Source organism: Castanea sativa, chromosome 12, assembly GCF_040712315.1.
Source record: "Castanea sativa cultivar Marrone di Chiusa Pesio chromosome 12, ASM4071231v1".
NCBI classification, from domain to species: Eukaryota; Viridiplantae; Streptophyta; class Magnoliopsida; order Fagales; family Fagaceae; genus Castanea; species Castanea sativa.
The window spans coordinates 23,084,003-23,156,091 of record NC_134024.1 but is presented as its reverse complement, the minus strand read 5'-3'; the positions used below and the strand labels follow the sequence as shown (position 1 = coordinate 23,156,091).

The window sequence follows — 72,089 nt, the reverse complement described above, 5'->3', positions numbered from 1 at the left end:
GAAAAAGGTAGTTAATAACAAGAACATGGTTTATTAGAGTTTAGTGACTGTCAAAAGCATGTTTAGATTAAGCAGCGATAGAAAGAGATCTTTGTTTGTGTGCGAGTTTAAAAGTAGTGCCCCTTGGACCCATGTATATTCCCTTTGGGTGCATTCATTTTGTGGATTGCATTGTGTCTAAGATTTTCCTTGCTCCATTTTTTGTAATATCATTCTTTGAATTTACTTACAGGTAAGAAATGGTGAAGCACAACAATGTTATCCCTAATGGGCATTTTAAAAAGCACTGGCAGAACTATGTGAAGACATGGTTCAATCAACCAGCTCGCAAGGAGAGAAGAAGAATTGGTGGGTATATTATTTTTCTTGCATCTGGATTTGCCTTATTTTGGTCCTGAATTGTTACACTTTGGTTGTTCAAACACGCAAACATAGCCCACCCTCCAATTTAGTGCAAAATAATATTGTTGAGTGATATTTGACTGACTCATATGTTAAATTATTACCAGCTCGCCAGAAGAAGGCTGTCAAAATCTTCCCCCGCCCTACTACTGGAAAACTCCGTCCTATTGTTCATGGACAGACACTGAAGTATAACATGAAAGTGAGATCTGGAAGGGGCTTTTCTCTGGAAGAATTAAAGGTGGGGTGTTTTTATTATCGTCTGTTAAACTTTTGCTTCCAGTATGATGACTTGTAACTGCTGTGTTTGTTCTGAATATAGATAATTATTTCTTGAAAATGGTTATTTTAAAAATATTCTTGAAGGATAAGTGGTTTTTCAATCAGAATTGGGCAGAAGACTGATTCCTTGTCTTCCTTCTGTCCTACTTGATAGTACCGCCTATACAAAAGGCTTCTAAACTGACATGTAAACTTGTGTAATTGGTGCCACATTAACAACAACAATAAAAAAGTTTCTTACATTTCTGGTATGTATTTAAAAGTTGACACATCATTTTGTAAAACTTCAAAAAAAAAAAATTGAAGTGGGTGGTATCATTGTTTATATTATATAAGCAATATTTTAGCAATCCCATGCTTGCAAATATTGCCCGTCTATAAGATGTGCTCTATCTTCTTTTTGCTGTAGTTTATGCTGGTATCATCTCCCTTTCTGTGTTATGGTTTAACAAGTTAAATCCCCTATTATTCTTCTATAAACAGGCTGCAGGTATTCCCAAGAAGTATGCACAGTCCATTGGGATTGCAGTTGATCATCGCAGAAGGAATCGTTCCCTGGAGGGTCTTCAGGCTAATGTTCAGAGGCTGAAGACATTTAAGGCCAAATTGGTCGTCTTCCCAAGGCGTGTCGGCAAATTTAAGGTTTGTTTTAATGTCTGAAGTGCTTTTATTGTACAAATGGATGCTTTCTTGTGTTCCCTGATTTCTCACATTTCTTGCAGGCTGGTGATTCTGCACCTGAGGAACTTGCATCTGCCACCCAGGTCCAAGGCCCATACTTGCCCATTGTACGCGAGAAGCCATCCGTGGAGCTTGTGAAGGTTACTGAAGAGATGAAATCATTCAAGGCCTATGACAAACTCCGTCTTGAGCGGATGAATGTCCGTCATGTTGGTGCCAGGCAGAAGAAAGCAGCAGAAGCTGAGAAGGACGAAAAGAAGTAGTTGGTTTAATAACATCAGGCAGTCTAAATATTTTTTAGTGTTGAACCGTCTTTTGCAATTTTGGTTTGAGCCATTTATCTTCTGGACTCGGCTACAACTTAGCTTTGTTTTGAGTTTATGAATTTGTGGATTGCATGGATATGTTGACCTTTATTCAGTAATGGTTTTGGTACCTTTGTTAGAATGAATACATTTTGGTTATCTGCTGCCCTATATAGAACTATGGACCTATAGATTTTTTTCGCAGAATCTATGGATCTTTTTTTACATTGTTGTAACTTGGCAATTTCTTGAGCTTTTTGGTATGAAGTGGGCTGAACTATGGAGGCTGACTATTTTGGTCCTTAGCGTGCCAAATTGAGTTTTTTTCTCGAGAATATAGTGTAGTGTCAGTTGTTGAAATTGCTACCAGTGATGTAAACGCTACGATCTATGAACTTGGTCTCTTTGAAAATTTCTTTAGGTTAAAATATTTTCAAGTATTCATCTAACCCATCTTATCTTATTGTCTAGTGTGGCCTTTTCCTGTCTCAAAATGTTGATGGTATGTTCATATGTGAATTTGTGTTGCTGGTCTTGCTCTCTGCAACTCAGCATTCTTAGACACAGAATGAGCACATTCGCTGAATTGAGTGAGCTACTTAGGTAGCATGCCCTGTCCCAGAGATCACTTGCCATTGAAATCTCTAAACATCTCAATGGAAATCCTGAAATTCCAATGTCCTGCAATCCATTGATCCAAAGTTTGCTTGTATTCTACATATCAGTGACTGTGATCTAACCCAAATTATATGCTTGTTCTTAGGGTGCTTCCATATCCTGATCTTTTAAGGAGAGAGGATAAGGCCATTTGGTTAATATTATCTTTTGAGCATATGTGATGTGGATTGTTACCTCAGATAAAGTTTGCTTGACAATGAGCTCAAAAACTTATTTAACGTTTGCATCCCTGATTTATGGGTGAAAAAGAAATTTAATTTTGTAGCACAGCAAGAGAAATTATGAGAAAAATAACTTAGATCTTCACATCCATCGCCCTTGCGAACTCCAATTATTTTTTTTGAATGTGCTTGTTAATTCCAACTAATTGATCTAATACTGGCAAATTATTAATGATTCTATATGATGCCTATGCCTGTGGCTCTGTTAGTGTAATTCTAAGAGATTTTAATGTCTAAAAACTATCAAGCAAGCATAAGCAAAATGAACAAGGTCAATGTTAATATTTAACAATTCCTTTTGCCATTAGCAGACACAATTCGTCAGGTCTTGCTTAGTTTCGGGAATAATAAATTTCAACTAGATTTATGGGTTGTAAGTTGTAACTACTACTCATCCAATACAAGAGGGGAATCTTTGGTTTAGCAAGCTGATTCTATACCACGTTGTCCAAAACTGAAGCTTTCTCCAACAAAGGAGAAGCGACCTTTTCTAAGAGCCAAGTACCTCACTTCTTTGATGCCAAAAGATTCACAAACATTTTTGCTTTTTGATTGGGAAATAGTGGGGGAGGGCCGAGTGGGATTTGAACCACAGACATTGTAACACAAAATATTCACAAACATGGTTGAATAATAAACATACTGCTGAATAATAACAAACCGCATGCCTCTACAAATGAATACAAATGGCCAAGTAAACCATTTTTGAGCCACAGGTTGCACACAAGTCAGTAAACTGTAAATCCAATAACCAATGTTTGCAATTTTGTGATATACTGAAAGGAACCATTATAATATATATATGTAAATGCCAGATCTGAAGGATTAAGTTTAAGTATTACTAGATTAGATAGAGGTTTTGGTAAGAGTCCCCAATATCTAACAGACAAGTCAATGCCAGGATAAGGCAATCATCGCATTAATAATTGTTAGCCAAACAACCATGTACATTTTGGTAACTTGCTCAAGGAAACAGTGGTGATTTACTATCACATTACACAACCCCTCAGAATGGTATGTGAGCAGCAATGAATCTGAAGATGCATGAACCAGATGTCCCACCAACATTACATAGTCAGCATCCCTCTTTGATGAATCAGAACTTTAATGCCTGAAAAAGATTCCCAGTTAGTAAATCATAAGAAGGATCTTTAATAATAAGTATGCAATATTTAAATATCAAAAAGGGGATGTTGTGATAGTTATTAGTGTCATAAACAGAAATTCCAAAGTAAACGGTTGCTTACAATTCAATATACCATGTTATAGAATCTTCTGTTTCCTCGTGCATATATGGATTTACTTTTGATCAACATATTGGTAGGTCTGTAAAATTCATATTGCCATGAAATAAATGATTTTCAAAAGCTTTTATCTTTAAAGTTTAAACAGTTGTGACCATGCACTTGAACTTCATGACTTCCAGGCAGATTCTTCTTTTATCAACCAACAAAAAACTTGTCTGAATTGAACACGGTATGCATAACCATTAAATTAATTGTCTATTACTGTGTCCTTTATATATCAGTAAATCAAAAACTGGTTAAAATTTTTTCAGAAACCAAAATTTTCAGAAGAATTTTACAGACTTTTCACAACTGTTCTCAATTCAATTCAAACACATTATCTAAAATAAGTTTTGACCAGCCTCGTGACTTAAAAGGGAATGTAAGACGCTTACTACTGACAGACCAAGTGATCTACGCCCCCTCAAACAACTCCTATAACATTACAACAAAAGTAAAAGAAATAAAATTCATTGGTAAATTTTTAAACAAGGTATTCATACCTGAGAAGCCATGACCCAAGTTCCATCTATCCAATCTTGATGTGGTCTTAAGTCAGAGTGACGAAACTCCCCATCATCTTTTGTTCTCTTGAAGTAAATTTTGTATTTTGAGCCCTTAAGGATCTTTGAAATCACACCCTCCCACCACCCATCATTGTAATAAGCATCAACTTCTTCATTCAGATTGAAACTATCAACCACAACAGCATCAGGAGGACGAGGCCTCATGTGCTTTATATCAACCTCTTCTCTCAAAAACTGTTTGTTATCCTCAGTTCTCAGGCTCTTGTACTCAACAAGGTATTTGTCCTGTCCGATAGCATTGATAACTTTTGCAGAAAACCAAGCACCTTCAAACCCAGCTTCATCACTGCATACCTCAATTTGCGTTCCTTTGCTAAGATTCTTCATACTTGATTTGCTTGAACTTGGTTCCATCCTCATTGACACTTCCTGCATCCAAAGTTTTAGGAAGATTGATCTTGTAAACCAAACAAGAAAGATGAACAAACAAAACAAGAACATAAAGCGGTATACAAAAGCATGAATCTGCTATGACTATTACAAAACATTTAGTATGAATAGATTGTACAGACTCTGCATCCAATATACAAATTTTTACAGTTATCTACATCTATATTCTTTCCATGATACAGCTTATAAAGTGTTACTTATTTCATTAATGTTTGTGACCTTATTTTACTTGGCACATTTGTACATTAGAATCAAAAGTCCATGCCTACAATAAGTTTAAGGAAAAATAAATAAATAAATAATTAATTTTTATTTATAAGTAAACTTGTGTCAATGCTTTAACATAAGGAAAGCTACAAGACTAGAAGTAAAAGAGAGAAGGAATACTTGCACATAAGCAAGAAAGTGTATTATCATTTTAATTTTGCATGGTTTAATAATTGAGTAAACCACCAGCTGGTTCTTCTTGCAATTTGTTTAATTATTTCAACTCAAATCCTAGATTTAACATAATCAAGAAATTTTACATGAGAATTTAATTTCTGAATGATATATAGCACCTAGAAGAAAAGAGAACGAAAAAAAGGAAAAAGAACAAGGGTTGAGTTAAGAAGATAATGATATAATATAATAATGGGGATTAAAACCCAATTTACTGTGACTGGAAAATTGTTCTTTAATTAATTTTCTGTATCTCATAAGGACAACTCTCCATTGCAAGCCCTTAATCAAGCTGAATATAAGATCTTCAAGAACTTATTTTAAAGACCATCTTTCTCAACCAAGTGAAAGCATCAAAAAGGGTTTCAAATGATAAAGCAATTCACAGGTTTAGACTATCTAGTACAAGAGAAAGAAGAAACAAGGACTCCAAGATGCAGCATTTCCTGAAAGAGAATTAAACATCGAACAAAATTATAGCATTCTTGCAAAGAGAAAAAGTTTCTAAAGAGACATTCCATCTTGAAGACAAGTTTCAAAGTTATTTTTGCATTTTTAACACATTCCATTATTATTTATTTTGCTTGCTCTCCTTATCTTCTCACCACTTTACATGAAAAAGTAAAAATTTCCAAATTTATGTTAATTGACAAAAATCACCTTTGTCCCTAGACCTGACTAAGATATTTCTGAAAGGAGCATAGTAGTAGTACTCTTCCCAGAATGGATTATAAATAAAAGTTTTCAGGTACCAATGACTTTGATAGGTAGAGATGTACAATCTTAATGATGATTATTGGGCTCAACCTAGACAAATTTTCCATTTAGTAGCATCCTAAGTAGGCATATTTGACTTTCATTTGTCCAAAAATAATTGTGAATACGTTATTCTTCCACTAAAGGAAGACAAAAATTTGATAAATAATATTTTATGAATATGAAAAATTAATGCCCACAGAACTATAAAGAAAACTTTTTTTTTTTCGTGTACTAGCCATTTTCAAAAACAGATGCCAGTTTCTGCTATAAGACTGGTTAAAAAATCAAAAGAATGCCATGAATACCACGAAAAAGGAGCAGGATTTAGCCTAAAATTTAATTGTAATACATGATTGATGCCCCTGGGTGACAGTGGATACCAAAGTCAAAAATGCAATGTGTTTCCCAACTCTTAAGAGATTTGATTATGCATGTATAAATTCTTGTAGATCAGGTGTATGACTGTTTAGGTTTTAAAGAGATATATATTTATAAAATTTTAATTCATCAATGCCAAACAATGAGTGCTTTAATTATCGTGTTCTTTCTAATAACTAAATGTATGTCATGAAATCCAAGATGAGACTAAGATTCTTGAAACTCAATGACACTTTTTGGTCTCTCTTATGAGAGATTTTCCCTCGCCACTTACTGTAACAATTGAATTATTTTTAAAAAGAAAATGTCTATCATAATTCCATTCCAACAAATACTACATGTATTTCCCTAAGTTCGGTACAAGTTTCTGTCAGTTTTTTCATCAAACATTTACAATGCATACCTTCTGAATATAGAAAGAAGCCAACTGAGGAACAAGGTGAAGAAAAACCAAAAAATAACAAAAGAGAAAGAAAACCCATTAACATAAAAACAAAGAAAGAAGAAACTGTTACCCTAGGTGGAAGCCAAGCTCCCTTATCCCACTCCTGGTGAACCCTAAGCTCTGAGGGTAGAAACTGAAACTGTTGCTTCGCAAACCTAAAGTAAACCCAGAACAATGACCCTTCATCATCAACTTCAGTGATCACTCCTTCCCACCACCCTCCACTGAAAAAAGCATCCACTTCGTCTCCAAACTCGAAACGATAACCGGGTTCGGAAGGCGGTGGAGGAAGGGGCCTTAAGAGCACCAAATCAACCTCTTCTCTCAAAGGTTCATCGTTGGCTTCTAAGTGTTTGTATTCAACCACAAACTTGTCTGCGTTCCAATCCCTGCCTATGATTTTTGCTGGGAAAAGCGTGCCTCGTAGGTTGTGGTCGATACTTGTGACCTCAACCTCGTCACCTATGGTGAAGTATGATTGAGCTGTTGTATCACCGTGCTGCTTTTTGCGAGGCATTGAGGCTCTTTAGGGTTTTCTGTCTTGCTCTCTCTAGGTGTATTGTATTTTAGGGTTTGGGTTTGGAAGAAGTGGACTGGAGATGAATGACGAGAGAGAGCAGGTATATATAATACTATATTGTAACGGGAGTCGGGTTTTACATATCTTTTGATTGGACGCAAATACCCAAATCTAAATGGTGGGCTGCTGCTGCTGCCGTGTGAGAGGGATTGTGTTCAATTATCTTATGTTTTTATCCTTGAGAAATGATACTCATTTCTGTTAGAAAGAGTGATTTCACCGTAAATTTAACGAGTAAAACTCATTATAAATGTGAAAAGAAGAAGTACTATTCTTTGTACTCTGAGAGTACTTAAGAATTACTTTTATCTATATATTTGTTGTATCAAGATATTTATAAGAAGTTATGAGTTCAAGTAATGACAAACTCTGTTAGTGCTCAAATGATCGCCTGTTATAACGCAATATGGTGGATAAAGTGGTGTGAGAGCAGTGATCATACTTGCGATCCCTTTTTTTTGTTCATAAAAAATAAGAGAGAACAAATTAAAATAGGTTCCATTTTGAGTAATAGTCTTTGTTCATATCATCTCTCTTTGTAAAGGTTAAATATGAGAGATAAATTATATTCCTTCTGTCTCAATTTGTTGGCTCTCTATTCCATTTTGAGATGTCCCAAAATGAAGTCCTTTTTTCTAAACTTATTAAATATAAGTTTTATCTTACCCATTACTTTGTTTAAAAAGTCAATGCTATTATTATTTTTTAGTTTAATTAATGATGGTAGTTTTGGAAACTTATACATTTTTATAAGGAGTTTAAATTCAGTCAGGATTTGGCATAAAACCAAGTTTTTACACCCTCCAATGAGCTAGTGCCATGTCATCATTTTACCAAAATATGAATACAACTCAAACGCAATAATTTTCAATATCAGATTCAAAACAAAACCAAAACTCAACCCTCCTCCTCACGTTCAAACCAAACCTCCATAGCCCTACCCCACCCCACCACACATGCCGCCACAACACCGGAGCCGCCACTCCACTGAGCATAATTTACCAAAAAAAAAAAAAAAAAGCCATAAGACCCATCTCAGTTCTAGTGCTCATCTCAAAGAAGTAACCAAACCCAAAAATCTATAAACACCGATATCAATAACAGAACAAAAACCCATCAGCTTGTTTAAACCAAAATGATAAAATTTATAAATTAAAACAAAAATGATGAGGAAGATGGCCATGGTGCTGGGTCCTTTGTTTGAGATCTGATGGATGCAACGTTTTTTTCAGGTCACCTTATAGACCCTCACTAAGCCTCTGATGAGTGGGAGTTTAAGGTTATGGTTTTGATCATTTTGAATAATTTTGAAGAGAGAGATGAGATGATTTTGGGTTTGAGAGCCACTGTTTGTGGCTCATGTAATGGCGTAGTAATAAAGCACCACCACGAATTTCGATCCATAGTGATTCCGATGGTTTGTGAGGCAGAGTGGAGTGGAGATCTGGTTTGAACGGGAGAGGAGGATTGGATTTTGTTTTGTTTGTTTTTATTTTATTATTATTATTTTAGATATGATATTGTGAGCATGTATTGTGTGTGAATGTTTGTATTCATCTTTTAATAAAATGCTAACATGTCAATATCTTATTGGAGGCGTAAACTCTTGGTTTTATGCCAAGACCAGACCAAATGTAAACTCTTTTATAAGGTAGACAATACAATAAACGGTGTTCCCTTTTAAAATGTTTGATTTTTGAAACAGGACAAACAAACGAGTAATGCTACAGCCACAAACTTTTTTAAAACATTTTTTACAAAATATTCATGTGAACAACCTCTTATTGGTTTTCATCTAGATCCACCATTAATATCACTTTTTTATATATCAATAATCACTCACCACATTATCAATTTGTAATTTTTTTTGTAAAATAGTTTATATCTCTAGTATTATTCTAAACAAATTGGGACAGTGGGACTTGGGAGTAATAACCTACATCAAATAGGTAGTTGACTTAAATCTCAAACAAGATACTAAGAAAGCTTGAATAAGTTATTTGATAAAATAGTAAACACCAAATTTGATGGAATGAATAGTCACGGTGATCTATGTTTGGAAAACCAAACCAAATTACTCGGTTTAATCATGTTAATCGGGAATCAAACTGAGAGCCAGTTATTTTTTATTTTATTTTTTCAAAAATTGGTTTTTCAAATTGATTTTATGAACCACGATTGAATCGGATGGTTCACTAGAACCTGTCGAGGTTCAACCATGGTCCATATTAGTTATTAATTTGAAAAAAAAAAAAAAAAAAAACAAACAAAAAAAGCAAAACCATGGTCCAAGCTAGTTTTAAATCTGAAAAAAAATAAACATTGAAATGAAAATATTAGATCTCGAAAAGCATGCCATATCAATAAAATAAATAAATAGACTTGCATTTATATATTCATTGATGATGCCGAAGAAGTCACCAGTAAGCTGCGAGTACTCCTCCGATTGAAGCAACACCTGCGAAGAGAAAGTAGGTGATCGACAGAGAGCACCGGTGTGGTGCCGGCCAAAAACCCTCCGACAATCAAGTTAGAGTCTTTAAAACAACCCTAGAGTGCCAGAGTTGAGGCAATTGTGCGTACCTTTTGTCATGAGGGTTTTTGGGGTTTATATAGTGGTGTAGAGCCGAAATCAACGCCTTGGCGAGGAAGTACTTTCCTTTTAGAAGAGCAATTCGCGGATCTTTGCATATCGTATAGAGCTCTTTTCCTTATAGGGATCCTTTTGACTAAGACCAAACGCGTAGCGAAAGAACTTTCCTTATATTCACGTATGTAGAAGTCAAGATAGATTAAGAATGGAGGTTGGATCACCCCTTCAGCCTTTTTTCTGCCTAGGTCGTCAACCAATATGCACCTCCTATACTGCCGTCAGCCTAGGTCGTCAACCAATGTGCACCTCCTATACTGCCGTCAGCTTACGTACGCCAACGTGGTCCGTCAGCCAAGGACATCAGCCAAAGACCTTACAGCCAAGGTCGTCACCCCTGACTCGTCCACGTGATCCGTCAGCTTAACGTTGCTGCGTAAGGGGCACGGCTATGAATGCTAAAAAGGTGGCATCCTAATGAGCCTGGCTGACGGGTTGCGTCTTCCAACTGATGGTTCTTAAAAACGTCACTATCATTCATAATTGTGTAAACTATATATTTAGTCTCTATCCTACATTATATTTTAATTTAGTCTTTAAAATTTCAATTATATCAATTTGTTTCCTAACCTTTCAAAATCGTGTCAATTTGGTCTTTACTGTTATTTTTTGGTTGAAATTGAAGACGTATCTAATGGCCAAAATAAAAAATTAATTTTCGTTTATGTGACATTACACTAAAATTTTATTTTGGCCGTTTGACATGTTATCAATTTTCATTTAAGTATAACAATATAATAGAGACTAAAATAACACGACACTGAAATGTTAAGGACCAAGTTGACACAATTGACATGTGAGGGATCAAATTGAAATATGTTGTAAATGATAGAGACCAAATATATAGTTTATCCTTCATAATTATTTCTTATGTCATTTGATTTTAATTAGCCACCTCAATATATATATATATATATATATATATATATATATATATATATATATATATATATATATATATATATATAAAGTGGTAAACTTAATGGGCTAACATGGTAGGAATAATGGCCAACAAACATATAAAGAATGATAAGAGGTAAAGATATAGTAAATGGACCGAGCAAGCCCAAAGGAGAGAATTAATGGATTGATACGGCAGGAACACCAACCAACAAGCCCATGGGGGCAACGAGAAGTAAAGGCAGGACAAGGCCGTGGCAAACACAATGAAGCAGTCCGGCACGATTAATGGCCAAAAGACCCACGGCCATGAAGAAGAGAGACGAGACGTGGGCCCAACAGGCTATGGAGAAAAAAAAAATTTGCCTGGACAATACCCAGCCTAGGATAGGATATAAAAGGAAGAAAACATGAGCCCAAAAGCCCATGCATCCTCCACGCCCCAAAAGATAAACACAAGCTAGTACGCACAATAGAAACCAAACAACGCAAGAGCAATAGAGATGGTGTGAAGGCCAAAAAGAAACAAACACTGATGAAGTGGAGCATGCACAAAGGACCTGATCACAAATCAATTTAGCCAAAAATCAAACAACATAGATCAACTCATTCTAAAACTAATTAACAACTCAAATCGCTCTTCCTTTCTCTCATGAATCTCATCTTATCTCTATTCTCTATCTGATTTTTTATGTATCTCCGACTCTAAGAGTAAAATGTGAGTGTTTGTGAGTTCTAAATGTCTCTCTTTATTATAAATTTATATTATATCTATGTGAGAGTGTGTGTGTGTGTGTGTGTGTGTGTGTGTGCTTGTTACATGTGTATATTGTTATCATATTATAATAGCTTTTTGTTATAAAACTAGTGATTTAAGAAAAAAATAGTGAAGCCAGTGATTGTTAAATGTATTATTTATGTTTGGATGAGTGTGGTTATGTAGGTCAATAATTAATATAAAGTCAATAATTTATGAAAAACAATAACAAATAAATAATGACAACTACCTAAAAATAAAAATGTTATACAAACTTAACAAAATAAAAATTGTCACATCTACATTGACAATAGATAATGACAATTGATAATAAATTATCATGTTACGATTTCAAATATGAAAATTCGTAGAAAGAAATTGTAAAATTCCATGTAATTGTGTTTTTTTTTTTTAATAACACAATATATTCAAGTTTTCTTTTTATTAAAATTTTTTTAGTTTAAGTTTCTTAATGACCCCCCTCAAAAAATTTCTTAGAGCCGTTACTGGATAGAGGTAATGGCTGGACAACCAGTAGGCTAGTGGGCAATCCTAGAGAGATGCCCACAAGAAGCCAAAAATGGTTGAGGGGCAAAAGAGGTAAATTCCATAATGACAGACGGTATAAAAAGGGGTAACCATGAATAGTGAAAGGAAGGCAAGAAAGCAAGAAATAGGAAATAATAGAGAAGAGAAAACACAGAGAGAGAAAGAAAAGGTAGAAAGTCTGAGTGAGAAAAGCAAACCATAGAGAAAGTAAAGCAGTAAGAGTAGAGTCATGCATCAATAGACCACATTTTTTCTCCCTCACAACATACCCACTCTTTGAATATTGTAAATCAAGGCTCAACCATGTAGGCCCTTTCTCTAGAGCAAGTAATTTCTATGGCAGGAGCCCTTTACTGAGGTTACCTGCATTGGAGATTGGTTCTCTTATTGGCCATGGTTCGCTTTTACTGAAAAGCTCAGCCCATAATCCAGCAGATAAGTTGTTCTGTTGATTATGTTTATTGGATGATATTCTTACTGTTTGGCTAGAAGTTACTAAGTTGTTTACTCTCTTTTGCTGTAACATTATTTCTACTTGCTATATTATTCTGTCATAGTTTTGTTAACTTTCTTCACGGTGTTAGCTTTATTTAATACATTTCATTATCATAGTTATCATGTTGTAGTACGTTCCTGCTGTAACACTTGTAACAATTGCTCCTACTGTGACCACACCTTACATTCAGCCCATAGCACTCATGTTTGGACGTGTCTACATTGGATAAGCCTAACTTGTGCACAAGCTAGCTTGAGGTGCAGTCCCAACAAAACTATTCCCAACTCTCTTACTTCAAACTAATGGGCCGTAACACATTAAAAGGGGTTGAGGCCCAACAGTACAAAAAGACCCCCACAATTAGCTATTCATTTTACTTAAAACATCTATTTTCAATGAAAAAAAGATGGGTTTTCTATTTCAAAAATAAAGTATCATGATTATTTTGAAATTATCTAAAAACTAATGCATGATAAATGATTTAATTACAACCTTCATTTAATAATTCTATAATATATATATATATATATATATATATATATATATATATATATATATATATATATATATATATATATATATATATATATGAACTTGATTCGCTTGGTCCATTCAGCCTCAAAGAAACCATGGAAATTTTAGATATATGCCTTTTTAAGTGCAAAGTTAAATGTGGCAAACTTTTTCATCCCATGTCCCATGCACACGAGGATTGCTTTGAAAAATGCTTGAAGTCATGCACCCAAGAACAACTATTACTGCAACGCCCATGAATTAAGCACCAACTTTAAACTTGGTAAGGAGATGACCCTTTATGTTGCTATATTTAAATAACCCTAATCAATAAAAAGAAAAAAGAAATGTGTGAGCCAAAAAGCATGAAAAAAAAAAGTAATAAAGAAGTAGGGAGAGAGTATATGTAAATCTTAAAATACAGTATGGAAAAAAAAAAAAGAAGGTTTTTCAGCCATTAGAAATGTTTCGTAACCCGGCCATTACTCAATTAAAATTACATCATTTGTGTTTTTGGGCCGAGCAAGGAGAAAGAGTGAAAATAAAGAGATAGGAAACATGAGAAGCTGTTTGGGTGGGTTTAAATTAGAATATTTAGAAATAATTTACCACTTAAAATTTGTTGTGGAAATATTGTGAACATAAACATGACACTTTCAAAAAAACAAAGGAGAGATGAGAGATTTGTGGACAAAAAATAGGAAACAATAACAAGTGAGCCAAATTTGGGGGGGATAGGATGGAGAGTTTAAGGGAAGCCTAAAAAATTAAAAATAAATTAATCACCAATTAATATTGGGAAAACCAAAAGGCTAGTATAAGTAAAAAATACTCCCTCACTTCCGAATTTATTTTGTACGTTTATTTAGACCCCTTAAACCACAATTGGATTAACCTAGTTAACAAGCCAAGTTATTACTTAGTCTAAATTCTAGATTTAGGTTAACACAATCATATAATCATATCAATGTAAAGTGCGGAATATAAAAACACAAAACTATGATGACCCAAGAAAACCAAACTGGTAAAAAATCTGAGGAGGATTTAACCTAATTATCCTCAAAGTAAAACTGAATCCAGTATGAAAGAATCGAAATTTGTATAATAGTGACTTAGACCACTAACATCCTATTGCTACCTACCAGTAGAAAATTTATTGACACGATTACGTGCAAGCTCCGAGACCACAGACTCCTTCTTTCTTGGATTCTCTAGCAAGTACAAGCACTCCCGCTTGTATATCTTTAAGCTCTTATGGCAGCAATTGAATGATCATCAAGCTCTTGAAGAAATCTCATTCTTGATAATCCTAAACTTGTGTGAAGGCAAGCACTTCTTAAATCTCAGAAGAGATTCACACAAACAGCAATATGAGTAACATAAAAAACGTGACTAGGGTTTGCCTTTTATACCTAGGGCAAAACATAAAACCCTACACGTCATATGGGCTTAGGGCTGAGTTGGAAAATCTGCAGAAAAAACAATCTGCACGACTTTCGATCGGTCGAGTCTAATTCTCGATCGATCGAGTCAGGCAGAATTGCATAGTAACTTCTGTAGTTAACTCGATTCCAACTTTACATAAATGATATACTTTGAGCTAGTCTAAAACAAGATGAAACATTTGTTTTGATCATGGTTTACCAACAATATACATTAGAATTATAATACATTAGTTCCTAAGTACTTAGAACCTAACATATTTGTTTTGTTTCAAAAATCTTACTTTTTAAGAGAACATCATTTATTGTATTGTATGTTGTGAGAAATTATTAGGTCCATCAAAAGAACTGCAGACATAGACCTCCCTGACCTCTCAACTAATAAAATGTTGTTATTTATACAAGTGTGTCATCATCTCGTAATTTTTATTTTTTATTCATTGTGCTAATTAATTAGAAAGCTCACACATACATTTGCATAGATGACATCATCTCATTGGTCAAGGAGGACCACATCAGCAATCCTCCCAATGTAAATAATAATTTCTCGTATGTTGTATAAAAATGTATAAGCTTCTAAAACTACCCTTAAATATATTTATCAAAAATGGTTTTGGAAATAAAGTATGTGCATAATAAGAATATTAGTAAATTAATTGTTTTTAATTTTAGAAACATAACAATGTTTTGGGACATCCCAAAATAGAATAGAGGACAAACAAATTAGTATAGAGAAACTAAATTTTTTTGGGAAGGCTAAAAATAAATAAATAAATAAATTTAAGGAGCATGAAAATAAGGAAAAAAATATTAACGTCGGTTTAATGGAGACAAGAATGGTGGAACACTAAGGTGGAGAATTAACAAAAAGCCAAAAATTATGGAAGCATTAGTTAAAAATAATTGAAGAAAAAGAAAAAGAAGGTAGTGGTACTGGTAAGATAATGAGATCCAATGTGAGAAAAAAAAAAAACGGAATTAAATGTTAAAGCTTCTATATATTTTTTATATATAGAAAACTAGCCGAGAGAGAGAGAGAGAGTAATCACCCTTTTTGTTGTAGGAAGAATGTGGAATGAAAGGGAGAGAAGTATGAAGGAAGTAAAAGGAAATTTATAAAAAAGAAGATGGGATAGAAGAAGAGTCAAGAAAAGAAGATGAAAAGAAGATGAAAAACTGGAGGTAGAGTAACAAGAAGTTGAAGAATAATACAGAAGAAGAAGAGTTAAGAAAGAGAGAAGAAGAGTTAAAAGAATGATGGGGGAGAAGAAAAGCCAAGAAAAATTAATTACTAAGCCTACATTGTTATATTATATATATATATATATATATATATATATATATATATATATATATATATTGTATAGATAATAATATTTCTTTGTATTTAATGTTACAGAAAAAAAAAAAAAAGTTAATGATATCATATATTTCCCTATTCGATATGCATGCATGTATATTCCTTATCAATGCTTTCGTTTTTATATACGATATAAATTAGATATGCATGCATGTATATTCCTTATCAATCTCTAATGTACGTACAATGGATAATTTTTTTTTACCCATGAATAAGCATGCATGCTTATTCACGGTGCTTTATCTAAAACCTATGTTTTAGATAAAGCACCGTGATTTCAATCCTAACTCCTAACGTCTGACCTCCTATTTAGCAAGTAATTATTATTTTTATTATCACAATAAATGGAGAGAAAATTTTTGAATCTTGGTTATCTTTGTAAAATAAACCAAACAATGATATAACTATATGACTTTTTGCACGTAATTGTTGTTAAAGATGATGCTTATAAAATACAATGCAGAATTCTTATCTTTTATATATAAACCAGCTTATAACTTTATGTATATACATAGATACATTTAAAAATATACAATATGATGCATAATATAATTCTTATATCTATATATATAAAATGTAAATACTATTGATAGTCATTTTTATATTTTGTTAACTCTTAAAAAAAATTTGTAAAAATATTATTAGGTATAAAATGTATATTCTCCATATTTATTATTTATATTTATTTGTTTATTATTGTGAAGCACTTTTTTTTTACAATTCATTTATTTTAGACTCTTTGATTTTTGTACTTTTTTTTTTGAGAAACAAACACACACACACACACACACATATATATAGGAGAATAGGGATGAGATAAGGGAATACACTCACACGCCAATACCAAAACTGCATGCGACAGTTAGTGTCGCGAAGCAAGTGATAAACCCCTTATCTCAACCCCCTTCCCCTATATATGTGTATGTGTGTGTATGTATGTGTGTGTGTTTGTGTTTGTTTCTAAAAAAAAAAGATACTTAGTGTTGTTGAATTGTCCCACATCAATAAGTGTGTGTGTGTGTGTTTGTTTTTCAAAAAAAAGATACTTAGTGTTGTTGAATTGTCTCACATCAGTAAGGTGTGATATTGACAAGGGGTTTATCACTTACTCCGCGACACTAACTGATACATGCAGTTTTGGTGTTGACGTGTGAGTATATTCCCTTATCTCATCCCTCTTCCCCTTTAGTTTTTGTACTTAATAACTCATTTGGATAAATATTTATAATATGATTTCACATTTGATTCTTAAATTAAGAAATAAAGCTTTTTAAGAGTGAATAATTTATGACACATAACGTAAAATTGGAACTTTAATTTGAAATTTTAATTTTTCTCAGTTTCACCTATTTATTATATATATATATATATATATATATATATATATATATATATATATATATATATATATATATATATATATATATATATATTCTTCTTAATTATTACATTTATTAGATGTTTTAATGACTCAGGCGCGAATAAAGGGTGGCTGTAAAACCTTCAAGAAAGTGTTGACTCCCATTAGAAAACAAAATTTGTGTGACAACTGACAAGAACCATTACTTATTGTTTCTCATTAGTATTTGGCTATTTGCTACAAATTCTGAAAAAACAAAATTGATGTAATTTTTTTATTTATTGTTCTTCTTCTAAAATAAAAGTGGTGCGCCTGTAATGTAAAAATAATGGAAGTAGGGCGATCTCGCATCCATATAGATGAGATGCGAGATGAGAGGAGCTAATTTCATTCAAAGTAAAAGATCTATCATTTTCACTCAATCTCTGCATTGAAAATTTAAAGAGATGTCAACCATTTGAACTACGAAACTCTTGACATTCATTTTTTTAAAAAATTAATTATTTTTATTCTTTGGTAATAGTATTACTATATTAGTTGATGATGCACAAAAAACATCAGTGACCTAATCATCCACACGCGTGCCAATGAAGGTACCTGAAGGACAAGAAATCAAAGAACCAACAAAGAGTACTAGTGTGGTACTGGCCAAAAACCCTCCAAAAGTTAAGTCAGTGATAGAAGACTCTCTAAAAACTCAGTAGCATGAGAGCTAGGAAATTTCACGTACCTTAAAGAGGAGGAGTTCTAGTCGCGAGTAACCTTCTTGTTGCACACTCTTGATAAAATCTTCACACTCTCACACACACAACCCTTACATTATTCCCACCTAAATACAGGGTTTCTAAATACAAGTAAAATTGGCATGGAATAAAGCCAACACATAGTTGAATAAATTCAACTTTACATATTCCATATAAGAGGGTGTTTTACAAATTAAATAATCAAACATAGGTTCCAGTAACTCGGCCAGTAAAATTTCTTATAATCGAAGGGCAGATTTGGTTTTTGAACCCCTCTTACACCAAGAATTAATTGATATTTTGGCATAATAATGATAATAATGAGTATTTATCATGGAGCGGATGTCATAAGTTAAAATTTAATCATATCAATCAAAGATAAAAAAAACTGAAAAATGTTTAGACCGATTGTTAATAATATACTTTTTTTGTATTGATGTGGGTGTTTGGAACTCTTATAGTATTTGACTATTCCTCTGAGTATGCATAGTCCTCATATCTCACACATGAGATAATTATAGGTCAGGTAAATTATAACAAGAACAAGAAATAATAGAATAATAAAGGGCTTAGAAGCACAAATTAACATTATTTTACAAAATATTTGGTCCCACTCAAGTGTTGCTAAATGGTTTCTACAAATTTGTTGTCATGATACAACTAAGTCAAGAATTCTACAAGAAGTAAATAAGGAGAATTCTTTTCTGGGATATATAAGTAGTGATTATCACACGTGGCATAACATATTTTCTTTTCTTGGATTTTTATCACTTTTTTTTTTTTTCATAACATGGTTCCCAAATATATGCATACCACGTTCTAACCCAAGAAGATGCATTCAAGGCCAAGAAGATGTGATGGGATTATTTGAGGACTTGCTGAGGCGACTATCCACAGTTGAATTTGAATTATTTTTATTCCAAGCATGATTTATTTCGAACTAGAGGAATGCAGTTATACATGGAGGGAAATTATAGGAACCGGGTTGGCTAAATAAAAGATCAAGGTATTATTTGGAAGAATTTCACCAAGCACACACCTAGCTGATCATTCCAGATATACGAATATGAGTGTAATTGCAGGACATCCTCCTCCTGCATCGATCTTCAAATTGAACTTTGATGCTACAATTTTCTCAGACTTGAACAGCTTAGGATTTGGTGCAACAATCCAGAATGAGAAGGGAGAGGTGATGGTGGCTATGTCAGCTACGAGTCCACCCGTGGGAGATAACAAAGAGGCTGTAATTATACGATTTTAAGTATAATTTCTCTTTATTTTAATAGCACCATTGAAATGACTCAAAATTTTTGGGAGGCCAACTTCAATTTTTGAAACTATATTTTTTAAAATCGAAATAATTTACATAAACTCCGGCCCTTGTTTCCTTCACCTTACAAGTACATGTTCTTGTAGACTGATCTGTCACACTAAGGGTGAGCATTGGTAAGGATAATAAACTTAAAATGCTATCAATCACCTCCAAAGGAGGTAAGAAGTGAGTGAGTTAAGCTTAAAAGAAGAGTAGAGTGGCACAAGAAAAGGGTAAAAAAGATAAGCAAGGAGTACATAATATGAGTTCATTCTTGATTTAGATTAAGGAGTACATGATTCTTGAAAAGAAAAAAGAAATTAAGGAGTACATGCATGATATGATGAGCTTATTCTATATTTTGCACCAGAAAAGGCATCATGCAAATTTGCTAGATTATGGATGTTGCTCATTCTGACAGATTCCAGTTATAGCATTTAACGTACTTATCACCCGTAGAGCAATTAGGTTGAGTTAGAGACTTGCAAGGGCCAGTGTCTTTGATACTCCAAAAACAATTTGTGCAAGTTATGTCTCTTTGGGCTTCGAATATATTAAACCAATGTAATTTATTATCACCTTGCCAATACATGCTACAGTAGAATAGTGTAGTAGCCCAAACGTTAGGATGGAAAGAGAATTGGTATGAGTTGGTAGGGGCGAGTACTCTTGACCCAAGATCATCATTCTTCGATTTACAATGAAAGTTAAGCCATTGTTTGTTACTCAAACAATCAGTGATATGAACTGTTGTTGGAGGATCACATTCACAGAGAGACATTAGCAACATAAGGGTTGTCAGCAGTAATACAACTCTTCCGAGTGGACTCATGATGTTTGTAATTCCTTTTTGGTACTTTGTGATAATTATTGATTATTTGCTTATTTATAGGGTCAGATAGAGACCAAATATAATGGAATCCCATTTGGAATATCCTCATGTCATAAAATGAGATTGGTTCAATCTTCTAATATGGGAAAAATGTAATTTCTTAGTGCAAACCTTCCATATATGTAAGATGCTAAAATAAATTTTGTAACTGAAATAAAATAAATTTTGTAACTGAAATAAATTTTGTAACTGAAATAAAATAAATTGTGTAACTGAAATAAATTTTGTAACTAAAATAAATTTTGTAACTGAAATAAAATAAATTTTGTAACTGACATAAAATCAATTTTGTAACTGAAATTGTTTCGATATGATCACAGAAAAGAAATACTTTGATTTTGATTAGTAGCGATTTATCGTTTCAGAGTTACGGCGATATATGTGTGTGTATTTATTTATAAATATATAGTTTGAAATTCACATATTTTTCAAGCACAAATATTAGTTTTAGTACATTAACTAAATAATACATTTTAGAATTATTTTTTATTGTAAGGTCCAAAACATTAATATAGCCCGAATTACCCAAAATATCTTTGGCACATTTCGATAATTAATTCAGTATGGTTTAGAGGAGTGTTGGTACTAATTGAAGGGTTATTATTGGGTACTCCGTAAGTATACTTCCTCCCACTCACATAAAGGTGGGTCTCACCCACCATGGAGCATACCCCCATATGAGAGGGAAGTAGTATACTCCAGGTGTATCTAATAAGTTTCCTTGATTGAATACCTTGATTTAAAGGTTGGCTTATATAGTAATAATGGTATAGACTATATCGTAATTATTTAAATAATTATTACAACAAATGGGCGGGGATTCAAACCATGATTCTACATGTAATAATTGAGATTCATGTACATTCCTTTTAAATACAAAGAATTTTACAAAACTTGTTTGATGTATGATAAAAATTTGACACAAAAGTCTAATATATAGGTAATTCATGTCATTGCAGTAAATGGATTCATCAGAAGCTCTATGTGAGAGAGATAGATGTGAAGAATTTTTATAGATATGTTAAAAGGTTACATGAGTTTGATTCTACTTTTTTAGAAAAGAAAATGAATACATGTAACGAACTCTTTATTTTTGCTAGTTATTTGAAAATATACCTTTTGGAAAAAAACATAATGATTTTTAAGAATTGCATTTAAAAAAGTATTTGTTAAAACATATTTAAGCTATTGGTAATCTAAAGTATTATTGCTTGGAAGAAACTCAATGTGAAAATGTGTGTGCGTGCGTGTGTGTATATATATATATATATATATATATATATATATATATTTGCGATACATAAAAAGTATTCAATAAATTGTGATTTGATAACGTACATTATTCTTTGTTCTAAAGATGCATTTCTCCTTGATTTTATAACATGGGTTCGCCAGATAATTACTAATACTTAACTTATAAACCTATGACATCTATTTCAAAATTGATATCTATCATCAAGTTGTGTGTAGGAAGTTTGAACGCAAAATCTTTTATTTGATGACAAGACTTTATCAGTTAAGCTAATTGAAAATGCAATTTTTTTTTTGAGGATCACAAATACTTAACTTATTTTAAATCTAGTCCGGGGTACAGACACACTCAAATCCATACTAAACAACATGCTGGGGTGTCTACTTTTAATTGGATTACAACACTTAAACATCAGATGTCCCAAATGCTAAATTTTTAGCATTTAGCACATGATACACCAAACACTCAGCCATATCAAATATTTAAATGTCAAAAAATTTGGGTTGAAACTAAAGTTGGTGGATTTCAGGTCAAGTTTGATAAGTGGGCTATATTAGGCGCTCTTCATGGTTGCTCTCTCTCTCTCTCTCTCTCTCTCTCTCTCTCTCTCAATAAATAAGGAATCCATTTTATTCTGAAAACTCACTTAGTGTATAAAACACTTGTGAATGTTTAGACCCTCAAATACAAATTCTTCAATACAAGCTTATATTCAAACAATATATGTGCGGAATATGAAATATAAGCAATACCCAAATTAGCAAACTCTCAAAGCCATTAATTAATCACAACCAGCAGAAATTAAAAGCTAAGAGTAAGGGAAAGAGAGATGCAAACACAAGATAATACTGGCACGTGTTATTGAAGAGAAAACTGAAGAACTCGGCGAAAAACTTCTCTGCCGCCCTCCAAGCGGTAAATGATCCACTAGAAAATCAGTTGGCATAAACGAATAGCAATAGACCCTCCAAGCCTAAGCTACCCAATGCACCTAAGCTACCCAATGCACCTAAGCTCTCCAAGTTTCTTGCTCCAACAAGATTATGCCGAATTGTGTCTTCTCTAGCTTACCGAATCCCGCAATTAGCCCATTGCATCAACCAAAATGAATTGGTTCTCTCTTGAACTGCTTCCCAAACACCAAGAACTTTCTCACTTTTTTGAATTTGGTGAGGTAATGATTTGGCTTATGATCCTCTCATGGGTATGACAATGGAGAGGATGAGAGTAGAGTAATTTGGAGAATCAAGTGTATAAGATTATGGATGAATCAATCTTGTTTTTCTCTAGGGTTTCTTTGTTAAAATTCTCTCTAGAAACTCTCTACATTTCGTGGGTATAAGAGTATTTATAGTAGGGTATGAGATGGAATGTGAAAAGTCACTTTTCAGCAAAATAGGGTGCACTGGCAGGTCACTCACGATTGGGATGAGTCGCGAGTTCCAGTCGCGAGTTACTAGACTAGACCAGACTATACATTTTGTTCTATAGTGATCTAGTTGTCCTGACTCTTCATCTTCTTGCATGCTTTATACGTGTGCTTCATTTTGGCGAGTCACCACGCGCGAGTTAGTCGAGAGTTCAAGTCGCGAGTCACCTTCTTGTTGTACACTCTTGATCAAATCTTCACACTCTCTCACACAAAACCCTTACATTATTCCCACCTGAATAAAGGTTTTCTAAATGCTAAATTACATGCAAATTTGGCACGAAATAAAACCAATACATAGTTGAATAAATTCAACTTTACATATTCCATATAAGAGGGTGTTTTACAAATTAAATAATCAAACATAGGTTCCAGTAACTCGGCCAGTAAATTTCTTATAATCGAATGGGAGATTTGGTTTTTGAATCCCGCTTACACCAAAAATTGATTGATGTCTTGGCATGATAATGATAATAATGAGTATTTATCATGGAGCGGATGTCATAAGTTAAAATTTAATTATATCAATCAAAGATTAAAAAAAAAAAAAACAGAAAAATGTTCAGACCGGTTGTTAATAATATTCTTTTTTTGTATTGATGTGGGTGTTCGAAACTCTTATAGTATTTGACTATTCCTCTGAGTATGCATAGTCCTCATATCTCACACATGAGATAATTATAGGTAAGGTAAATTATAACAAGAACAATGAAAAGAACAAGAAATAATAGAATAATAAAGGGCTTAGAAGCACAAATTGACATTTTTTTACAAAATGTTTGGCCCCACTCAAGTGTTGCTAAATGGTTTCTACAAATTTGTTGTCATGATACAACTAAGTCAAGAATTCTACGAGAAGTAAATATGGAGAATTCTTTTCTGGGATATTTAAGTAGTGATTATCACACATGGCATAACATATTTTCTTTTCTTGGATTTTTATCACTTTTTTTTCATAATATGGTTCCCAAATATATGCATACCACGTTTTAACCCAAGAAGATGCATTAAAGGCCAAGAAGATGTGATGGGATTATTTGAGGACTTGCTGAGGTGACTGTCCATAGTTGAGTTTGAATTATTTTTAATCCAAGTATGGTTTATTTCGAACTAGAGGAATGCAGTTATACATGGAGGGAAATTATACGAATCGGGGTTGGCTAAATAAAAGATCAAGGAATTATTTGGAGGAATTATTTGGAAGAATTTCACCAAGCACAAACCTAGCTGATCATTCTAGATATACGAATATGAGTTTAACTACAGGACATCCTCCTCCTGCATCGATCTTCAAATTGAACTTTGATGCTTCAATTTTCTTAAACTTGAACAGCTCAGGATTTGGTGCAATGATCTAGAATGAGAAGGGAGAGGTGATGGCGGCTATATAAACTACGGGTCCACCTATGGGAGATAGCAAAGAGGCTGTAATTATACGATTTTAAATATAATTTCTCTTTCTTTTAATAGCACCATTGAAATGACTGAAAATTTTGGGGGGGGGGGGGGCGGGCCCCCCCCGGCCAACTTCAAATTTTGAAACTATGTTCTTTAAAATCGAAATAATATACATACTATAAATAAATTTCTTAAAATTTGGGAGGGGGGGGGGGGGGGGGAGGGCATGCTTGTGTCTAGCTCTACCACTAATTGTTTCACACAACTAATTAATATAGCCGTACATATAGACTGTGAAATCGAATTTTCAAAACATGACTTTACCATTTTAATTGAAATAGTGATTCAAAACATGATTAAAAGATACTATACTTAAAAAAAAAAAAATTAAGATAGAAATAATACTCTAACCCAATCTAAGCATGTGTGTGAAGCTTTCTCTTAGATATTTTAAGTCCGACCCTTGTTTCCCTCACCTTACAAGTACATGTTCTTGTAGACTGATCTGTCACGCTAAGGGTGAGCATTGGTAAGGATAATACACGTAAAATGCTATCAATCAACTCCAAGGGACGCAAGGAGTGAGTGAGTTAAGCTTAAAAGAAGAGTAGAGTGGCACAGGAAAAGGGTAAAAAAGATAAGCAAGGAGTACATAATATGAGTTCATTCTTGATTTAAATTAAGGACTACATGATTCTTGAAAAGAAAATAGAAATTAAGGAGTACATGCATGATATGATGAGCTTATTCTTTATTTTACACCAGAAAAGGCATCATGCAAATTTGCAAGATTATGGACGCTTCTCATTTTGACGGATTCCAGTTATAGGATTTAACGTGCTTATCACCCGCAGAGCAATTAGGTTGAGTTAGAGACTTGCAAGGGCCAATGTCTTTGATATTCCAAAAACAATTTGTGCAAGTTATGTCTCTTTGGGCTTCAAAAATATTAAACCAATGTAATTTCTTATCACCTTGCCAATACATGCTGCAGTAGAATAGTGTAGTAGCCCAAAGGTTAGGATGGAAAGAAAATTAGTATGAGTTGGTAGGGGCGAGTACTCTTGACCCAAGATCATCATTCTTCGATTTACAATGAAAGTTAAGCCATTGTTTGTTACTCAAACAATCAGTGATATGAACTGTTGTTGGAGGATCACATTCACAGAGAGACATTAGCAACATAAGGGTTGTTAGTAGTAATACAACTTTTCCTAGTGGACTCATGATGTTTGTAATTCCTTTTTGGTAATTTGAGATAATTATTGATTATTTGCTTATTTATAGGGTCAGATAGAGACCAAATATAATGGAATCTCATTTGGAATATCCTCATGTCATAAAATGAGATTGGTTCAATCTTCTAATATGGGAAAAATGTAATTTCTTAGTGCAAACCTTCCATATACGTAAGATGCTAAAATAATTAAGAGAGCTCTTTAAAGCAAGTGAGTCAATTTTGTAATGGAAACTGTTTCGATATGACCACAAAAACGAAATATATTGATTTTGGTTAATATGGTGTATCATTTCAGTGTTACAACAATATATATGTGTGTATTTATTTATATTTTTATAAATATTATTAAAATTTTACATATTTTTTATGTCCAAATATTAGTTTAAGCACATTAACTTGAATAATATGTTTTATAATATATTTTAGAATTATTTTTTCTTTTAATGTCCAAAACATATAATATAGGCCGGACAACTCAATAAATCTTTGGCAGATTTTGATATTTAATTTGGTATGGTTTAGAGGAGTATTGATATTGATTTAATAGCCGATACAAATATGTTAGCAATAGTTTATTTTTTTTTAGAATACTAAGTATTTTAACATACACACGAAGAGAGAGGTGAACGTTTTAAAGAAATCAACAGTAATGTATATTCAAAAGGACATAACTTCTCTATTTAATGTAGTATGGCATTGACAACTTTTTTTTTTTTTTTGGTTGCTGTTTTTGAAAATATTTTGATTACCTTGGTGTAAATGTTGGCTTTTATAGTAATAATGGTATAGACTATATATTAATTATTTTTATTATTTAATTATTACAACAAATGGGAGGAGGATTCAAAACATGATTCTACACGTAAATGAGTGAGATGATAGTGCTAGTTTCGGTTTTGTGGGTCACCCATGGTTGTGGCCACGGGTTTTATCGTTCGTTAGATTTAAGGTGGGTTGACGTTCCTATTGTTGGTATTGGGTCGATTTTGATTGGTTGGGATGATATTCATCTTCTTCTTTTTTTTTTTTTTTGGTGTGTGGTGGTTTTGGTTTGATTTTGAGGTGTTTTTTAATAGTATCGTTGGTGGGTCTATGGTGGTAGTGGTTGGTGAGTTATACCTGTGGTGGTGGTGGAGACTTAATAGAATTGATGGTGGGTCATGCGTTGAAAATTAAAATAAATAAAGTAATTTTTTGGTGTGAGAAAATAGCATCTTTTAGTATAGCGGATGAAAAAGTGAAGGGATAATTATAGTACACCCACCAGTGGTATGATCCGTTTCGCTTTGCCTTCCCGTGGTTTAATCATTTACACTTTGCCCACCTGAGGATAGTCCCGTTAGCCTTCCGTAACCCACCTTTTCATTTGCCGTTAGAAAAACACATTTTTTGGCAAAAAAAAAATATAACAAGAATAAAAAAGCTAAGGTTTGAATTTTTTTTTAGAGAAACAAGATGGGTATCAAAACTATGCAAAGCAAGAAGAGCCAATTCCCTATCACTGCTATTATCCATCATAACAGAGAAACCCTTAGCACAGGATGTGCCAATATCGACACTTGGACCCTCAGGACCCAGAGAACAACCAGTGCCTAAAGTGACAACAGCTTGAATTGCCTTAATAGTAGGGAAAACAGCAGCAACGAAATCAAAACCTTGCCTTTGGGAATGGGATTTGGATTTGGTGGAGGAATTAGAGTGTTTGATTTTGGTCCAAAATCTCAAGCAAACCATGCATCATCCCAACAATGACACCGCCAGTGATAGGAATCAAGAGAATTCGATGCCAGGTGTCGGGAGACGCTGCAATCGAAGCCATGCGACACCTTTGCTGGGAGTGCCGGCCTAGGCCCATTCATGGATGACATGGACACCTTTGTTGAAAGCGGCGACGAAGAGACCCGTGGCAAGGCCGAGGAGGCAACCCAAGAGGAGTAAAACCCCTTTGGGAGGTGCACCAGCATCGGTTAGAACCGCATCGTTGCTAGGATTCGCAACAACAGCAACAGGATCTCTGTCTCTGTCTCTGTCTCTAAAATAAGAAGAAGTAGAATTAATGGTTCTATCAAGGAGGCGCTTGAAACTGTGGCGACGAGGTTTGGAAGAAGAAGAGGAGGAGGGAGATGAGTATGGTTGCTGTTGTTCGATGTCGAGGACGACTATGATGCCTTCATCGTGGTCATTGGTTGATCTGAGAAAATGAGTATCATCACTGGACTCTTCTTCTCCTACAACTCCAAACATTTTCTTTCTTTTCTTTCTAAGTCATTGGGAGGGAGGAATCATATCATATATATACTTTTCTCTACAAAACCCATCTTGGGTCGTTCTTTCTTTTCCGAGATTGATTATTTTTTGAAAGGAATTTCAGCAGATGACCAATAGTTTATATAGAGACACAAAACCCCCCATAATCCAAGCTCTTTTAAAAAAATTCAAACCTTAACTTTTTGATTCTTGTTATATTTGTTTTCGCCTAAAAATATGTTTTTCTAATGGCAAATGAAAATGTGAGTTACGGAAGGCTAACGAGATTATCATCAGGTGGAAAAAATGTAAATGATTGAATTACGGGTAGGCAAAGTGAAAATGGGTTATATCACATATGAGTTTCCAGTAATTATCCCAAAAGTGAATTTAAAGTACCCAAAAAATAAGTGGAGACTTAAAATAATGTTGTGGATTTGGATATATATTTTTGGATAAAATTTAAGGACAATACAATTAATTTAATTTTCTTGTTAAGATTTAATTACGTGATTATTTAGTTAAAAAATATACGTTGTAAAATTTCAAGACAAAAAAAAAAAAAAAAAAGTCTTGTCCTTTTTTCGTGTCCTCGTTTCCTATTATCCATCACAACTTCACGTTTTCATTATAAAACACAAATGTCTTTTGCTTTTGTTATGTTTTTTATATGACGCTGTTAGCACTTTCTGACGCTGTTACTCTTTCTCCGAACCTGTAAGTTTGTTTTACCTTTTCAGGTATTTCATGTTTAAGACTTGCATGTTTCACCAATTGGAGCACTGACCCAAAAAACATTCAATAAGCCTTTTAAGTTTTAACCTATATAATCTTTGTTCATATCCTGATTTTCTTCTTTCCAGTACATCATTGAAATTCATGCCCTGTGTTTACTTCCTTATTCATGCCAAGTACACGCTTTTTCATCCCAGTTAGCTTCTTTCTGAACTCAGTTTTTTTGGTTTTCCTTATTCTTTAATCTTTTAAGCTTAAGTCCAAAATTACAACTGTTATGGTATAATACTTATGATAGCTGTTTGAATTGACGACGACCCATTTGCTGAAATTGCTGGATTTTGCAATATTGAGTTGCAATTCAGGGTTTAATTAGTAATTGTTGGAAATTTCTTTTGTGTTTTTTCACATTATAGTGAAATTGAGAAAACCCACCTGGTAAATTTTCTCTGTGATAATATAAAGTGTTGCAATTAGGTGTGCATTTATTGTTAGAGTTGAAATCTAGATTTGAAACCTTTAAAAAAAAGTTGAAATTTGGGTGCTTGTAAGGTAGACTTTTTTATTGTTTTGTGGTATTTTGTTTTCACATAGATTTTGTGTGACATTGTTTTTTTTTTTTTTTGGTAATCTTGTGTGACATTGTTGCTACAGTGCTCTGATGGATTTAATAGTCAAATGGGCATAATAGCTTAGGTTCTCTGCATTTATTTGTTTTTTTTAAATATATTTTTTGGTCCTTGTGGAGTAATCATGTATGAGTGTTATTTGAACTGACTTTATCATTGGCACTTGGACCTACTGTTTTGCCCTTGCTGTTTTGATTGATACAAAGGAATATCTAATCTTTTTTTTTAAATTTTGCTTTGTATAGATGATCTTTAAGAGAGATAAAAAAAAAAGAAAAAGAAAAACGCTGCTTCTAGATTTAGAAAATTATGCACTTGTCATATATGTGCTTTTCACTCCTACTAATATAAATCTCCTGGTTCATATCTCTTGTTCGAATTCTTATCTCGAGTTATTTGTCCCCCTGTGTTGCAGAAATAGAAGATATATGATATGTTCATGGTGATGGTGTTGTTTTCACTATCATCCACCCGTGGTGTCACTTCTTTCTTCTTGTGTAGTTCCTCTAATCTTTCCATACTGAACAAGGGTGTCAAAGAAGTAAGTTTAAGGGCATTTGACAAAAAGAACTTGGTTACAAAGTCCCCAGAAAGCCTTGTAAAAGGAAAGGAACTTTCTTGGGAGATATATAACCACACAATATGTGATTGTTGCAAAGTGGGAGATATTGACAGGGCTATGACTCTTCTCGCTAGGATGGAAGCTTCGGGGCTTCATCCCAACTTGATATCCTACACCCATTTGATTGAAGCTCTTGGAAGTATAGGAAGGACTTTGGAAGCTGAAGCAGTTTTCCAAGAAATGATATGTTCTGGGTTTAAGCCTAGAGTGAACTTGTACAATGTTTTGCTTAGAGTTTTCTTAAAGAAAGGGCTCCTAGGAGGTGCAGTTAAGGTATTAGATGTAATGGACGATTTGGGTATTTGTAGGAATCAAGAAACATATGAGGTTCTTCTGGATTACTATGTGAATGCTGGGCGTTTGGAAGATACTTGGGGAATAATCAATGAAATGAGGCGCAAGAGGTTTCAACTGAGCTCATTTGTGTATAGTAAGATTATTGGTCTTTACAGGGATAATGGGATGTGGAAGAAAGCAATGGGCATTGTGGAAGAGATTAGGGAGATGGGGATGTCACTAGACAAGCAGATTTATAATAGCATTATAGATACGTTTGGGAAATATGGTGACTTGGATGAAGCCTTGGAAGTGTTTGAGAAAATGCGACAAGAAGGTTTAAGGCCTGATATAACAACATGGAATTCTTTGATCAGGTGGCATTGTAAGGTTGGAGATTTATCTAAGGCCCTTGAGTTGTTCACCCAAATGCTAGAACAAGGGTTATATCCTGATCCAAAGATCTTCATTACCATTATTAGCTGTTTGGGAGAGCAGGGAAAGTGGGATGTGATAAAGAAGAATTTTGAGACTATGAAATATAGAGGATATAAAAAAAGTGGCGCCATTTATGCAGTTTTGGTTGATATTTATGGGCAATATGGGAAATTTGCTGATGCTGAGGAGTGCATATCTGCTCTAAAGTCAGAAGGTGTTCAACTTTCAGCTAGCATTTTTTGTGTCGTAGCAAATGCTTATGCTCAGCAGGTCTGCTGTTCCACACCCCTGTTGTTTCCTGCTTCCTTTCTCCTTATTATCTCCTTGTATAATTGTTATTTATTTGTTGGGGGGGGGGGGGGGGGGTGTGTTTACATTTCATGTCCAACTTTCTAATGGGTTCAGAAAGATACTTCATTCTTTTTATAATATCTGGGCTCACCAGTTGTCACAACAGAAATCATGATTGTATGGCATCAAGCCTAGCAGCTTCTGCAATCTGTGGAGTCATTATTATATATGTCATCATATGTAGCAATTCTTGAAACCTTTCTCCTTTATTATATCAATATATGTTAGAGCTTTGAAGCCTCCCCCAGATGACCATTGTCAGAACATTTCAATCTTCCACTTTAACTGCTAAACTTTGCTTTTGTGGCTACTTTAATTTGCTATAATCAACTCGCTGTCCTCAGGTGTTTGTACTGCTGCACAAGTGGTGCTGACCTTCTAATGATATATACTCTGTAAATTGCTCCATCTGAAATATTTAAGGCCTTTGCTTCTAAATTCCTAGGTTGAAATTTTTAAGCATACCGGTATAATGTCTAGTAAATACTTTGGAATGTATCAAACTGAGAAGATGATGAAAACCAAAAGGTAGTTTTGGCTCTTGCAAAGCATTGTTTTTGGAGAGGGGAAATGACTTACCTGCAGCAACTTTTGCTACCAGTTACAGTTGAAGATCCTTAATGTTTGTCTCCATTTACACAATTGCCCTTGTTATTTCTCAAAGCATGTCATTTTTTTTGGAGCACTTACTCATATACTAGGAGAATAGTATTGGTATATCTCCATGTTATTGGCTTGTTTTCATTGTCAGGAGTGTCCTACATTTAAGTTTCTAGGAGTGATGGATTTCCTGTGAAAAGCCAAGTCAATTATAGCCAGTGTTTTATGCCAGGAGGGGGAAAAATAGAAGAGACAACAGTACGCATGTACTTCTAATTCATATAATCATATTTATTTAAAGATGACAAAGTAAACAATAACAACTCAAGATTGATATGTAAATACAAATAAGTTTTGCTACTTTTTCAAGATCATTTGGTGATATCCTTTGTTTTTTCTTTTTTAAAAAAATTTATGGATAAACACATGATATTTAGAAGTGAAAACTTTGTTTGCTGTGTTATAGATTTTGTTTTTGGCAGGGATTATGTGAACAGACACTTAAGGTACTTCAGCTCATGGAAGCAGAGGGGATTGAGCCAAATATTATAATGCTGAATGTGTTGATCAATGCATTTGGTATTACTGGGAGACATATGGAGGCATTATCAATTTATGACCAGATGAAAGAAAGTGTAAGCCATCTTCTTTGCATTACATGTATATGGTTAGGCACGAGACTCTTTTACTTTGTAGATTCTTGCATTTTCCTTGTCCACTTCATTCTTCAAGATATTATTTGTTTTTACGCTGTCTAATGATAATTTTATTTAATATTTTCTGAAGGGTATTAGTCCTGATGTGGTTACCTATAGTACGCTTATGAAGGCATATATTAGGGCAAGGAAATTTGATAAGGTAGGTACTCTAGTTCTTCTCATCCATATAAGATTTATTTGTTAGCAGCACATGTTACAATGTTACGTGTGTTCTTTTATATCTCTTGGCCTAATTCATGTAATGGTTTGTTGGCCAGGTCCCTGAAATATACGAGCAAATGGAATATGCTGGATGTACTCCAGATAGGAAGGCTAGAGAGATGTTACAAGCTGCATTAATGGTCCTTGAACAGAGACCATATATGTACTAGATTGGCCTGCAGTCTTGTGTGGTCAGTGTGCTCGTGTTTGGTAGGTGTGGAAATTATCGTATTCCAGATGACACGTGATATGCCTTTAAACCACTGTCCTTTCGCAACATGGAATGAATTTTTGCTTGAGCTGAGGTGAGCTCCTCTTTTCCTCTTATGTAGGATGTCACAGATATGCTTTTGGCTCATGATTGTTCATGTTTCCTATACGCGTTTAACTTCCTGTTATAATGACTTTATACCCAAATGGCTTTGGTTTTGCATTTAAACCTTGCTGACTGTTGTCCTTACATGGCTATTATATAAATTTACAGACTGAGAGGGGGAATTTGACACTTGGTGTGATAACTTAAAATATTTGCTCTGAGTCTTCAAAAACTTGTTCACAAATGGACTTGAGAACATTCAAATGTTGCTTGAAGGATGCTCCAGGCATCAGGAATTATTTAGGCAGAGGAGCTTCTGACAAATTGTTCCCATCTCTGGTGTATCATATTTTATTTGACAGACAACATACTAAGGTTTCCTTGACTGGCTCTCAGCCATCCATATATTGCCTATACATTTTTTTAGCCGGAAACTTGGGGGCTTAAGTCAATCCTTTCCTTTTCTTGGTCCTGGAGAATTAATACTAGCAAGGCCTTACTGTAAGAAGCAATGGTCACCCATGTTCGTCTGTCACATATGCGGGCCTTTATTATGCATTGGTTACTACAACTGAATTTTTCAGCTCTGAAAAAATCTTAAAAAAAAAAAAAAAGTGGGAGAAAGGAAATGGGATTGTCCAAGAGCTGAGTATTGAAGATTCTTAGATTGTTGCAGATTGATGGATGTGGTGGCAAAAGTCTTTTCTCTTACATTTGGAGTGGCAACCGAAGGGAGGGAAGATGTATATATTGGATTGGGCTTGACATTTATAATGGGTGATGTTGGGTTGGGGTCTGTTGAGCCAACAGGTCACTTAGCTTTTTGAGAAATGAAGAGTACAAGTTATTTACCAAAAAAACAAAGAGTATGAGTTACTATGTTATCTTGAGAGTAATCACTCTCTACTTTGATGACTCTGAATTTTTGTTGGCTTGCCTTGCTTTAGAGGTAGAAGCAGTAGATGAAGCATTTCTTTTTTATGGAGTAGGAAATTTTTTAGTGGGTAAAGATCAGATTAAGGAGGTGAGGAATATACTAGCATGTGCTTAGGTAAATCTGCACTACCTAGATTTGGTATGTGAACATTAAAAGCTTTTGGAATGACTGCATGAACTTTTGACGACGTGTTCACCCAAGGCATGTCGTTGGTGGTTGAAGATGGAAAAACAACTGATTTGGTAGGAGTAAAGATTATTCTTAGAGAGATCCTGCAGATTAGTTTAAACAAATTAACAGTCTATTTAGAGCATGTGCTGGATAATGCTATGTGCTGTCAACCATCGGTCTTTCTATGAAGCCGCAGATTGAACAAAAACAGCATGGCTCAGGAGCTTTCAGATGAAATCAATTCACTACTTTGACTGCCCTACAGCGAATGGAGCAAAGTTAGCAGCATTTGAATGTGGTTCCTTTCAATCTCCTAGACCAATTGCCATGCCATATATTTAACATTATTGTTAATTTAGGCTATATTTTTGAGGAACCCAACCAAATCATTTGAATGTCAAGAGTTGTGCATATCATCCCTTGTTATGCTGTCCTATCAGTCAAGTTAGAGTATGCTTTTGTTTTGGGTGAGTTCACTTTAAATGATTTGATACTTAAAAGGTTACTGACCCATTTAACTTCCAAAATACATGTAAATAAGTCTGAATTCTCTTACTCCATATAAACTCTTCAATCTAATTGTGATATGAAATTCTGTTATGGGAATTCTCTTTGTTTCATGCACAGTTTTGTTCATGTTTGAAAAGTGGAAGAGTGCGTAAATTTAGGAAAAGCAAGAAGAAAGAGAAAGGTGGAAAATAAAGGAATATAAAATTTTTAATGTTGAAATTTAGGGGGTGTTTGGATTTTGTGTTTTCCATCACTCATCACTTATCACTCAAAACCTGTGGTTCCAACGCATGCTACACTTGTTCGGATGAGTTTTCATTTTCTGTTTCCATCACTCAAATCTCACCAAATTGAGTTATGAGTTAGTGAGAATGAAAACAAGAAAGTAGTGTTTTGAGTTATAAAAACAAAGTTATGGTGGCTAATTGATAAATTTCCTCACATAATGGGCTCTACGGTCAGAGCGTTGCCACATCACACTTTAGACTTTACTCCCCTACCAACGGTCATAATTTATTTTCAGACCAACCCCATTTCTCCTATACATCACACTTCACTTTCTTTTTCTTCAGCTCCCAAGCAGGCAAGCACCAGCTCTCCATTCCATAACCATTGATCTGCTCCGTCCCATTCCGGTCTAAGACTCCAGCTGATCAGGAAGTTTGGTGCTGGTCAGGTTCTCCATCTGACCTTCTCTGGTCAGGTTCTCCATCTGACCTTCTCTACTCTTTTGCTTAAAGCTCAATAATCAACTTAATTCCTTCGTCATATTCTCACCCTTTTATTTCCTCAACAACACCCACACGGTAAGTTCCAATCTCTACCCAATAGTCCCTTCCCACATAAAATCCCAACCAAATCCTTAAAATTTGAAACCAATACCACATCTTAAAAAAAACCCATGTATACTATTATCCATTCCTCATTTCTCTAATCAACATAGACACATAAACAACAACAACAAAGAAATAAACTTTATTGAATACCATGACATACCCAGAAAAAGAAGAAGTTCCTTTTCTTTTTCTAAAATTTCAAAAAAGATGTGGGAAAAATTCATACACTGGTCTTGGTAATTTTCCTCCGAACAAAAAACCCCGCAAACGGAGGGGTAAGAGTGATGGTGATTGGGACTCTAATATGGAACAAAGCTTTGTTACAAAGCACAGCAAGTGCTACAGCTCCACCAGTTGATGCAGCGAGCTATGCCATCCAATTCCTCTCATTGTCAACCACCACCAATTTGATCAAGGAGCAGAACACCAAAAGGGATTTTTGTAGGTTTGGTTTCAAGCTGAGGATGGAGAAAGGAGGTCTAGAACTACTTTGTGTGTTTTCAGGGATGAGGATAGAGGATGACTATGTAGAAAGAATAGATGGCTTCAGCGTAGTTGGGTTTTGGAGGCTGAAGGAAATAAGAGTAATACAAATATGTGGGTTGAAGGGTTTCGCGGGTAGCCGTTCTGTGGGCACACCATAATGCTTGGTCCGTGAGTCCCACAAAAAGGTGAGTTTTTTGAGTTTTTGGAATGAAAACTCAACCGGATTTAGGTGCCAAACATAGCTAGGTATAATTTGGGGATTTTTAAGTTATAAAAAATAAGTTATAGAGTGATGATATTTAGTTGATGAATTATGAATAATTCACCATCCAAATGTATAGAAAATGTACCTTTATAGTAAGCTAATATCCATGAATGAAGTACAATTTTGTGCAGCTTAACTTCTATACAGCAGCTTTGGGGCTAAATTTTGTACATACCATGCAGATATGTACAAAGAAGTGAGGGCTAATATATATATATATAGTGAAGATGACAAGCAATTAAACATAACCAAGCCTTTTATAGCAACAAAGTACTGGGAAATCATAACCCACAGCAATAAGTACATATCAAGGTCCATAATAACAGGATAGGTAAATCTCAAATATAATATATGGTTTCACTCCCAGCTCTCTAGTACTTGCTATATTATGAACATAACCAGTGTTTTCTTGTACCAAGTTCTGTATAGGCTACTTAGGCTGATGCCTATACTTTTATTTATGTATAGTAGTTAACCGTCAATAATATTAAGGAGACGGGTCTTAGCTTAGTACTTAATTTCTACGTGCGCTCAGAGAGAGTGAGGCTTCTCCAAGTCCTCCAGACCAGAGGGACGGAACCAGGCCTTCTGCTCAAGCACAGAGTCCTCACCACCATTCGCAGTACGGTCGCCGCCTGCGGTTGAGGCTTGCCCGGCAGGCGGTCCAAAGACCCCAGTTTGAGGGTGCGGTTCCCAGTACTTGTCGGAGTGAGGGGGTATTACATTGTCTGGGACTACGTTCAGGGGGGTGTGGTCCTCCGGGTTCTTGTCATACGCCGAGGTGTGTGCAGCCCTCCTGAACTCATTATTAGTAGTTACACAATAATCAGTACTTTATAAGATACTGTATACACTATGAAATTTATTGATACCAACAAAGAAGCTGAGATTAATCAGTGTAGAGGAGATATCTAGTGTTTGGAATACATGGAGTATTATGCTCACAACATGTGGGAGTGCGAAGCTACATACAACTGAAATGTCAGATACTTTTTTTTTTAGTGAGGAGCATAATCATAATATAATCTCTAAGATCTAATGTGACTGATGACATATGCTAAGCTCACACGATAACCTTGCAAAAAAGAGAAGAAAAAAAAATTCCCAAAAAAATTTAAAAAATAAAATAAAAATTAATAGAATCCATCATAATGCAAGATGGAAGATGGAGGTCAAAGGAGTGTAGAGAAGGTATATCACGCACCAAGTGTCTGCATCTTGTCTTTCATAGCATGTGTGTCTTACACATATAGAACTCACATGTAGAACCCACGGACCATATGTATTCGATATATGAATCTACTTTCTCACAGGGAGGCCAGTCTCACAAGTATATGAATCTACTTTCTCACAGGGAGGCCAATCTCACACTTGTGAGACTCATTGCCAAGTAAATGTGTAAGAGGATAGATCCATATATCATATATGAATTTTACTAGTATATCATTTTTTTTAAAAGGTTTTATCGGAAATTGAATTTTTTTTTTAATTTTTATAAAATATTTTCAAAAATAAATAGCTTAATATATACCCTTAAATACTATAGATATTTTTGTCCACAGTAGGAGATAAGGCTTGTTGACATGACATCATATCCCCCAGTATGTGGCACCATGTACTAGAGGGGTATATATGGCTTTTACAAAAAAAAAAAAAAAGGTCCATTCCAAAGAATAGACATAATTCCCAAAATGCCCTTGTCCTTATCATATGTAGGTGTAAAAGATAAAAAGATAAAAGATAAACCTGTCCCACTCTCCACGAGGTATTATGCTTCCTTCTGAGTTTCTACTTCTATATTTGCCCCACTTGGCACTTTGACACAATGTTTATCTAAATATAGATATAATATCATCAATTATCTAACTCTAAAGTGACGAGGGTGGTTAGGTGTGTGACCCATTACCCATGTGGGCATTTGGCTGTGTTAGGTAACTTAGGTGTAAATTAATTAAGGATTACCCTTTACCTTTCATCAAACATATTCAAAGCTACATTATCAAAACAGAAGAAGATATTCAAAGTGAAGAATGAGAATGGAAGTCACGTGATCAGCATATGACCCGTTAATCCCAATGAGATAACGACTAGGCAACCAAGCCGACCCAACCACTTTTTTTTTTTTCTTCTTATTTATTAACTTTTGGTTTTACGCGTTTTCTACGCTTGTTTGATTAGACAAAGTAAAGTGCGATGTGAAGGCAGGCAAAGTGAGCGATTGAGAGATTTTCTTGCCACTCTGCTGTGACCATATTTTGGTGTCACAAAAACGACAAGGTATCGATAAGGTATCTCCAGTATTTGTCTCGTGCGATGCATTTAAGAACGCATATATCTCATGCTACGTATTTAAGAATGCGTATAAAAAAAAAACTAAGAACTGTGTACTTTTTCATAGTGAAATTGAGTTCACTATGACCACTTTTCCTGCCCTTAGAAGGGTATTTGTTAATAAAAGTTATCAACAATAATAAATTGCATCAGCATTTCCTAAAAAGATATGGTATCCCTTAAATTCATAGATTTACTGATTTGTTGTCGTTGATCATAAAGAATATTAGACCAATTGATGATAATATTGTCAAAATCAACTAGTTTTTGTTTTGATTCTTTTCCCATTTTGATTTTGTGTTTTTTATATTGGTCTTCATTATTGTATTACATTCCAAGGTCCAAGGTAGAAGTTCTTATAATACACGGTATGGGGAGACCCAGTTAGTATCCAAATACTATTATAAAGTTAGAAAGAAACTCAAGGAACACGCAAAAGAAAAATAATGGTTTCAATTGTTAAGCCATCTCATCACAAGATTAGATTGTTGTAATATATAATAGATACTGCCTCAAATGAAACTAAAAAAAATAATACATATATGATGTCAACTGTGAGGTCACATGATCACAAGCAAGACCTTGCCCATAAAAATAATTCACAAGCAAGAGGTCGACAATTAAATAAAAATGAGGATAAATGAATGTGATGTGGTGAAGGCATTAAAGATGCTATCTTTAGAAGTGAATATATAATGCATTGCCATGTCAATTTCTATCAGGCCATCTTAAGAAGTGAATATATAATAGCATAAACAAATATTTCCATTGAATTCCTATCATGATACTATAGTTCGCTCATCTAATCTAAAAGCCTAAATTATAATTTAAAAAATATTCCTAAACTTTGGCAGAAAATTAAAGAAAAAGAAAAAAAAAAGGCATAGAGAAAAACTTATCATTATGAGATAAAAATTTAGGGGAAATTAATGGACAAGAAGATTACACGAAAGATGATAAATGGCTGTTTATTTTGGAGAATGGCCTCCACAATTACATGTGGTACCTTTATCACCAACAAGGAACATGGATATAGGCTGTGACATGGATACACATACACTTGATGTAAAGCCTGCCTCAAGGACCAACCTCTCCATAATCAATTTTGGAGACAAAATTGCGATGTAGGGTATAGAGTATAGATAAAGAGTCATTTAACTATAATAACTGTGAGTGAGTGCAGACAATGCAATGAGGTGACCACATCACCACGCTACTTGGTATTGAAATTTAGTCACTAAACGTGATAAATATGCTGAGTTTGGATCGATTCGAGCTTCTAAATTAAATTTTCAGACTGAAAAATTTCTAGATATATTATAATGGAAAAGGCCATAAGAAGAGTCATGAGTTGCATAACAATTTCATTGATTTTGATAGAAGTTCACCTAAACTCTTAATAAAATTTTTTAAAAAACAATCTCAGCCAAACAAGATATATAGTTCTAACAATTTGACCATATTATATTGTTCATCCTTTTTCTTTTTTTTGTTTTGCAAGGTTTTATCTCAATAATCGATATAAAATATTCTAAACTCATTATTATTATTATTATTATGTGTCATAAATTATCATTAATTCGTTTAGAGATGCAGAAGCACAAGTCAACCTAACAAAATGTCAACCTAACCTATCTATGATGGGCACCATCCATCAATGTTGACAAAATTTCAACAATTTTTGTATGCATTCGAAAGATTATTTATAAACCAAAATCATTCAAATAAATCTTTGAACATAATAGTGATGCCAAATGACATCTTCTTTTACCAGAATTTGAATATTGGATAACATTATATATATACCAATCAAATTAGATCACTTAGAATTTGAATATTGGATAACATTATATATATACCAATCAAATTAGAACACTTACTTTTGTGAACAAAATATCTTCTGAAATATTTTGGTATCCCTTTTGAAAAAATTCTTAACCCATTAAATAGATACTAAATTGAATCTTATTCTTGGGGTTGGAAAACTCTGAAACCAACAACCAAGACAACAAAGAAGGGTGATATTCAATGAACCAAATGCAAAGAGTAATTGATTGAATAAAAACAAGTCAAATATCTAGAACTTAACGCTAGATCTAGTACTGACTTATTCTTTATTTTTAGATAAAGGAAAATTTTGCAGAGTCATTGATAAAGTCTACCCCAGATCAAAGATGCCCATTGTCCACCCATCACCCATGGCCACGATGGGTATTAGTTATAAAATATAGAATGAACTGCCTTAGCAACTATAAGACTTTTGACTTGAATTTTTTTTGAACTTCTTTTTTGAGTCATTGAATTTTTTTTTTTTTTAACTTGCAAAGTATGTGGTTTTATCAATTTAAAGAAACATTAACTTAATGACATAGTCGTACATCTAATTTATGTTGTCAAAAAAAAAAAATTATCAAATGATAAAAAATAGTCATGCTGATAAGCTGATAAGTTAAGACACACTCAGAACGGCATCATTTTGCTAATTTAATAAATAAAATTATTATTTCGAAATTAAAAAAAAAACATTAATATAAAAAAACCCCCAAACCCCCCTAAACTCTGCAATAATGTCGAACTGCCTAATTTTGACCTTCCCAAGCTAATTGAAGGCCAAAAACGACTAGTCCAGTCAAAACCATGGGCAAATCCCAAGGTTTTCTGTTTTATTGAAGAATATAGAGGAGAAAATACACCATCTATGAAACAAGTAAACAATCACCGCATGCATGGTATACTACCTCCATGTAAGAGGGGAGCTATATGCACCGAATGCATGATATACCACCTTAGTTTGAAGCTAGAGCACATGGTTATTGATGCTTAAGACTTGGTCTCTCTCCTCTAGCAACATGCACACAAAACCCACTAATTGTTTCTCAGGTAATTAAGCTTGTTTCCCTAGTAAGCCTAGTTCACAAATTCTGGGTTTTTTTTAATAACTTTTTTTTAAAAAAGTTTTGAAATAATAATTCAATTTATTAAATATTATGAAATTATCAAAACAACGTTGTTTTTGGTGTGTCTAACGTATCAGTTTAACAACTAATAGGAGATCTTGATTGAACAATTTTAAAATTTAGAAGCCTTATATCAAAGTTAGAGACTCAAAGTAAGAGGATGAATTTTGTATTTATACCATTTTTTAAAATATTTTTTTAAGAGTAAAATGGTAAAGTAAGTCATGCAATGAGAACAGAAAAGACGGAAGAAAATTTCAGACAAAACAAAAAACATTGTAGAGTGAAGTCCTAAGCTGATTTTCACACCAAAAAAATTGTGGAAATAAATTGGAGAATTAATCAAAAGATCTTTCCATGTACTGTACGGATCATTGGCTTTTTGTTCGTTTTTAACTATTACTATTAGAATCAAAACATAAAAAAGGGTACCGACAACGTTGGGGTAATTGTCCTTATCTACCGGATGGACCGCCCAAGGCGCATCCTACCATTAAAATCAAACATAATAAACTATTTACGTTTTCATCGTTTCCCATAACACAATTAAAAAATATATATATCATATAAAAAATATGTGTATATATTTTTATATAACAGTGAGATAAAAAGTCTGTCTTCTGGATTTGGAAAAAAATTAATAAAAAAATTGAAGTTCCCTATCAAAGATCAAATGGCAGATGGCAGAAGAGGATGGTGGAAAAGTATGATATTTAGAGAAAACAATCAAGCTGAACAAAAAAAAAAAAAAAAAAAAAACCTCACCCACCAGTCAGAAATCAGAATATTAGGAAACAAACATATATAATCCCAAACCTGATAATAATAAGTGAAATAATTCCTTAATTTCTTGAAATATAAAACAACACCTGAGATAAAAAATTCCCAAAAATTATTGAATACCCAGATATCTCATGCACAAAAATTCTTTATTTATTTATTTTTTCCTTATAATTATTCTTATTATTATTGTTTTTAACTACGAAACAATTGTAGCAAGCAAGTAATTAGGAAATGGCAGCATCATGATATTAGAAGATTTAACTCTATGACAGTTAACAATATGCCACCTCTTATGAATTATGATAAAAAACAGTTGAGAAGTGAAAGTTTCTAATTTTCCAGACACTGATACACAGAGATAGGATATATACCAAAGACAAATCAAATCAAAGCAAATAAGTGAGTGGAAAAACTGACCTGAGAGTAGTAAGAGGTGGATCGCGAGTGGTAGAGTTGGAAGTGCGGATCCGATTGACGACACGCTTGCCCAAGCTTAAAGCGACCCCTCGGCTATTCGAATTGGCTGCCATACAATGATGCACTGACAAAAGGCAAAAGCTGTACTGAAACTCTGTGAGGGAGAGAGAAAGAGAGAGAGAGGAAGGTGTGTGTGTGTGTCGTGTTTGGGAATGGAAAGGCCAAAGCTGTTTTTATAGGCAGAAATGTATTATTATGTATAATGTTAATGTTAATGTTAATTGGTGGCTATGTTGTGTTGGGTTGAGAACATGGAATTTGGGTGCGTTGTTAACTGCTCCCCAACAGTCACTCTTTTTTTTTCTTTTTCCTTGGTGACCACCTACCCCGTACGTTAAGTTGTACCAAACGGTACTCGGCCTTTTTCTTTCTTTTTCTTTATCGTTACTTTACGGAATATTTGTTCTTTATTTCCAATATTCCGTTTCCGTTACTCCCATAGTATCCATTTTACCCTTTCAATAATTGAAAAAAATATTTATATATTCAAGTGCAAAGAACAAAACTCAAATTTTTTTTTTTTTTGATTCCACGGTGCATATAAAAAGTTGTAAAAGTAATCCGAACAAAAAAATTGAAATATTCTCAAGTTTTAGAGACAAGAACAAGTTAAATATATATTTTTTATTATTTGGTTTAATATTTTAAGCTTTTTTAAATTAATAAATAAACATTTTTTGTTTCTTTTGGTTCAATGTTTCAAGATTCTTTGTATTTTAATTTACAATTTTCATCTTTTGCACTTTTATTCATTTATATGCACCTACCAATACCCAGTTGTAATTCTAGGAATGTTTCTCAGGGTGTTCTTGGGTGAGCTTGCTTTGTTACAATTTTTTTTCTTCAGATTCTCTGTTGCAATTTTTTCTTTTTAAGATTTTAGTTCAATTTTTTAAAGTTTTTTCTTGAAAGCAATGTTATGGATACTATTTTGGACACTGTTTTTATTTGTTTAGTGGAATGGAATATTTCAGTATCGATTTATTTCGACGTATCATTTTAGGATGTTTCGGGGTTTCTAAAAAAAATTAAAAATAATATATATTATATTTTCCTATACAACATAAAATAATTGATCCAAATAAGTAAACTTCAAATAAAACAAATCATTTAGTTTTTATTTTTTGACACTCAAATCATTTAGTTATTACATAACAATTACTGTTTTAGAATATTAAAACATAAATATGTAATTAAATCATGAAAAACAACAACAAAAAATAGTACAATAATAGTGTATATATGTATATCATATTGGGAAGAGGCAAGACTCAATAAATAAGTTTGAAATCAAACTTTTTTGTCACCTTTTTGAGTTTTGTTATTTCCAAAGCTTTGTCATGTGAGTGGGGTCAGCAAGCTAAAAGTCTAAAAGGCAAACTAAAAAAAAACTAGAGTAAAAAAAGAAAGAAAAGGCAAACTAGCAAAGTGTTTGAGACGAAGCAAAGAAGAAGAAGAAGAAGAAGAAGAAGAAGGGGCGACCTTTGCGACGGCTGAATTTGTTTTTTAGGCGTTCAACGCGACATGCTGTGTTGACGAGTTTGTTAGTTTAGGGATTTTTTTTTCTCCTAAAAACTGGTACCGGCCAAAATGTAACAAATAATCCATCAAAATTTAATTTTATTGGCATAATTTTTTTTTTGAGGGTGTTCCTAATTTTTTTAAGGGTAAATAAATAAAAAAAATTTAATTATTATATATAAAATTTTTTTAGGCCAGGGTGGTCCTAGGACCACCCTGACCTGTATGTGACGCCGCCACTGCCAATATCATAGGCCTCTATATACATTAATTAAAGATAGTTTCATTTACTTTTAATCTTTTGATGACACCTACTTAACTTCAACATTGCGGTCTCATCCAGTCTTAACACATCTGAGTTGGATACAACTTGGAAAGGAGGCTAGTATTTTATACTAAGTGACAATGACAAATAACACTGTGGACTTGTGAGTTTTGTATAGGCTGTGGTTGACATTGGGTATTTGGGATGTTGATATAGGAAAGTCATTTGTGTATTTTATTTTATAATTAAAGAGAAAGAAAAAGATATTTTATATCAACTTTTATTCTACAATATTCCTCTAAAGATTTATTTTTTCTTCCTATTTACTTGAACTGGATAATTATAATAGATATATTTGTGCAATTTATAATTATTGCTTCTTATGAAAAACTCATCACTAACCAAGTTTTATGAAAATTATGCTATAATATTTGTACAATATTTTTTAAAACTATTTTACATAAAACATTATAACATGATGCAGGTACAAATGACTTACTAGTTTTTAAAAATGTTTCTTAAACCACTGCCGTTAGAACATTCTTCAGCTTCTTCCTTTTTATGGTCAAACTGCAAAAGCACCTTTTCAATTATTATTATTATTATTATTATTATTATTATTATTATTATTATTATTATTATTATTATTTTGTGGTCAAAATGCAAAAGCACCCTTTTGAGAATTGGATTAGTTGCAAATATACATTTTGGGGGATTTAATTCTTCTTTACATCTTTATGAGATTTCTATCAAATTGCCTAATTTCCGTTAGCTCTTATGGGCCGAAAAAATCATGTTACCATCTTGTGACCGCATCAAGAACATTTATCAACAGAGTTGTGGCATTGGTAACATGATGGGCAATATGATATTTTTTGTCTATAAAAGTTAACGGGAGTTAATTTTTGGAGTTACTTTGGAGGATATGAAAATGGAAGGAAGGTATAAGGAATAATTGAAAGTATTTATATATTCTTCGCGGGTGCGTGTCCAATATTGTTTCGTTTATAAAAAGATGGAGAGATTCTACTGTTACTGTAACCTCAGTGCATCACTACCCTCATGGCTAGTTATAGAAGGAAGGATCTTCTCAATCCACACCATACAATGATTAAAAGATTTACAACACTATTGAAAACAAAACACTATCAAACTTCAAAACAACATATCTAATATTAACAAAAAATTAATAATATGACCTACTCATGACAACTTCTGTTAGATTTTTTAGTGTTGGTATATTCATGACGAATTTCCATGTATTTTGAGGTTGTACTAAATTTTGGTTATTGAAGGCTACATGTTAAAGTTGGAAAAGAAGTTTTGATCAAGCCAATTCAATCAAACAAATCTAGAACTCAAATAAGCCAAATTCAAGAACTTGATCAAGTGAGCCCCATTTTCAGTTGAGCGAAAGTCAGGCAGAAACTCTCGTTATACTATTGCTAGAAATCAAAATCCAGTTAACAAGAATCTTTTTTTTCTTCCAAAGTCAATTTCGTGCTAATCTTATTTGTATTTAAACCCTATACCTTAACCTTAATCTTCAGAGAAGGAATAAGATGGCCATCAGAACCAACAAAAAGATCGTTTTATCCTATTGTATCTTTCAGTTTCAACCCTCTTCACACTGTAAAATCCATTAAAATGAGATTCAAACCACCTAAAACACAATATTATCATTTGTGTTGTTGGAGTGATCAAAGACTGGAACCACATAAACTACTGCAAATCTTCAAGTAGACTTGAAGTAACTAAGAGATCTATTTGTTGCTCGATGTCCCAAATTTTTGGCGGCAATTCACTTTGAAAACAAAAGCTAGAGAAAATGGTTGCAGTAAGAAGCTGGGAGCCTAGATACAACTTAGTTTCCATGTACCGGAGGTGTTGTAAGTCTTGAATTATATGATTATATCCAAACCTATTCATAGTGGGTTTGATGATAGGCTACGTCACGAAGTAATATTTTTTTTTGAAACTAGTCACAAAGTAATTTTAAAATAATTAAAATTTTTTTTGAAGCTTTAGGTAATTAATTTAATTTAATTTTTTTTGAGAAAGGGTAATTAATTTTATTTATGGTAACATTTTGAATTTCTTAAAATTAACTTGTGGGGAGTGAAACGACCCCGGTGGGTATATGGGTCTTTGGGCCATGCTAAGGAGGGCCGACCTGCTCCTGGGTTAAGATTTTTTTAGTACTACGGGTCGGCCCATACGCCGAGGATTCGAGAATTCATCCGAGGGGTGATTTGCTCCTCGGACGGATATGGGAGAACCAGGGACTTCATTATAAAGGTTAAGGGATGACTCGGTGAAGACCAATGGTTAAAAGGGGTGAACCCTTGAATGTCCTAGAAGCACCGATATTTGAGAAATACCAAAGATAAAGGCTGCCACTTCCACATTAAAGACTCTGCACCTACCTCCCTAGCCGCATTAATGGGGAAGTGACCCCTGAACAGTGGAAAGGAAACTTCTGGTCACTATCCAGAGGCACTAAGAAGAAAAATATCTAGGGGGAAGGGAGTGAGAACAACACGTGGGAAAAGTATCAGAAAGAGAAGTATTTAAAGGGGAACTTAGAGCGATAGAGGGGGATCTTCTTTTTGTAACAAAAAAAAAGAGAAAAGAGAAATAATAGAAAAGGAATTCTCGGCTTACGTCCGAGGAGGTTTATTTGCAATAATTGTTTGTTGTTAATAAGTGTTTTTAGCTTTGGAATTGTTATCAAATCCTCAATACTTCTAACCTGGGTTTCAAGCTCACACTCTAGAAATTTATATTGTTGAAGGCTCATTGGGCCTGAGCCCGTAACTGTTCTTAGGTTCAGGTGCAATTGTGCACCTACATAACTATTATAACAGTTAATAAGTCTCTTGATATTTTAATAATATTTCATTTAAAGTAATTAATATTGGAAAAAAATTGTTTTAGCAAGTGTTTGTTTCGTTATTTTTTAGCCAAAATTAAAGTGGGACTCACATATCCCTTGAGACAGGTTCAAATTGGCATGTTCTCCACTAGTGTGAGGACACTAATATCATAGTTCACTTGCCAAAAACCATTTAAGAAGTGTATGAGAAATTGACTCCTAAATCGTTAAATTAAAAATTGTTCAAATTGATAGAATCCGTGAGTCCTATATAGGATGAAATTGAACTTTTATAAATATATATACTGGCCTGGGTCCACGTGGGCTATCCAATATTAAATAATTAATTTATTATTATTATTTTTAGAAAAATATTATTATTTATTTATTTCACAGATTTATTTGTAATTTTATGTAGAGATTCTATTATTGTTATTATTATTCATAATATATATTTGTGTTCTTGTTTACATAATCACAAAAATAAAATAATTTCATGCAATATAACCAATAATTAAATAATATTGACAATTAATATATGTTATAGGAAAAAAAAACCAATTGTATGACGTGTAAACATATTGAAATAACCGCGGTTGATAGTGAACCTGATGTATGAAAAACTATTTTAACAGCGTGATGCATAAGTTGTCAAGATTCATGGGGTAAGAGATTTCTCCAAAAAAAAAAAAAAAAAAAATCATGGGTAATATTTCAGTTTTGATTTAGAGTTCGTCATGAACCCACTAAACATATTATGAAAGTTATAATTTAAATGATGTGCCCTACATCATGGTGAAGTTGTCACCCAGCTGGGTGCCAGTTGCATTATCATTTTAATAAATAAAAAAGTGCTTAGGAATATTCATTTATAAATAAAACTGATGATAACTAATCAATTACAGGAAAAAAAGAAAAAGATCACCTAACTCAAATTTGTTTTTTACTTGAAATTTAAATCAGTTAATAAAGTTGTTCTTATCAGTAAAGTATATATATAGTTATATACATGGTTGTCAAAATCCCGATCTGGATCCTACGATCCTACGATTTTACGATCTCACCTGCTCAAAACGATTCGGATCTTTCAAGGATCTTTGCGATCGTTCAGGATCAATAGGATCACACGATTCTGACGATCCCAAACGACCTTTATTTCTTGTAATGTTTTTAAACTTAATAGATTGCTCAGTTGGATTTAAATGAAAAATAAAATCCCAATAGACCAAAATTTTCAACTCTAATGTAGAGAGTGTGCCAGTTGGATCCGAATAAAAAATATTCCAATAGAGTGTCATATTTTGAGATTTTTGACCTCTTTAAATGATGCTTATAAATGAATATAGTGATGTATGGTAATTATATTAATAAATGTATAATTTATGTGATTATTTAACATACAAATGTTTATTTTTTTTGTTTTTTTCTCAAATAATATAGGATCTTACGATTTACGATCCGATCCTACGATCCACGATCTCACCTACCTCCTACGATCCTACGTAGGATCCCGATTTTGACAACCTTGGTTATATATATAAAAGTAAAGTTGTTCTTAAGTGGACAATTCTAATTTTATCTATACTATCTAAATTTTTTTTATCTATATTATTAATAATAGAATTCTCCGCTTGGGTTTCATCATTTTACATATTAAAACACAAATTTTTTAATTCTCTAAAATACCTCTATCTTTTAGTTGAATAATTTTTATTTTAAAAGAGTAATTTACTATTTTTAAAAGAGTTCCTAAGTTTTAGGCTCTCGAACTTTTACCAAAATTCTAAAACTTAGAACACTATCTTTATCTCACTTTTAAATTTTATTTCACTAAACTCAAAATAAAAAAATAAAATAGAGCCTTATTGCATGCACATAGTGCGTATGATGAGTTTAGTATAGTAATCATATCTTTATGACTTTTTAAAATTAAGATATCTTAATCACATCAAGATCCTCTGAAATTCTTTAGGTACTTTATATTAGTATATTATAATTTTTTTTAAAATCCTCACATTTTATTTAAATTAAATGGCTAATTTTATGTCATCTTAGCAACCCACTAACAAAAACATAAAACAATTCATTCCCTCAAAAAAAAAAAAAAAAACTCAAACTCATTGACAGGCTCTTAAACTTCTCTCTTCATCCTGCACAGCAGAAACCTGGAACAAATCCATTACCGGCAACCAAGCCCATCAAACCTAGATTGTTGGCAACTTTCTCATATTGAACAATACATTACTTCACAAAGCTCTAACCCTTTTAAAATTTATTTATTTAGTTTACATATGTTGAACTATGATAGCTGTAATAATTCAACATATGTAATATAAATGGCATGATGTCTCATGTCGGGGATTCGAATTCCACCTCTTTCTAAATTCTACCCCACTATTTACCTATTTAAAAATAAAAATATAAAAATTCGAATTCCCTTAAAATTACAAAGCTTACATCAATAAAAAATTTATTGATAATAGCATGTTACTAAGAACTAGTCCATTAAAAATAAAAATATAAAAATTCTAATTCCCCTAAAATTACAAAGCTTACATCAATAAAAAAATTATTGATAATAGCATGTTGCTAAGAACTAGTCCATTTTCATAACGAACTAAATTTTAATAAATTACAACAAACATAAATTACTTTTGAAAAATAAAATCATGTGCATATAAATATGCCAATATATATATTTTTTTTATTAAGGTAGAGCATGACATAGTGATTAAATTTACATAATCTATGCCATGAACTTTATAATTCAATTGGCACTTGTTGTTTATATTAGAGATGTTTAAAGTTTAAATTTTTCCTCACTCAACTATCAAAGAATATATATATATTCTTTTTTTTTTGTTGAGAAAAAGGTAAGTCAACTTTATTACGGTAAATCAAACTTAAAAATATCATCCAAATCACGTGGTAGATCTTCTAACCACACATCAAAATTCGCAGAAGAAATTGCTTTATGAGCGAGGGCATGAGTTAATCTATTACTCTTACACTTAACATGTAAAAAACTACACCTCACAGTAGAAGATAGAAATCTAATATCATCAACAACATGACCAAACATAGTCCGGACTGGTCTAGTGTCATTAATTGCCTGAATAACCCTGGAAGAATCACCTTCAAACACCAACTGATTAATGCTAAGTTCTTTGGCAAAGCTGATTGCTCGACGCGCTGCTAGAGCCTCCACCAAATCCACGGAACTAGGGTGCCTCAGTTTCTCACTTAAAGCCGCAATAATCTGCCATTCCCAGTCTCGAATAACTACTCCAATGCCTGCACTACCTTGATCAGCAAATAACGCACCATCAAAGTTGGCTTTATATTGACCATAATCAGGCAGCTTCCACCGAAGATCCTCACTATGATCAATTACCCGATTCCCCATCTTCTGCACATCCCAGAATTCACGCAGCAGCTCTCCAGCCCGCTGAACAACCTCATCAACCCGCCAAGTTCTCTGTTTCAGACGCACCCTATTACGCCGCTCCCAAATACTCCAAGCAACCATGGCAAAACGGGCACACAAATTAGCCGAGCCCTGCAAACACAAGAACTGAACAAGATCTTCAAAGGTTGAGAATCCCTGGGTCCGGAGAAAGGAAAACCGAGCATCAGACATCCAAATGGCTTTCACAACATCACAATACCACAAAGCGTGAATATTATCTTCCATGCAGTCACGACACAAATCACACAGACCTTCGGATACCACCCGACGCTTGTGCAAATTCAATTTCGTGGGCAGAGAATTGCGCACAGCTCTCCAAATGAAATTCCTTACTTTATTAGGCACACGAAACTTCCAAATGCTATTCCACAAACTCTTACCAGCCTCTATATTGGATGAACTAGCCTGCCCCTGGTGCCTTGACAAATCAAGCAACCTATACGCACTTCGGACTGTGTATTCTCCGTTTGAAGATAGAGGCCAAATCAGAGCATCAGTTGTTGCATAATTAATAATAGGAATACCTTTAATGATCTCAGCTTCCCACGGATAGACACTCTGATCAATCAGCTCCTCATTCCAAATTCTTGAACCTGGTAGGAACAAATCACGAACCACCTGCAAAGAGGGATCCCGCTGTGGAGACAACACTCTGCCACTCCCTTCCGTCGGCAGCCATTTATACTGCCATATCTGAATATTCACCCCATCACCCACTCTCCATCTTGCACCTTTTAGAACCCCCTCTCTGGCTTGCAAAATACTTCTCCAAGCAAAGGAACACCGAGGAGACAACTCCGCATCAAAGATATTGCCTGAAGGAAAATATTTAGCGCGCAGCACCTTGAAAGCTAATGAATTTCTAACATGAAATAAGCGCCAAACTTGCTTCCCCAACATTGCATTGTTGAACATTCTCAAGTCTCTAAAACCCATACCTCCCACTGATTTTGAAGAACAAAGTGTTTCCCACCTCATCCAATAAATTTTACCTGAATTCTCAAAACAGTCCCACCAAAACTTCCGAATCATAGCTTCAATGTCCTTAAGGAGGCCAATGGGAAGCCGAAACACACTCATAGAATAAGTCGGAATGGATTGGACCACCGCTTTAATCATTACTTCCTTACCGGCCTGAGAAAGTAATTTCTCCTTCCACCATTGCATTTTAGCCCAAATACGCTCCTTAATTTGATTGAAGTAGGCCTTTTTCTGGCGCCCTACATAAGATGGAAGCTCCAAGTATTTCTCATAATTGCGAATAACCGGCACCCCTAGCAAAACTTGTAGTTTGTCTTGAGTCTCCTCGGATGTATTCCGACTAAAGAAAGCCATGGTTTTATCAGAATTAACCTGTTGCCCTAAAGCAGCCTCATACCATGCAAGAATAGTTTGGATTTTTACACATTCAGAAGAGGTAGCTCTACAGAATAATAAACAATCATTAGCAAAGAAAAGATGGGTTATTTTTGGCCCAGCCCTGCAAAAAGAGTAGCCTCGAATATCCCCAATCCTAGCGGCTTGAGTAAGAAGAGCATTCAATCCCTCTGCACAAAAAACAAAAACAAAAAAGGGGACAGATGATCGCCTTGCTGCAACCCCCTAGAAGGATGGATAAGACCCTTAGGCTCACCATTCACCAAAATTGAGTAGGAGACTATAGAGATACATTGCATAATCATAGCTACCTAAGAATCCTGAAAACCCATCTTCAATAGAAGTTTCTCCAAAAAAACCCATTCCACTCTATCATAAGTCTTACTTATATCAAGCTTTAAGGCCATAAAACCTGTATTCCCAGAGCACTGAGTTTTCATATGATGAAGGGATTCAAAAGCAATCAAAATATTATTAGTAATAACTCTATCAGCCACAAATGCACTTTGAGCTTCTGAAATAATAGAATTCAAAAACAGCTTAAGCCTATTCACAATGACTTTGCTCAGAATCTTATAAATAACATTACAAAGACTGATAGACCTAAATTGAGCTACCGTCTCAGGATTTTTTACCTTTGGGATCAAAGTGATAAAAGTATGATTGATGGACTTTAAATTTGTACCTGAATTGAGACAAGAAAGCACAGCCTCGGAAACATCCAAACCAATATCAGACCAAAAAGTTTGTTAGAAAAGAGGAGGCATACCGTCCGGATCGGAGCTTTTAATGGTGCCATTTGTTTAATTGCTACATCAACCACTTCACGGACATAAGGTCTTGTTAAGCTTCATTCATTGATTCACTGACCACGGGTTGGACCCCTTCCAAAACTCTCTCCAAGTTGGTTGGGCATGAAGTAGTAAACAGCCTAGAATGAAAGTCCACAAAAATATCACTAACAGCCCCCTCATTCGTGACCCATGCACCATGCACATCCTTGATGCCCTTGATAAAATTCTTGCGCTTTCTATGTGTGGCCACCCCATGGAAAAATTGTGTATTACGGTCACCATTTGCTAACCATTGAGTGCGAGATCTTTGAGCCCACATGCGGCCTTCTTTGTCTAATAATACATTTAGCTCCCTCCTCAATTGCACAACCATATTATAACTACCACCATTTGCCGAAGCCACCTCAGCCCTCCATAATAATTCTTTCTTTGACTTGATTTGGCTATTCACATTGCCGAAGTGATTCTTACTCCATGATTTTAACATCTTTTTACACCTCTTTATTTTAGTCACTACTCTAAACATTGGATGCCCATTCGGTCTAGTCTCCCAAGCCTGTCAAACTGTCTCTCCACAACCCCGATCTGCCAACCACATCTCTTCAAAGCAAAATGGTTTCCGCTTCCACGTAGCTAACTCACCATTCGGATCCAGCAGCAGCAAGAGTGGCCAATGATCAGATGAAATACAGTGGAGATGCCTGACAGTTGCCGTAGGAAATTTAACCATCCAATCATAATTCGCAACCCCCCTATCCAAACGCTCCCAAATAACCTGACCATGCCGAACTCCATGCCAAGTAAATTCAGGCCCTGTGAAACCTAAGTCCATAAAACCACAAGTGTCTAAAACATCCCGGAAAGCTTGCATCTGACAATGTGGCCGCACTCGCCCCCCTCGCTTCTCTTCAGAAAAGAGAATTTCATTAAAATCACCTAAGCAAAGCCACGGTAAATGAGGTTTTGAATTCAACATACAAAGCATATTCCACGCCTCCATCCTTTCATTGGTATCCGATTCGCCATAAAAGCCTGTGAAACGCCATGCGTCCTGAGTACCCCCACCAACCACTGCATCAATATGAAATCTAGAGAAACTATCCACCCAAACTTGAATTCCATGCTGCCAAAAGAGTGCTAACCCGCCCCCTGTCTTGTGAATGTATGTATATATTGGAGTTAAAATAGGCATGGCAGAAAACTTTATGAAGTTTAAAAATCACCGTATTTTGCTTTTTACACACCAGTTTAAACTCACAATTGCATACCAAACAAACTAAATTAACCAAACCGTACGTCCAGCAACGAAACAGAGTTCTTATTTTCTTTTGTGGTTATAATTTTAATCCTTGTCAGTTTCGATTTTGGTTTGGAATCTTTGGATAAGCGGTAGAGATATTGTGTATATCTCTTTTTAACCAACAAGTCTGTGGATGGGTGGGAACAAAAATTAGATAAAGTAAAGATTAGTAATCTTTTTTGTTTTTGAGAAGATTATTATTGTTATTGATGAAAATACTAGAAACTTCATTAAGCACTAGAAAAAGAAATTATATTATGGAAAAGAGCTTGTTCAACAAAATAAAGACCATAGTTGTCATCGTATGATACACGATATGTATCATATTGTATGTGTAAAAAGTTTTGTATTGTATGGTAAAATCATACGTATCGTACTATACATAGAAAAATACTTTAAAATGAGGTTTTTTTTTTTTTTTGTGTTAAAATTTGTATTTTTATTTGAATCTATCAAGTTGTAAGATTTGTTTTTAATACAAAATTATTAGGTTACTTAATTTAGGCTAATAAAATAGCATATTCATAAGTAATTTTTTCCCTCTCTTTCTCTTACAAAATTTGGATTACATAGTACACTCTTACACTTCACTTTAGTGTTAACAAATTTAATTTCTATACTATGATTTAGATATTAATTGACAATATAATTATTTTTTATTTTTGTCATTATTGTTATAAGTCCAAGAAACAAGAATGCCAAGAAGAAATTTATATATATATATATATATAAAATTTTATTAAAATAAAAAGAATAAGAAGAGATAGTAAATGTTAATGACAATGAAGAAAATTGTAATGAAGAAAATTGTAATGAAGAAATAAGTTTGAAAGTGATAAACATGATAATAGTATTGACTTAGATGGAGATAATTAGGCAATATGATGAATATGATGAAAATAAATTATTATTTTTGAGTAATTTGTAATATACTTTCACTTTTGAATTTAAGCAATTTGAATGTGTATATTATAAACACATGCTAGTTTGATTTATTTAGTTAGCTTGTTAAATATTATTACATAAGATGAATAAATTAGTCATTAGTTGAATATATTCAAAATTTATAATGAACATACACTTTAAATATGTATATCTATAATTTTTTTTATGTGTTTGTGTATCTTATGATACACGATATGGAAAAATAAATAATCGATTCATAATATGATTCATGTTTTGACAACTATGATAATGACTTTCTTCCATCCAAACTGAGAGGAAGATTATTAATCCTTAATAATTAGAAAACAAATACTTATGCATTGTCACATACACCAAATCACTTGATATTCACCATAATAGGACTCGAATGTAGGAAAAGAGTCAGTGATAGACTACAACCATCATTGATAGTATAAGACTCTTTTAACTGTATAAATTGAACAAATACTTACACATACACGAAATCGTGATGGCTGATAGGACTCAGATTCCCAAATCATGATAGACTCAAATTAAAAGAAAAAGTAGTAGTATGATAGGACTCTTTTAAACTAAGTTAGTATAAATTGATTAGTGTGTTCTATGATTCTATCAAAAGAGTCACTAGAATTTGGCTTTAGAGTTTACACTCTTTTCTATTGAAAGAAGAAAGAAGCTCTACAGTCTACACTAATACACTCTCCAATGACGATACCAAGATTATGGCTTCTCCAATTTTTGGTTATTTTGATGGTTAACAACTCAACACACACACACACACCTTTTATTGAAAATATAATGAAAACGTTGATGGTTAATACATATATATTTCAAGAACCAAGGGTAATATACTTTTTAGGATTTGAAGCATTTGCTCCAACTGGTAAGGTTTTGTTAATGTTCCTTTGTCTTGAATTTTCAAGGTGGCTGTGTAGAACTGTAAGTACATAATTTTTTTGTTTGTCTGATGGTCTTGTGTGCGCGTGTGTGTGTATATATATATATATAATTTTTACTTTATTTTTGTGCAGGCCGGTTGATAAAGCAAGACTTGGAGGAGTGAATCATCTTCTTTGGTAAGACAAAGTGATACTTCTTTTGAATTGTAGATGCATTTAAAGTCATGTTTATGTATGGTCGAATATTCCAGATACGAATTTTATAGTTCATGATCAATTTGAATTTCAACTTAAATAATTAGATTTCAATTTTAGAGTTATTGCATGTGTTGCAAATCTGTATCTAGAGTGAAAAAATTTGACATAGAAAGATTTATTTATTTTTATATTAACTAAATTGATGAGCGTGGATGAATTTGCTTTCAATGGAATTTTTAATATCATGTTTGCATGTTGGTGGAGCAAATTTGTTCTATTAAAGGCTACCAACTTTTACGGACTACTTTAACAAAGGCTTTGTTAACCAGCAATGTTGGCCTGTTATAGACCTATAGCCATAGGTTCTTATTTACCTAAATTATTTTGTTATTAATGAAAATTAATATGGGATTCTTATATAAGCGACACAAGAGGTATATATATGTATATATATGTGTGTGTATATATATATATACACATACATATGTTGATGGTTAAATACAAGTACATTTCACGTACAAGGACAGTGGAAAGCCATGTTCATGATTAAACGTTCAAGGTACGAATTATATGATTCATGGGTGATTTAAATTTCAATTTGATGATGGATTTTTAATTTTAGAATTATTACATGTGTTACGAATCTATATTTAAAGTGAGAAAATTTGACATAGAAAGATTTTTAGAATGACAATTAATTTTTTGTGATTAAATTGAATCTTTGTATATAGAAGTCTGATAAATTCTTTTGTTTTAATGGCTATTGAAAATGAAAATCATTAACCATTGCCACAAAGTACAAACATATAAGAAAAAAAAAAAGAGTTTTAGATCTAAAATTATTTGCTAACCAGCAATGTTGGCCTCTTATAGTTTATTATTTGCATATGTGCAAAGTTTAAATATAGTGATTGTATGTTTAAAACTTTTATGATTGACCTTTTACAATATGAACCGGTGCAAACAATCATAATGTTCATCCATGTCTCTTGTTATGATGTATGTGAACTAATATTAACTAGAGGTCGAAAAAAGATTTCTTTTACCTTCATTGATTTCTCAAGATTTACATGTGTAATGAAGAGAAATAAGAATGAATCTTTTGACATGTTCAAATGGTTTAAAGTGAAGTAAAAATTAAAAGATAGGAAAATTAAAACTCTTAAAGTGATAGAGGCAATGAATATTTTCCAAATGATTTTCTATATTTTGATCCTGATATAATAGTTTGGTCAAAGGAAAAGAAACAATTATAACTCTTGTGGACATGGTAAATATCATGACATGTTTGCTTAGTAAATGAAAAGAGTTGGTTGGTTGTAGTTGGTATGAAATTTGCAATTTGCATGTGAATTGTGAAGGATTGCCCCTCAAAGTTAAGACTTTACATTATTTTGCTGGATTTATAGTTTTGCTCACTTTCTAAGAATGATATCTACGTCTTATATGTTTTCTTTTAAGGTATTTAGGACGTGAATTAAGAATTGGAGCAACCGTTAGCTAAATTGCAAGTTTGACAGTAAACAAGAATGTTTTCGTTTGCTAATTGAGGTTTTTAATTGGTAGGGCTCATATGTTTGTCCTTTCGACCGTGATTATCATTTTCTTATGTTTACTATTGCTCGAGTCTCGAGTTCGAAATCATAAGGAGATTGAAAGTTTACATGCGACTTTTTTCTAGATCCATTGAAAAAAAGAAGAAGATTTTTTTGTATTTGTAATCATAAAAGACCCTTAAAAAAATATTCTAAAACATCCTAATAAAATCTCAAACGTTCCAAAAAGAAGTCTTATGCAGATTTTCAATCTCCTCCAGTTTTAGACCTCGAGTCTAAAGCAATAAGAAACGTACGAAAATGAGGCTCGCGGTAGAAATTATACCATTGAGTAGATATGCTCTCCATCAATTAGGAAGCAAAACCATCATATGAAAACTCATGTTTAACATAAAAACTTGCAACCTAGCTTGCTATATGTTGCTCCAATTCTTACCCGAAGTCCTAAATACCGAGAATGAAATATCTATGCATTTAAGACATAAGTTACAGATTCCATTTTTAGAGAATGAGCAAGGGTATAGATCTGCATGAGTAAGGACTAAGGACTTGACTTAATTGGGCATACCTTTACATGCCATTCAAGGCTTTTCCCACTACACAAGTTTCCAACCTGACTCTTTATTTACAAGGCAAGCAAAAAGTTGGAACAAGCAGTTATAAAAATGCAAAAATAATAGAGTGAATAATTGCTGACGAAGAGTTGTAAAACATAAATCCATAAAAGTGTTTTTTTAAAATAAAAAATTACTTGATTGGGTTGGCTGGCGTTGACGCAAATAAATTGAGAAATTTTAAATTCTAGAAAAATGGGTGATTAATATTAATTGAAAAGACAAAATCTTCATCTTGCTATATTATTTTCACCTTACTATTATTATTTATGAATGCAAATAAATCCAGTTGGCACTACTGTAGGTGAGATTATATATAAATATATATATCATTGCACTTGTATTATACCAAGTGCATAATTAATAAATTTGAAGCATGATGCTTAAAATTTATTTATTGATAAAATATTCTATTTTATGGTTATGTTGGTGTAATAAACTTTCATGCACTATAAAATAATAATGCAAACATGAAACCATTTCTTATATGGTAAGGTTATGATAGTAAATTTATAACTCAATCGCAATTTCTTTCTTCTTAATCTTTATTTTAATAAAATTTATACTTATTTTTCATGATCCAATATTATCATCAATTCTATTAAACGCAAACTAATATCTTCTCCCTTCTTCACTTTTCTATTTTCCTACTTTTTTTTTTTTTTATCCTCCTTAGCACGTGAAGCCTCCAAGTTTTTGAAACTTCAAAAAATTATTTGAAGACTCCAAAATTACGTGGAAGAATTTATACGGACTAGAGAAATTGTTAGGACATATGTGTTTTACTTGTTTAAAACATATGCCATTCATTTATGTAATTGGCTAATCTTTTGACAAAACACACTTTACTTGTAATTGGGTAGAATTAGGATGAGTTTTATACTTCAAGAAACTGTGTTTCAAGATCAAGTGTTGAAGTCAATCAATTCTGTCCAAGAAATAAGCTGAAAAGTGCAAGTTCATTAAAGCTCGACAGCTAGCATGTGTCGAGGTTTAAAGAGCTGTTCCAGCCCGTGGCTTGACAGCATCTCGATACCTCTATCTGTCGAGGTTTAAGAAAAACAGATTTTAAGTTCTGTTTTGATTCCGATCCTTAGATGTGTCTTTGGGCCTTCTTTTCTCTTAACTCTAGACATATAAAAGGATTATTTTAAGGGCTGTCAAAGAGATGCAAGTTGCACAAGTATTGAGAAATCTTTGTTCATGCAAATTGTGACTTGAGACGAAGTTCTTGCCCTAGTTCATCTCTCTTGTGAAGAAGTTGCTGTGTCTTTGTACCGTAAGGTTTTGTAACCAAACATCTTCTTGATTTTCATCGTGTGGATGAATTGAAGAACTTTGCAGCCAACAATCTTTTCTAGTTGGTGATTGAAGTCGCGTACTGGGATCCGCACAATTGGTTAGTCACATACTTGGGAGCCGTGCATTGAAAGGAGAAATTGTCATTACAGAACAAGTCCAATTGGGTATTGGGGTAAGGGTTCAACTGTAGGTTGGTAAGGTACTAGGGATTCCTTTACTTGTAACCACTTGTTGTGATAATAGTGGAGTTTCTGGAGTTTCGGGAGTGGTGACCTTAAAATCACCCGGTGGGGTTTTTGCCGTGTAGGTTTTCTCCATTCGTAAACAAATCACCGTGTCATTTGTTTTCCGCTGCATACTTAGTTTAATTGGTGATTTGTTTGTGCTACCACACTTTGCATGTTAAATTGGTTAATTAATTGAACTTAGCTAATTAATTAATTAATCCATCACAAGGGGTCAATACGTTTTTGGCCTATCAGAAATGAACATGGAATCAACAATCATTGGTGCAAAAATAAAGATTCTCATTCAAAGTTCATCAATTATTTGGTATCAATTTTATTGAAAACTCCAAAGTTACTTGGAAGAACATTGATGATGTATTATAGGAGAATATATTAGACCTTTGCAAAACCTAGAATATGGTACAACTTTGTAAGTATTAGCTAACTGAGATTTGCGATGCTCATTTGATTAGGAAGCACATTATATTCACTTGCTTATAGAAAATTACGTAGGTGGAGAATCTGATGTTGGAGTTGAATGCCTTTTGGTTCTAATAATGACAAATAATATAAAAGTTAAATTTTCTTTTGGTTTAGAGCCTTTAATGAACCATTTTAGAAAAATTTTAATACTATTTTTATGAAAAATATAAAAATAAATAAAAATAAAAACCAGTTTTTATTTATTTATTAATTTCTCACAAAAAGTTTGTAAAATTATTTTATAAATGAATACCATTTTGGTACATTTGGATGACATGATTTGGGTATTTGAATTTGATTAGGTGATTAAATTTTTTTGATACAAGATAGAAATTCTACTCTAGCCTAATCTAAGTGTATATGTGTGTGAAGCTCTCTTCTGAAGACTTGAATCCCAGTCATTGCCCTCTACACTTCACAAGCATTTATACTTGTAGAATAACCATTAAAATTCAAATATCTTGTTTTGAATTTTATATAGTTCAAAAAATGTCAAGAATTTGGATTGGACAAATCTACTAAGTATTCTTTGTGGCTTTGTCAAATCTAAATCCTTAACATTTTTAAACTATCTAAAAGTTCAATTAGCGTAGAAAATACTAATGAATGTTTAGACCCCCAATTTCAAATTAAACTAATATAAGCTTATACCTAAACAATATATGTGTGGAATAATAGGTACAAGCAGAAACCCAAACAAATAAACAACTCCACACCATAATTAATCATAACATAGTAGCAATTAAAAGGTAAAACTAAGGATTAGAGACTAAAAATGGTAAAATTAAAATGTAGGGACTAAAAGTGTTAAAATTAAAATGTAGGGACTAAAATGGAAAAAAGCCAAAATATAAGGACTAAAAGTGCATTTACGCCTAATAAAAATGAAGTCTTAGAAATTGTAGTTACACCGTCTTTGTGGGGGGTCCGAGGAGCAGAGAGGATTTGACAATGAAGAAGCTTGTATAAACTAGCCCTAGGAGATGAGTAATATCCAAGGAGTTCACCTGCCCAAGGATGGAATCAGAAACATGGTAGTTAGTACCTTACGAAGGTTTAGGAAGAGAAGAAGGGACCATGGAAGGAGCAAGGGATATGGCAGGAAGTTTCCTAAAAGATATACCTCTCACCTCTGCATTGAATGCTCCATACTAACCATATTAGCTGCGCTAATGTGGAAATGACACCTGAACAATGACTTCACAACTAGTAGCTCCTTCTACCACCTTCAGCAGAGCTGTGACATGACAAGTATCCTGAGGAATGTTTTGAGTCGTACAGGTGGAAGGTTATGATGCAAGAAGGAAGGATAAAAAGGGAGGGAACCTCCGAGAAGAGGGAGGCTCTTTTCTCTGTAAGATAGAAAAATAGAAAAGTGAATAGTGTATTATCTGGTAAAAAGTTGAACTAATCATTTATAAGAAACATCTCCTCGGACCAACCCGGGGAGAGCATTATTCATAATTTTCACTCAAGTTACGTTTGTCAGTTATTTAGGAATCTTCGGCCATAGACTAAAGCTTAGTTTAGTATTGTGTTTGAAGTTTGTTTTCTCACTCTCTAAAGAAATTCTATTGTTTGAGCTTGATTTAAAAGACAAGATACCACTGTTCTTAGTGGGCTTGGGCTTTTAACTTTTTGAGTACTTACAGTCTTAATTTGTGCAGAATAGTTAAAATTCATTAAAACAATGTTGATGACTCATGTAATTTTCTTATAATTTGCAATGGTTTCAAATTTTAAAAAGTATAATGTATATAAAATGGAAGACATTCAATTTTGATTAATTTTATAATATTTTGTCACATTAGTTTTTGAGGTCTCAAAATTTTACACGTTATTATTCTATTATACATATATATATATATATGTGTGTGTATATATATATATATAATGAATATAATAGAATTTTAACCTATGATATCCACTTTATAACGATTGTCTTTTATCATTAAGCTAAGACATAAATTGATTTTTTGTGGTCTCCTAATGGTTTTGTCCTAACACTTTATAATAATCGCTTGTTATCACCGTATCAAGATCACAATTTACTTTAAGATAGTTGATTTTCTTTTTTTTGTCAACAAGATCTAGGATTGGTCTTTCTGGAGACTTTATTAATCCTGCAAAAAAAAAAAAAAAAAAAAAGAACTGATCGCTCCTCTTTTAATTTGTTGTTCAAAAAATATAAAGTAAGCTTTACATGTTCTTTTCTTATTCCTTAATTGTTTTGGATTGGACCTAGGGAACTCTTATATTTATTTATTTATTTTCCCTCTCCCTATGGAAGACTTATTGGATGATCATCAAAGAAAGCCGTCAATGAAGTTTTAGAAAAAGTTTAATTCAAATCATGTTTTGTCTCTTCTCAATGAAAAGAAAAAAGAAAAAAGAAAAATCATGTTTTGTGAATGACTTTAGGTTACTTGGAAATCGTGCTCTTTATGGTGGTTTAGGTACATTTGTTTTCGCCTAAAAAAGAAAATCGTGTTTTTTATTTTTTATTATAATTAGGGAGAGAGAGAGAGAGAGAGAGAGAGAGAGATTCATGTTTAGTTATCAGAGAAGGCGAGACTAGTTTGATTTCTTACGTGAATTGTTTATCTTGAATTCTTTAATTATGTGTAGATATTCATGTTTAGTTATCACAGAAGGCGAGACTAGTTCCTTGAATCTACACATTGTTATCAAAGAACACCTGGAATCTACGAAGAGTCCCTTGAATCTACACATGCTGATGTGTTTTATTTTGAGAAATCAACCTTGGAACTTATAGTTTTTTGTGGTGAGTTTTTGTTTTTAGATTTTAGGATTTTGGTTGAAACAGTGCCATTTAGGGGAAGGTTTTCGTTTTAAATTTAGCTTTGAAACTATGTAGTTTTGATGCATGCTATCTCTTTGCTTGGTCATCACTAAAATGATGTAGTTTTGAGGTTGATTTGTCAAAAATAAAACATATCGGCATAATGATGTGTCACTTAACAGCAGAAATTAACCGTGTGGATGAATTGCTAATAGAATCAAACTTCATGGTGTGAAATCAAGTTTTCAAAACTTTGGGGTGTAAAATCTAGTCAACCCCAAACTTTAAGGGTGTAATTTGTAATTTACCAAAAAAGAAAAAAGAAAAAGAAGAAGACACCTAGCAAATGGGTCTGTAACAGAAAAGATAGTATAGCCTCATCACTTAGCAAATAAAAGAGTTTTTTTTATTTATTTTTTTAATTTTTTTTTAGAAAAGATTTAAAAGAGAAAGATTAAAAAAAAAAAAATCACTTTTATAGAATTCATATATACATATATTACCCAAAAAAAAACCCCACTCATTATTCATATTCACCTAGTACATGGTCACACTCACCTAGTACATGGTCACACGAGTGATTACTAATTGCGTCATTTATTTAAATAAATAAATAAAAAGAGACCTAGTCTATGGGTCCAAACTCATAAGACAAGAAAATATTTCACTTAAAAAAAAAAAAAACAGAATGTTAAAGATAGTCTTAATTAACAAGAGAATAATAGAAAGAGAGGCTTTGCCTCTACTTAAATGTGTGTGTATACACACACACACACACACACACACACATATATATATATATATAGACACACACCACGTTGCTTTGCTTAGATTTGATGGTTGGTGCCTAAAGTGGTGTCGTATTGCTTGCCTCTGTTATGTCTCATACCTCACTTCCTTAGTCGGTCTGCCCTCCTCAAAAGCAGCAAGTGCCTTTGCTCAATTTCTTATTTATGTTTTTTTTTTTAATTTATAATTATTTATTTTGATGGAATGTTTTTGGGAATTTGCTGTGTAAGATCAGACTATTTTTGGTTAAAATTTTAAAAGGGCCAGTCCAATTGGTTGAATGATTGGGCTAAATTTTCTTTAGTTTTTCTCTTGGTGAATTTGTGGTTGGGCTAATCTCTCTTGGACTTGTTATTTTTTTTTTTTTTGTTGAGATTTTCTTATTAGTAATTTTTTATAGGCATTTTACATTTGTTTAAAATGGTCAATGATGTTGTTAGCGGGCAAGTGAAATTTTATTGGGTAAAATTGCCAAAATTATTTTGTCATTTTTTTGGAGAGTTGGGGGGGGGGGGGGGGTGGTGGGAGGGGCTCCAACAGCCACAGGAGTTGAGAAGAGAGGGTACAATATTTCTTACTCTAATATAATGAGATTAAGAAATCAACTTTTTAGATTTAAGTGAATTTTTTTTAAAGATTATTTGAGAAACACACACACACACACATACGCACATATATAAGGGAAGGCGGATAAGATAAGATAATACACTTACACGCCAACACCAAAACTACATGCAGCAGTTAGTGTCGTAGAACAAGTGATAAACTTCTTCTCAATATCACATCTTACCAATGTGGGACGACTCGACAACACTGAGTATATTTTTTTATTTGAGAAACACACACACACACACACACACACATATAGGGGAAGTGGGATAATATAAGGAAATACACTCACATGCCAAATTTGACTCATTAATTCTTATATATACTTTTTCTTTTCATTTATTCTTGTTTAGCACCAGAGAACTCTTTAAGTATTTTCCCTCTCTTTGGTAGAGTAATTGGATGAAGAGAAGCTTTAAAACTTTAAATTCAAATCCTGTTTTGGAAATGCCTTTTGGTTAAGTGGCATCCTACTATTTATAAAATCTTGTCTTTGTCTTAAAAAGAAAAGTAGTTCCTTATAGATTGCAAAGCCAAACAAAATTTTATGTCTATTTTCATAAAATAAAAAAGGCGGATTTTTCATGCTGAACTGAGGGTCCTGGGTAAACAAATTTATTCTTAAATAAGGTTTTTTAGTTTGGAAGAATTAAATAAGGATTGAGGACCTATTTTTCCAAGAAACAAGAGATATGTTATGATATTATTGCACTTTTTTTGTTATTTGTTTTAAATTTTGTTAAGAAGAAGCAAATTTGGGTGGATATGAAATTTTCCAGTAACTGATAAAGCTAAAAAAGGGTAATTGTTATAGGTTTGGTTTAATTGTATGGGTAAATAAAAGCCTTTGGTGGCCATTATTGTGACTCTCTCCCAAAGCCTGAAATTCAATGGCAAGCAGTGTCAGATTTCATCCATGCTTCCTTGTTGCCTCTATTCTCTCATATTATGTTATAGGCCATTTGGTTATAGCTCATAATGTTCCCCAAGCACAATTAATACCAGACAGAAATCAAAATCTCATGAAGGTCTCAATTGGCACTCCACCAGTTGACTTCTATGGCTCTATTGATACAGGCAGTGACCTTGTGTGGACACAATGTCTACCTTGTGATGCTTGCTTCAAACAGAATCATCCCATGTTCGATTCTAAAAGGTCCTCCACATACCGCAAAATTTCTTGTCAATCAGAAGAATGTTGTATACTATTGGATGAAACCACATGTTCTCCTCAAGATATTTGCAATTACAAGTACGGATATGCTTCTGGTTTGACCAAAGGTGTTTTGGCCAAAGAAAAAGTTACCATTAATTCTACCTCAGGGCAAGCGGTTTCCTTTGACATTGCTTTTGGATGTGCACACAACACAAGTGGCTTCCATTACAAAGGCCATGGGACGGGAATCATTGGGTTAGGAGCAGGGCCTTTGTCCTTCGTTTCACAAATTGGTAGCAAGAGGTTTTCTTATTGCATGTTGCCATATGGTACTGATCCTAGTATTACAAGCAAGATAAGTTTTGGCAATGGCAGTGAAGTTGTGGGTGATGGTGTGGTTTCAACACCATTTGTAGGTGGAGATCAATATTATGTGACACTAGAAGGAATTAGTGTTGGAGACACATATGTACCCTTTAACTCTTCAGGTAAGGTTTCTAAGGGCAACGTTTGTATCGATTCAGGATCACCACCATTGACTTTGCCACCAGATTTTTATGATCGCTTAGTGGTGGAAGTGAAGAAGCAGATTTCAATTGATCCCATTAAAAATGACACTCTTTTGGGAACACGGCTTTGCTATAGAACTGAAATTACTAATGAAAATGGACCAATATTAACTGTCCATTTTGAAGGTGCAGATATAGAGTTAAAGCCTATACATACTTTCAATCGACCAGTTAAAGAATATGAATATTACTGCTTTGCAATTACAAATATTGCAAATACTGAGTTGGATTTTAAGGATGGCACAGGAGTGTATGGCAGCAATGTTCAAGCAAATTTTTTGATTGGGTATGACTTGGAAACAAGGATGGTCTCCTTCAAGCCAACTGATTGCACCAAATTGTAGAGTTTGCCACTTTCATGGAATCTATACGATCAATGGAATTAAGATATACACCTACTTATACTTCACAAATATAGCTTAATTATCCTTTTTTTATTAATTTTTAAAAAAGGCTTTATTTTCGTTGCGATCCAATCACATTTCCAGCAATTTAAAGAAATGTTTTTACTGATCGCTCCACTCACAAATTTGTTGTTAAAAAAAATATAAAGTAAGCTTTACATGTTCTTTTCTTATTCATTAATTGTTTTGGATTGGACCTAGGGAACTCTAATACTTATTTTTACTCTCTCTATGGAAGACTTATTTGCTTATCATCAAAGAAAGCCGTCACCGAAGTTTTAGAAAAAGTTTAATTCAAATAATGTTTTGTCTCTTCTAAAAAAAAAAAAAAAAAAAACATCATGTTTTGTGAATGACTTTAGGTTACGTGGCAATCCGGCTCTTTATAGCGGTTTAGGTACCTTTGTCTTCGCCTAAAAATGAAATTCATGTTTTTTTTTTAAATGAGAGAGAGAGAGAGAGAGAGAGAGAGAGAGAGAGAGAGAGAGATTCATGTCTAGTTAACAAAGAAGGCGAGGCTAGTTTGATTTCTTACGTGATTTGTATATCTTGAATTCTTTAATTTTGCACAAATACATCATTGACCTTGGACTAGGAGTTTTGGATCACTATATGGTTTGTTCTCTTCTACAATGTACCTAACTTCAGCTCCTTAATTAGGTTGTATATATAATTAGGTTTGTATACATATATTCTCTCTCATACTCATAGCATGTTTGTCCCTTTAATTATATACGGTTTATAATATATATATATATATATATATATATATATATATATATATATATATATATATATATATATATATATTTTGTGAAAAGGAGATACATATATGTGAACGATAAGATAATATTATTTTGATAAGTATAAACTATGAGAATGATAATTTATATTTATTATATGGACATTTCCTTTAATTTTTTCTAACTTAACTGAAATTTGTGTGTATATATATATATATATATATACACGTTAGAATTTGGAAATCTACTAATTTTATCCCCATAGGAATGAAGGAACTGGGCCACTCAGAGGAGTATAGATCGGAAATGATATATATATTTCTTTTCGTTTAACAAATTGTTACTGGTTAGCTTATGTAAATGGCTTTGGACTTTGGGGGCTGCCTAGAGTAGCATAGCTGACAGCTTCCATGGGATGAGATGTCTCTAAGTTTAAGATCCTATTCCTACCCACAAAGTAAATAAAAAAGATGTTAACAGAAAAAAGAACAAAAGCAGCTCAAGTATGAGGAATATCATGACCAAATTTTTTTTAGAACTAAGTCTTGGATTAGGCAACATTACAAGCCGAAGGGCACATGATGAATGTATGGCATACGGCATACGGCAAGGGGCCTATTTTCCCTGGGCCCAAACTCGAATAGGTCTATGAACAGTGCTCAGCCATGGGCCCACCATTTCTCATGGTTAACCATTAAGGGGTCCAAGGGCGTTAGTCCATCATTTTGGGCGTTCGGTGCATGGCAGGATGGTCTCCGTAGTCAGCATGTGCACCGATGATACTCAGTTATACCTTGGTAGACTAGGAGTGCCTTTGGAAACTCCACTACCGAGGTACTTTCGATGGCTAGCCCCAGTCCCAATGCCTTAACTCCTATTGCTAACAAAACATATTTTTGTTAGGAATAATCGAATTGGACCCCAGTCATATGAGCGGTATCAGAAGGTAATCATGACTCAATCCACTACCTTCAAGCTATAAATATGTAATGAAAAGAGGGAAAAATGGTTAGACATTTGAGAGGTAAGAAAGAGAGAGAGTATCCGAGCATACGAAAGAGAGTTTTCAAAGAGAGAGAGAGAGAGAGAGAGAGAGAGAGAGAGAGAGAGAGAGAGAGAGAAACTAGCTACTACACTAGACACTTGAACAAGCCCGCCCCATAACTGCCCCTTGTAGGATACTCAAAACCCACTAAACAAGTAAATTGTGAGCCCAAATACAAGGTCCAACCTTCTATGAAAAACTGGGCATGCATAATGAACAAAAGGAAGGGAAATGATTTTGTTATGGAGCGACTAGATGGAGCATTAGGCAACATACAATGGGTCCACACTCTCCCACATTGTGTACTTTAGAAGGCCTTTCTTATCAAAAAGCAAAAAAAGAAAAAGGTCCACTCACCCAAAATGCAAAGAAGTGATCAATGAAGCCTGGAAAGTTAACAGGCTCATGGGTTGGGTTGGGTCCGATGAAATTGGGTATACATGGGTAAATAAATAATTAATTAGATCAAAGTTCTATTACCCTAATTTTTGGTTTTAATTCGAATGGGTTAACATGTTCAGGTCCAAATTTACAAGATCTAATCATAGGAATCTAAATATTTTCTTTTCTCATTTTGTATCACTTTCGTTGAATAGGGTATCGTATTTGGTGATCCTCCATTCTTGTTCTAACTTCTCATTTTACCAATGAAAATGATATACATTCAATAGCTTTGATGACTACCTTTTTAAGATAGGATTTTTTTTTTTATACAAGATAAAATTTCTACCCTATTCTAATCTAAGAGTATATGTGTGTGAAACTCCCTCTTAGAGACTTGAATCCCGGCCCTTACCTCCTACCCCTCAAGCATTTATTCTTGGTGCGGTGGTAAGATAGGATTTGACTTACCTCTAGTTCTTTTTTAACTGGATATGTCATTTTGTTTTAAATATATAATAGTAAGTTGTAGTGGGTTTTAATCTTCACATTTTATTTAGTTAATGGGTGATATGACAGTTTCTCATTAAAATAAACAGAGATTCATTTTTAAAAAGAACTGTAGGTAAGTCAAACCCAAGATAATAGTTGAGATTTATTTAATTCAATCTAAGTTTTTAAGAAAGTAATTATAAATTAATATTTCGTGTGTTCTAATAAGTATTACTGTTTACTCAAAAAAAAAAAAAAGGATGTTTATCTTACATTAGTTGTGTGTGTCTAGTATTTACTTGTTTATAACCCTAGTCTACAAGTAAGTCATGCTATGTGTAAATGTGCTTTTCATTATTGAACTTGCTTTGTTATTTTTTTTAATTTTCTCTTTCTCTTTTTTAATCTTTGGGTTGGGTATTGGAATTGTGTTCTCATTACATGAAAATAACGTAGATTTTTTGTTTTTTGATAGATAGATATGATTTAAATCTATTGTATTTTCTATTTCCCTTTTTTTTTGGTGTGTATGCAAAATTAAATCCTCAATTCATTGTTTTCATTGATTGAATTAACTGGAACTCACAAATAACAAGGATTTAAGATAAACTAAGATACCCCATATCATATCCCATTGGAACAACCACAACAGTTTGTTCCTATACAACAGTATGTTCCCATATGAATGTATAGAAAGATAACTTTGCTTGATTAAATCTATATATAGTTTAGATTTGGATTATATAGAAGAGGAGAGGAGACCAACCTACCTAGCATGTTTAACGTACTTTGATTTGTCTCAAATTGCTTAACATTAGTGTAACAACAAAAATTATCAGTGAGAACGAAAGATATTGCTCGTTCAATGGATGAATTAATCTTTACTATCACAATCTATCTTTTTCTTTGCGTGCATTTGCTTCATTTCAACACTTTTTGAATTTTCGTTTCCCTGTCATTGTCATGCGAGGACTACACGTTTGAATATGTAAGTAGGCCAATCTGTTCACTAATGCAAATTAGTATGAGGTTTGTGGAGTTTTTCTGAAAATGGTGTATAATCCCATAGCAAGATAACGTTTTATTAAGGTATAGTCTTTCTTCATACATGAAGTCCTTTGAGTTGTCCTTAGTTACACGGTGATTCCTATTACTATTAGCAATGAGCAGCATTCGATTTTGCTTTGTTACAAAGATTTGCAAAATCAGACAAAGTCATCATTCATTGGATCCCATGAACACTTGTTGCCAATAGCTGAAGGGTACAGGTACACTGAATATAGATGGTATTATTATAGAAAATTGACAAAATCAGTCAAAGTTAGATGGTATTTTTCAAACAACAATTTTGTTCTCCATACAGTGGAAGGAAGGTGAGATTTTGAAATTTGAATCACAAGCTTTGCAAAACGTGTAAAACACAGTTTAGCAAATGCAGCTTATGACCAATTCTACTTTATTACACAATTAAGCCCAATTGTTAAAATAAAGGTAAAACTTAGATACAGTAGGTAGATACTGTTTCTTAGATTTCTCTTCTAAATTTTTGACATACGTCTATTTTAAGTTTTAATAGCTCAGCAAATTAAATGGGAAATAAGGCTTCTTGCGTTCTCAGGTGAAGGTTTTTTTAAAGGATCATAATTTATTTTGATATTGTGGGTATTGTGTACAAGGTGGGTGGGGAGGAATCCTCAATCTTCTTCTTGCATTTTGTGTCGTTTTATTGAAATCCCTCTGTATTTCATCCATTCACTCTGGTTCTGTCTCACTTCTCTGTTATTTATGTTTGTGTTGTTTGGGTGCGTGGGTTCAATTTCAGTAGGATTCCATGGGTTCTTTTATCTTTGGGTGTTTTCCTAGCTGGGTTTTATGGCTGTGAATATTAGAGGGTTTTTAGTGCGTCTTTGGGTATGTGATTTTTTTGTTGTGAAAAATCTATAACCATGCCATTCAATTGTTTTGTTTTGGTGGATTAATTTTGAAACTATCTTAAAGGACTGAATTGAATATCTTGATAAAAATCTACCCCATTTATCAGTTACTAAGAACCTACCCTTCTATTCCAGGGTTTTTGACCAAAGACAAATCCTTTATGAATGAGTTTATTGAATAATTAAAATTCATTTATTGTTTCGTTTATAAAAAGATGGAGAGATTCTACTGTTAACTGTAACCTCAGTGCATCACTACCCTCATGGCTAGTTATAGAAGGAAGGATCTTCTCAAGCCACACCATAAATGATTAAAAGATTTACAACACTATTGAAAACAAAACACTATCAAACTTCAAAACAACATACCTAATATTAACAAAAAATTTAATAATATGACCTACTCATGACAACTTCTGTTAGATTTTTTAGTGTTGGTATATTCATGACGAATTTCAATGTGTTTTGAGGTTGTGCTAAATATTGGTTAATGAAGGCTACAGTTGAAGTTGGAAAAGAAGTTTTGACCAAAGCTAATTCAGTCAAACAAAGCTAGAACTCAATTAAGCCAAATTCAAGAACTTGATCAAGTGAGTCCCATTTTCAGTTGAGCGAAAGTCAGGCAGAAACTCTCGTTATACTATTGCTAGATGCTATTCCGAACAAAATCCAGTTAACAAGAATCTTTTTTTTTTCTTCCAAAGTCAATTTTGTGCTAATCTTCAGTCCAAATCTTATTTGTATT

At 33.4% G+C, this 72,089-nt stretch overlaps 5 protein-coding genes across 5 annotated transcripts in view; 3 read left to right on the top strand and 2 right to left on the bottom strand.

Moving 5' to 3' along the window:
• LOC142619656 (large ribosomal subunit protein eL13z) overlaps nucleotides 1–1,839 on the top strand; it is a 2,517-nt gene extending 678 nt beyond the window's left edge. Inside the window, exons 2-5 of the mRNA XM_075792861.1 lie at nucleotides 233–348; nucleotides 510–643; nucleotides 1,168–1,326; nucleotides 1,407–1,839. Of these exons, the coding sequence (XP_075648976.1) occupies nucleotides 240–348; nucleotides 510–643; nucleotides 1,168–1,326; nucleotides 1,407–1,628 (624 nt within the window). The 5' untranslated portion in view covers nucleotides 233–239 and the 3' untranslated portion in view covers nucleotides 1,629–1,839. The remainder of the gene's footprint in view (nucleotides 1–232; nucleotides 349–509; nucleotides 644–1,167; nucleotides 1,327–1,406) is intronic.
• A 1,504-nt stretch (nucleotides 1,840–3,343) lies between these two features.
• On the bottom strand, nucleotides 3,344–7,477 carry LOC142620934 (protein AGENET DOMAIN (AGD)-CONTAINING P1-like). Its single transcript, XM_075794249.1, has 3 exons — nucleotides 6,926–7,477; nucleotides 4,359–4,811; nucleotides 3,344–3,680 (listed from the first exon to the last, which is right to left on the bottom strand). Exons 1-3 carry the CDS (start codon nucleotides 7,370–7,372, stop codon nucleotides 3,666–3,668), a joined length of 915 nt encoding a protein of 304 aa, XP_075650364.1. The 5' UTR covers nucleotides 7,373–7,477; the 3' UTR covers nucleotides 3,344–3,665.
• Nucleotides 7,478–28,617: 21,140 nt separating this feature from the next.
• LOC142618601 (uncharacterized) lies at nucleotides 28,618–34,568 on the top strand. The gene is made up of 6 exons (XM_075791545.1): nucleotides 28,618–28,692; nucleotides 29,755–30,945; nucleotides 32,109–32,261; nucleotides 32,413–32,484; nucleotides 32,603–32,851; nucleotides 33,031–34,568. The coding sequence occupies exons 2-5, from the start codon at nucleotides 29,773–29,775 to the stop codon at nucleotides 32,714–32,716; spliced, it is 1,512 nt and encodes a 503-aa protein (XP_075647660.1). The 5' UTR covers nucleotides 28,618–28,692; nucleotides 29,755–29,772; the 3' UTR covers nucleotides 32,717–32,851; nucleotides 33,031–34,568.
• Nucleotides 34,569–36,305: 1,737 nt separating this feature from the next.
• Nucleotides 36,306–42,787, bottom strand: LOC142619655 (late embryogenesis abundant protein At5g17165). Its single transcript, XM_075792860.1, has 2 exons — nucleotides 42,556–42,787; nucleotides 36,306–36,863 (listed from the first exon to the last, which is right to left on the bottom strand). Exons 1-2 carry the CDS (start codon nucleotides 42,666–42,668, stop codon nucleotides 36,599–36,601), a joined length of 378 nt encoding a protein of 125 aa, XP_075648975.1. The 5' UTR covers nucleotides 42,669–42,787; the 3' UTR covers nucleotides 36,306–36,598.
• A 22,723-nt stretch (nucleotides 42,788–65,510) lies between these two features.
• LOC142619302 (aspartic proteinase CDR1-like) lies at nucleotides 65,511–66,689 on the top strand. The gene has a single exon (XM_075792364.1). It carries the CDS (start codon nucleotides 65,511–65,513, stop codon nucleotides 66,687–66,689), a length of 1,179 nt encoding a protein of 392 aa, XP_075648479.1.
• The last annotated feature ends 5,400 nt before the right edge of the window (nucleotides 66,690–72,089 follow it).

Bases quoted from the DNA above. Each gene is read 5' to 3' on its own strand.
- LOC142620934 (XM_075794249.1), bottom strand. From the start codon at position 7,372: ATGCCTCGCAAAAAGCAGCACGGTGATACAACAGCTCAATCATACTTC. The intron at 4,812-6,925 runs GTAACAGTTTCT...CTTTGGATGCAG, and splicing joins GAGCTTGGCTTCCACCTAGG to GAAGTGTCAATGAGGATGGA.
- LOC142618601 (XM_075791545.1), top strand. From the start codon at position 29,773: ATGTTCATGGTGATGGTGTTGTTTTCACTATCATCCACCCGTGGTGTC. The intron at 30,946-32,108 runs GTCTGCTGTTCC...TGTTTTTGGCAG, and splicing joins CAAATGCTTATGCTCAGCAG to GGATTATGTGAACAGACACT. The intron at 32,485-32,602 runs GTAGGTACTCTA...TTTGTTGGCCAG, and splicing joins GGGCAAGGAAATTTGATAAG to GTCCCTGAAATATACGAGCA.
- LOC142619655 (XM_075792860.1), bottom strand. From the start codon at position 42,668: ATGGCAGCCAATTCGAATAGCCGAGGGGTCGCTTTAAGCTTGGGCAAG. The intron at 36,864-42,555 runs GTCAGTTTTTCC...TAATGAGTTCAG, and splicing joins CCACCTCTTACTACTCTCAG to GAGGGCTGCACACACCTCGG.
- LOC142619302 (XM_075792364.1), top strand. From the start codon at position 65,511: ATGGCAAGCAGTGTCAGATTTCATCCATGCTTCCTTGTTGCCTCTATT.